Consider the following 69080-nt stretch of genomic DNA (forward strand, 5'->3'; position numbering starts at 1 on the left):
TACATAATATTTTTTTTTGTTGAAATGTGAGAATATATTATATATAAAAAAAACCAACAATTTACAACCAGAATTACAGGTAAGAGTACTAACAGGAAATGCTAATATTCAATCAAAGAAACAAGAAAGGTCTCACAGAGAAGCTAACTATTTAACCATGGCCCTAAAGAGAAGCTAAGACAGACCCATCTCCTAAGTCATTCCTTATCTCCTCGACTCAAGGTCTTGCTAGCCATGAGTCGAATTCTGCTCTTAGCTTCCTTCATAATACACTCAGCCACCTTAGTTGGTTTCAGCAGAACAACATTCAAACGAGCGTTGTTCCTTTGGAACCATATATGATAGTAGCAAGCTGACCAGATCATAGCATGTATATAAAACTTCAGACCAATTCTACCTGATCCTGTCATATTCACATCAATTCAGAATCCACACCACGTTTACAAACACTGTAGCACTTGTCTACTGTAATCGCATTTGAAGAACAAGTGCTCAGAGGTTTCAGCTGCACACTCACAGATGCAGCAATATCTGTCCTGACAGCACCCAATTATGAAGAGCTTATCCCTAACATTTAGTCCCTCATTCAGTTTGAGCCAAGTAATTACATAATATTTGAACAAATGTCGGATAAGACAGGTGACGTCCAAACATCAGAGAAAATGAGGTCTAAAGGGGCAAGAGATGTGAGAGTTAAGTCGGAAAACGGAAGCTTGTGGCTTTTATTCATAAGACAATCATTAGTTCATTACAGTGCAAGAAGTCAGAAATGCGGAAATTGAAATTGCGATTCAGTAATTTGAGAGTTACGGTAGATGGGTCGGTGTCCTAATAGGTGGTGCCACAAGCTAGAGGAGTTAAAGACGGTGTAGGCATGAGGAGGTGAGGAAGGTAGTCATTCATAGGCGCCTTCATAGAATTGGTCTTGAAGAAGAACCGCCCCCGTCGAGATTGCCTTAAAACGGAAAGAAGTGGGTGAGAATAAGGCAATGGCACAATTATCTTTGCAAAATTGGGATACGAAAAGCAATTTACGAGAAACAGTAGGTACAACTAAAACATTATTAAAGTGAAGAGAGTTATAAGAAAATGAACCAAGATGGGTTATGGGAAGGGTCATGCCATCACCAATGACAAGAGCATTGGGGCCATCGTACGGAGTGTGAAGTGATAGAGTGCTGAGATCATTTGTGATATGGTAGGAGGCACCACTATAAATAAGGTAGAAGGCGGACGGAATGGTGGAAAGGGTGACAGTGTGTGCATGAGGACGATATTTTTTGGTTCAGGGAGGATGGAACACGACATTTGGGTAGTCATGTTTGAAGTGAGGACAATTTCTGGTTACATGCCCAACTTCACGACAATAATGGCATTTTCCTTTAAATAGTTTAGGCTGCGAATTTTGGGGAAAGGCACGAGCTTGGTTGGGGTGGGGGGGGGGGGGGGTTGATAGGTAGATCGAGGCTGGACATTAGGTTGGTAATGTCGGGCCTAATTGTTGGCATGGTGTTGCCGAGTTGCAGCTTGGGCAGAAGGTTGAAAGATGGTGGTGAAGGGTTGATTTTTGATGGTAATTTCATGTTGGATAAGTTTTTCGTGAAAAGCTTCGAACGAGATAGGTGTATCTCGATCACGAACCGCGTCAATGATGGGTTTTAATGGTTTTGATCGAGGCCAAGGATGATTTGAGAGGTGATATCTTCGGCATCTATTGGTTTGCGGAGTTGCGCCAATTGATCAGTGCACGATTTGATTGAGACCAGATAGTCAGTCACGGTTTTGTCGCCAAGAGAGATATTTTCCAGCTTATCTTTGATTTAAAGAATATGGCCTCTCGATGGGTTGGCGTAAGTTGTGACAAGGATCTCCAAGCATCACTAATGGTTTGAGCATCGAGGATGATAGGGCCTACGGATTCGTGGAGTGTAGCCGAAAGAGCACCAAGGATGAGTTGGTCTTGACGGAAGCACGTGTTGTAGGTGGTATTAGGAGTGTGTTCAAGATGGGTTTTGTGTCAGTAGGGGTAGGCGTGACAGCTTGGGGGGGGCATCAACGTATGTTAATAAACCGTAATCTTGAAGGAGACGGGTGATCTTAAATCGCCATGTGCGATAGGTGTTTGGGGTTAGTTCAATGCACAATGGGAAGTGAAAGGAGAGAAGAGGTTTCGATGGTTTATCGAGGTTGATAATGAGGTTATTGTTGGATGCCATGGGAGTACCGACAAGAGCGAAAGCAGTGAGGAAGATGAGTAGTATTAGGATGAAATATGAAACTTGATACCATATCAAGAATATGTTTGATTGTATATATTAAAGTGAATGTTTACATGGGTATTTATACAAAACTACTAGCAATGATTGCTCTAACTAATTAAATAAATGGTCCATGATTTTAGGAGTAAATAGAGTAACAATATAATTACAATTTAGCAATTGCTAGTAGCTAGGATATTGCCTCATTTGTGGAAGATGTCGATATGATATTGTTGACTATTGAAGATGTAGACCACCACTTACCACCCTCACCAACCATTGCTTCCTCTGATGAACACCACTGCCGCGTCGTCGTTCACCCACAACCATCATTGGTTGACCAACATCAATTACCACCCTCCATTCCTTATCCCGCCACCTCAACTCCCTCCTACTCTCACCATCCCCTACGTCTCCATTACCCTTACAACCTAGTTACAATTATAATATGTATAAAAGTTACAAGGTTATAAAACTAAAATTTATATTTGATTGTATATATTAAAGTGAATGTTTACATGGGTATTTATACAAAGCTACTAACAATGATTGCTCTAACTAATTAAATAAATGGCTCCATGATTTTGGGAGTAAATATAGTAACAATATAATTACAATTGAGTAATTGCTAGTAGCTAGGATATTGCCTCATTTGTGGAAGATGTCGATATGATATTGGTGCCTATTGAAGATGTAGACCACCCCTTACCACCTTCACCAGTCATTGCTTCCTCTGATGAACACCACCACCACTGCTGCGTCGTCGTTCACCCACAACCATCACCGGTTGACCAACATCAATTACCACCCTCCATTCCCTATCCCGCCACCTCAACTCCCTCCTACTCTCACCATCCCCTACGTCTCCATTGCCCCTACAGCTTGGTTACAATTATAATATTGTATAAAAGTTACAAGGTTATAAAACTAAAATTTATATTTGCTTAATTAGATTATAAAATTAATTTTGGTGAAATTTTCATGAAAAATCATACGATGGGATTTACTTTTGACTCGAGTTATAAAAACTAAAATTTAATAGTAACTTTTATGTGAGACGGTTCCATTATATAAAAAGAAAACTCATTTATTGGAACTAAATGCACAAACTTTTTATAAAACTGGACTGTAATACCCCGCATTTTAGACGGTACAATTATATTAAATTGTATTTTAAATTATATTTAATAATTTATTAACTAGGTTTGTGACCCATGAAATTCACGGGTTTATCTGTTTTAATTTTGTTATTTTTATCTTTTTAGTTATACTTGTTTGAGGAATTAGTTGATCCATTTAAAAAATATAGTCTTGGAATATATAGAAGTTAGTCGGTTAGTGTCTTATTTCTTTGACAACTTTGGTTTATTTTCAAAACTATATATTATACTTTAGTTGTTTATTTTGATTAACACAAAAACTCCGGAGAGACGGTCTCTCAATAGCGTTATTGAGAGACCTCTCATCTGATGGGGTGAGGGATCCACTGAATTTCTTTTTTCCCTATTATGTCTCTCACTAAGTTAGTGGGAGAAGGTCTCTCATAAGACCTACTGATTGATTAACATACTAATAACATGTGGTTTTAAAAAAAATAATTACCTTTAATAAGTCCAGTAATTCATGATAAATGCTTAAGATTTCCTTTTAATTAGATTGTATAGATTATGTACTAAATTTTCTATGTGAAAGCTTGAATGTCCCTTTGTCATTTAGGCCAATAAAGTTAGTACGTGAAGACGAAAGAGTAAATTAATCCATAAAATTAAATTATTAATCTTTTTTTTTTCTTCTTTTTTTTTTTTAGAATAATAAATCTCAAAATGTAAGGAGTTAAGAAGATATAGAATTATAGGACTTCTTATCTTCTCAATATTTTAATTCTCATAAACCATATTTTCTAATAATAGCATAATTATGAAGTTTAATAAATGAAAATCTTAATATATCGTTTATTTCAATTTATCAAAAATCCTAAATTTTAAAATTTTGCATAAAAGATAAAATGAGTTAAATGGTAGCCTACTACAAATCTCATTGCAATCTCATTTGTGTTATAAGACATACACACAAGATAATATGACATGTACGCATAAGTATTAGACAATAATTTATATTTCGCTATTATCAATACTAAAATAATTTTTTTTGTCCAACTTGTTAATAAGATTGAGATCCTCGTAACTCCAATTTCATTATATGAGAGCTATTTTTCAAATAAAAAATGATGAATAAAAAAATAACACATATCCAAATAAAACATATAGTTGAAAGTTTCTGAAATAAAAAAAAAAATTATGAACCTAAAAACAATTACTCATTCACATTCATGTTGTCAATCTTGTAGTTAGTTTATAACATAGTATTGAGTGTATTGGGGGAGTCTTTGTTTAAGCAATTATAGTATTTCTCTTCTTCATATAATCTTCTTTCTCCAATTAACTATCCATACAAAAAAAAAATCCACTGAGTGATTAATAACAAATAAAATGGTGAAATTTGATTTATGTAATATTAACCTTATCGTTATTAATTTAAGTTTTCTATTACCACTCTTCTTCATATAGTCTTCTTTCTCCAATTAACTATCCATACAAAAAAAATCCACTTAGTGATTAATAACAAATAAAATGGTGGAATTTGATTTATGTAATATTAACCTTGTCGTTATTAATTTAAGTTTTCTCTTAAATAAGGTAAGAAATATGCATTAAATTATAAAGATATAAGTATATTTACCTTTGAATAGTTCAACTCCACAAATCTTGATAGTCTCTAAATGAAAACAAAATTACATATATATTAAGGTTAAAAATGTGAATATTACTTCAAACCAATCGAACTTAAAAATAAATAAATAAATAAATAAATTATTAATCTAAAACCTTAATACACTTACCTTGATGTTGATACAATGATAAGAAAGATTATTGACACATACATACAATTCTTTTGGCAATAGGGGTAAAAAACTTTTGGCTTGAATTTTGGCTCACAAATGTTGTCTTCCATAAAACATTTATATAGCCAAATGAGGATGCATTTTATGACTTTTAGACTTTTTATTATTATTATTATTATCAAAGTTAATATATACATAAATATGTAGAAAGGTCTCATGACTTTTGAGTATTCGTTTTCATTATTACCATATTTATTATAGACATAAATATAGAGTAAATAGAAAAAAATGTAAAAGAATTATCTTTTTTTTTCTTTTCTTTTTTTTTTACAAAATTCACATGACATGAGAATTATTTAGGGAGTTATCTTACGAAACTAAAAGAGGTGGATATTTTGTCTTGCCTTTTATTTATAAATTATATTTATAGAATTAATTATTTATCAAATTTAACAAAATTGAGCAAGTTTGTTTCAATAAGATTTAAGAGAGAGTTGTTGATAACGGGGTAGAGGTCGTCGTACCCGATCAAACAATTAACTCAACTAGTAAGGGTAGTCGAGGTCGAACCACAAGGAGATCAAGTTTGAATACTAGTTTTGAATTAGATTATAAGTTAGCTACGTGAATCATGAGTAAGATTGATATTAAGCTAAATTACTAAACTAAATTAACTAACTAAGACTACTAAACTAAGTAAACAAGTAATGAAAAGTGATTTAAACAATAAAGGAAAGCCTAGGGTCCGATCTCACCTCCGACATGTTCATTTACTACCATAATCCCATTAATTGGTCATTAGGATGATGTGTAAAGTGGAAAACGCCTCTAATTCGCCTACTAACTCCCTCCCCGGCTCATAATAGGACACTAGCTATCCCAGCTAACCCCCCTCTCGGGTTCGAAAGTCGGTATCCCAAGTTTAATACCCAACTACCCGAAAACACATGTAATTCTCAAGGTAGCCTAGTATTGACTAAGGTCATTAAGCTCACGTCGGTTTCCGGGTCATCCCTCCCCTTCTCTCGAAGGTTGATTTCAAACACAAGATTAGGGGTGCCCTCCCTTGGTTCTCCCTCTCGGTCTCAACCTTGGTCGGAAATTAAACTTAAATATGGTAACCCGATTCCCAACCTAATCGGCTCTCGCCAATGGACAAGGGTCAAGAGTCAATACTTACCACAAATAAGCCCAAGACAAATCAAGTCCCCTAATCAACCTTTACTACACCCAACAACTAACTAAAATGGGATTTAATCAAATAACCTACACATGTCGGGGCTAAATCGAACCCTAGTTAAAATATTACTCACTAATCATTACTAATCTAACACTAAATATATTTATAATTACTCTAAACATGGTATTAAACAAAATACAATGATAAAGATTGAAACTTTAACTAATCTAAAACTAATTAAACTAAGATCTAACAATAACTAAGTATAAAGGAAGAACATGTATCAATAAACTAACTTAAATATTTAAACTTTGAACCAACTAAAATGTAAACAAATGACAAAAAGAAAAGAAAGAGAAAGAAATTAATACCAACTTTTATTAAAGAGGAATGTAATGGAAGATCTTCATACCACACTAAATCTAAACTAAGAACAAGAAAATATAAAGCTTTGTTTTTTATTTTGGATGAATAAAAGATACCCTAATCTAAACAACTTTGCTGACTTCCGTCTTCTGCCTAGCCAACCCATAAATCCCCCCAAAATGACGGCTCTCCAATAAGATGCTCCTGCTTTCTTTTTGTTTGAAATCGTGAAACTCCACTCAAAACCCACATGTGGAAATGTCAAAAGGCCCTTCATTAATTTGTAAGTCTTTTCTATCAAAATGACAGCCCAATAAACGTAAACAACAAAGGAGGTGTGAGAAATAGGTGGCCCAAATGCTATCTTCTCATTAATTGACAAAAGGTTGATTTTAGTTTCACTCGTCTCATTTCCTTGGCTATTTGACCCGTCTTGATCCACTTTATCACTTGTTATTAAGTATCTCGGTACCTATACGATAAAATAATAGAAGCAGTCCAAGATTCCAAGAAATAACATAAAATAACTTTATTTAAAAATAATCGACTAATGTATGATTTAACGCACAAATGAGTCGATAAAGCTAACTCGAGTTATTAATTAGATAAAATAAGAGATAAAATATGGGTCAAAAACACGTAAAATATTGAGTTATCAAATCTAATCTCCCCACACTTATCTCTTACTCGTCCTCGAGTAAGCTAATTAAATAAACTTAAGACCCATAATATAAAAGTACTACAAACTACTAATATCCGATGAAAGGCAATTAACGGGCCTTCTCCGTCCCTTCAACTCACAACGAAACACAATGAGGTATGTGCTTCTTTGCAAGGCAAGTGGGGGCTTGCGGAAAATTTCGATACATCCAACATTTAAGCACGAATCAACATATAAGATGCATCACAAAAAGTCAAACTGCTTTCCTCATCTAAGCGGCCGTTTTGCTTTCAAAACCGAACAAAGAGAGTCATTAATGGAGGATGTCGTCTCAAGGTCTCTCCAAGGTGTCTATCCCCTAATTCTAGCTCAAGCAACCTAAATTGACAACACGGGGTGCCTAAGAAACAAATTCTAGGCGGGAAAGGGGAAGTACGTAGCTATACTCCCAAGATTGACACGACACACGCAAGATTCGACTCCATATCAAACCCTTGACCAAAAGGAGACCAAAGTCCGACTCTCACGGGTTTCACTAGTCACTCAAATGAAAGAACGGGGTGATTTTTGTGACAAAAAGTAACCAAGATCACTCTCCTAACTCGACTTGTGAAGCATGTCTGCATTCTAATATGGTACTCCATCCAATATCCGCAAAAAAAATGTCAAAATGATGCACATACAAGAGAGACAACCGGGTTGTAACGGGGCTTGGGTTAGGTGAAAAAGGGTTGGTGCAAGCACCATTTTAGGATATGTGGGGCTAAGGATCGAGTAGTCGCCACATTTAACCAATCCACTAAACCTAACCAAATGCAAAATGATTCTTCCACAAAATTTGGCGAAAATAGCCATTTCCAAAAAATTATTCATTTCATTTCTAAACAAGAACAATTACAAATTCATCAACCCTTTATTGAACACAAATACAACATTCTTTTCTTTTTGTTTTTCATTTCATTTTTCTCTTTTCTATTTGATTTTCTTTGTTTCATTTTTCCAACACTTGTAACCTTCTTATTCTTGCAAAATGAGCTAAAATTGAAGAACCGTCACATTTGTGATATCCAATATTATACACCCAAGAAGAGTCAATTCCAACCCAAATATTCTTCCACAAACGGACTACAACGACGAACTACTCAACAAAGGTGAGTTGTTTATGGGATGTAGTTGTTTTGTTGGCAATAGAAATGACAAGGCTTAGGCACAAATTGGGTAAACAAAAGGGAAAGATGATCAAATGGGTGAAAAATAAGCTTATTTGGTTATGAGAGGCTACTTTATTTGAACAAGATTGTCTCAACATGCACATCAATATTTCTACGGAATCAAGGAATGAGCTCCATACTTATACGTTTTAACATGACATACCACGCAAGGAGAACTACTCACAAATACCTAACGGGACCAGTTTGATGGACCGGCCATATAAAGGCTCTATCCTCACATTTGAGAAGTTATGTGTAACACCCCCATATTCAGAGGAGCCTTAACTAGGCCTTCCTTAGGATATAAGGGCGTTACCATCCCGGTTGCCCGAGGATAGTAATAATCAAATGTCGATAAAAGAACTATTAAGTTATATTACAAGCGATTTAACCCAATAAACGATATAAAGATACAACTCAAAGACTACTCGCTATGACCATCATATCTCGTGAGGACTCATCCCTGCCCGGACTCCAGCTATCAACAACATCAACACCTACTAAGACCGACTGCTCACCATAAGGGATCACGGCAGACACATAACAAACAAACAACCACACAAGGTCAGTACTGAGATAAGACACAACATTAACAGCTACAACTATCAACACAATACGATGCTATCAGTCTCACACTCGCCATAACGATAATCCAACCAACCTCTGTCACTGACCGTCCACTGGACCAATCCTGCCAGTGGGGGACCGCAGCCGTACCCACCAAATCCCCGCTCATCATACCGAGCGATAACCCTGTCCATTAATGTGCACATCCCCTTCCGTGGCGGGTTCCACGAAGGGCGAAACTAGGGCGTGAAGCCACTCCCGCAAGTGACCCCACTCAGCCGAGACATATCTCGAGAACCAGAGACAACAACCACCATCACAACCACAGCCGTCACAATACAATTACGATATTAACGATAACAATACAACTACAACGACCGACACACTAGACCATCTACAGAAACTGAGTAGGCGAACCTACCTTTAAGCAACCGCAACCAATCCATGCCGACAAACAACATGTCCAGCGACCAAGCAACGCCTATAACCACAATATAATTATCTATTACTAACAAGCAAACCCTAACTAAAAGAACAAGGACACGGATGATGATTATGACATACCTATTAGAGAGAAAACTCAGCAAGAGACCGCTACCCGACACAAGTGACGCTCTCCTAAGGCACAGGGATCTTCCAAAGGCTTGCATGGAGGTTTTGAGGTGAAGGGAAGGGAAAGAGGCGACTGAAGGATAGGAGGAAAGTGGCGGAAGTGATTTGCGGATTTAACAAAACGCGATATAAAACCCTCGCTGAAAACTCGGTACTCGATCGAGTACCCAACATACTCGATCGAGTAGCCCCCTACTCGATCGAGTAACCTAGCTACTCGATCGAGTAGCCTCTACTCTATCGAGTACCACTCTTAACACGCACCCCAAGATGGTTTTGGCACACTTTTCTAAGACTACTCCCGCTCCCAAGGTCAGTCAACGCTGGTCAAAGGGTCCCTAAAAGGGCGGGTATTACAGTCTTCCCCCCTTAAAAAGAACTTCGTCCCCGAAGTTCAACTCACCTATCTCCCGCTCAAGACACGGAAACAACACGACCTCACCAATCTTCCCGCTCAAACCATAACTCCTTGGAATTATCATTCCCCCCCCCCCCATGTCATCATCATCACCGTCTACACTTTATACCTATCGACTCTTACCACTATCATGCAAGCATTATCGCCGTTAATTGTCACTCTACATGTATGCATCAATTCTTACTAATGACTATGAATCAAACATCGACTTTGACATATGAGCCAACACAAACAACCATCGCTCATTACGTGACAACAATTTATCAACCCGAAACGTATCTCATGTCAACTTCATACTGTACAAATAACACTACCGTGTTACTCAATTCATTCTATTACGACGCATCGCGCCGAGATAAGACTCTTTATGACAGTCCTTTACAATTCATTCTATCATTTTCACTTCAACGCATGAATTACTCTACAAACCGCGGTAACCAAATACACTTCATACAAGTAACGTAACCAAGGTACTAGAAAATTTGCAATTAAACAACAAGATTTTGCACTTAAACAACAAAACATTATAGGCAAACAAAACCTAATTTCGATATCAGCCTTTTTTTGCGATAATTTTCGCGACATTACTCTTCCCCTCTAAAAAGGAACTTCGTCCCCGAAGTTCACCACCAAAATTACAACACATATTACCTATTATTTGCATCATAACATTAAAGAAAACCATATTATTTGTTATGGACATTACTCGCTAATTATGTACTCGTTAAATTAGAAATCATACACAAGCCACCGGAATAACTAGCCGCCGTCTAGAAGGCACGTTAAAATGGTATGCACAAACGTGTGAGAAGATGTAATTCCGATAATGAGATAGGAAGAAGGAGGATGCAACATTTAAGCAAAAGAAGCTATCACCGGTTCATTAACTGGGACAAATATGCATAGAAAACTCAAGCACGACTTCCCACATAGAGAATTAACGGCTCAAAGATGTTACTAAGCACTAACAACCACGTTAAATATGAAACTTGCAATTATAAAACAATTGAACATTTTTAATTTTCGAAAACCTCCTGTAACAGTGCTACTCGATCGAGTATGTAGTGGTACTCGATCGAGTGCCATGATACTCGATCGAGTGTCTTGGCTACTCGATCGAGTAGCCCAAAGATCAGAAACTTTTCCTCCTTCCTCCCTGCAGCTACTCGATAGAGTACGGGGTACTCTGTCGAGTACCTGCAGGCCAAATTCCTCTAACACCTGTCATAAACCAACATATATATACATGGCCGTCACATAACTTGAGCCGGGAGGAACTCCCGACCCCAAAATCGTTCCTGCAACAACGTTAAGTAACCAATCCGGCCTTATGGCCAACAATACATATCCATAAATAAAGTTTCAACTGAAAACAACTAAAAATCTAACCATGCTACCAACATCTACCACTAACGATCATAAACAAGGATAGAAACAAGGAGTATCACTTCTCCTACTGCTGCTGCTGCTCGACCATCACCTCATCATCACCCCCACCACCTCCAGACATACCCGCACCCGATGAACCCACACCCGCATCAACTCCTGCTCCTGGGCTCACGTACCACGGGGTCAAGCCACCGTAGGCAAAGGACTGAGGTGTCCCCCACGTCGACTATTCCACCCCGTAGGAATGGAAAACCCCTGAGTAGTCCCCAACTCCACTCCACCAAACCGGGTGAGGTCCCTCGGTCCCTATCCCTTGAGTTTACGCCATCTCGTGCATGTTCCTGAGTGTCAAAGTAGATGACACTCTCTCCGCCAAGTAGCTGGATCGCGTCTCCGGGGTGTCGAGGTAAGGGTAGCACGGAAAAGGCTTCTGCTGCTGCGGTGCCACCGGCCGTGGTCTAGTCTCTGAGGTCCTCTCCCTCACTCGATGGGGTCCTCTCCCCAACCTAGGTCTCTCCACTGCCACGACCGATGCATTCTCGCCCTTTGTCGGCTCCGGCATCACCTCGAGAATGGTGTCGTCGATGAGGTAGGTCTGCATATGGCGGGGTCTATCATCATCCTCCTCCTCCTCCTCATCATCATCGGAGTCCACCGTCACTACCGTCGGCTCCAAGGGCTCCGTGGCTGGGAGGTGCTCAGGAGCTGGAATCTTCATCCAACTCATGCCCCACACCCTCCAAGCTAGGCTACCGTCAGCCAAAGTCCTCAACCATTTCAGGTCGAGATAGTATTCACGGTCCATGGTGGGCACTGGGGTAACTAGAGGCACGTACTCCGAAGAAGCCTCGAAAGAGGTTAGCTTTTCAGCTAACCGAGTGGCGATAGCGCCACAACTCAAGTACCGGGTAGAGGCAGTGGCCATCAAGGCAAGGGCGGCACAAACCATGGAAGGAGCATTAAAGACCACTTTCCTGGTCCGCTCCGGGGTTCAAGTAAGACATCAGAAGTAACACCTCATGGTTGTTCAGCTTACTGATATCCTTTCTGTCATAAAGGAGGTTTGAAAGAGAACGAAGAAAGACCCTCAAAGTAACATGCTGAACGTCATTAATCAGCATGTTGCTTGAGGTAGGAGCTGGTTTCCCGGTCAGACAAGGCATTAGGCGGCATACACCGCACTCAGCTGGGATATCGGTGATGGAGTCCTTGGGAGGCTTGGCCAACCCAAGGTGAGAAGCAAATTGGTCCATAGAAAGCAAGAAACTAGTGTTCATCAACCGAAATTCAACGGTCTGGCCAGCGGGGTCATAGATAAAGGAGCTCATGAACTCCAAGGTAAGAAAAGGATAAGAGTGTTTCCTCAGCCTATACAAACCCATAAGGCCCAAGGTCTCAAAAATGTGACGGACATCCGTCTCTATCTCCAATTCCTCCAACAAAGTAGTGTCTATACACCTCGTAGGTCTCATTTTGCGTTTTTGTAAGGCTACAAAATGCTCTCTCTGCTTGAAATCAACAAAAACCACTGAAGGGTACTCTGGAACTCCGGGTACCACAGGTCCACTCCCTTCCCCCATCTCAGGTGGATTACCCCTCCCCCGTTTACTTTGGCGGATTCCTAGGTTCAGTCTCGGCATCTGTTTCGGCATATGTTCAAACAAACTTGTATAAACATGTAAACATATACTTCACGTAATTCGGTCTTCACATGCTCAGCTAGGTACACAAATTTCACCAACAAATTCGACATGTGAAGCACATAATTCATGCCATTAACATTGAACACTTAGCTAGGTACACACATTCACCAGCAGTTTCCAAAATTTGACATACAAGCTCAGATTACTACTACTCATATGCCATAGTTGTGAAAGAAATTATCATGGTGATTACATATGCTCAACAAATTCGAATATCCTAGCATGATTCTAAGGTTATTCCAAACACACTTCTAATCACATGTGAGGCATTCTTACTAGTTCATGGGAAAGAATAATTTGGAACATATCATTATCACCCTTCAATATTATGAACAACAATTCACTTAAAATTTTCAGACGGTCTTTACTGCTGTGATAATTTTGGCATATTTTCATCAATTATCGTTTCTATTATCATATTGAAGTTCAACTTATACTTATAATGTCATTCACAACACCAATTTCCAAATTATAAATCACGAATCTTCATTTGAGGCACTTTTAAGACGGAGTTTTAAGGCAATTTCTAAGGTAAAATTATCAAAATCTATCCTCCAACATGATATAAACAATACTTAAGGCTCAATTCTACCATCTAACCATTGTAAAACAATCAAAAATCGATTTCAATTTTGGAAACCCTAGAAATTTCGGGTTCAATCTTTGCAATTTCTAGTCTAATTTACAGCAATTAATCACAAGCAAACATGGAAAGAAGGCATGTGAATCATAATTCAACCATTAAAAGCAACAATTTACCCATATGAATCGAAATTTCAGATTTTTGTATCCTTACTCCAACACATTCAAGTCAGTAAAGCATGTAAATTAGGAAGAAAAGCATACCTTGATTGAGTAGCAAAGTAAGGAAACGAAATTAAACAAAGAAATCAACCCCAAGAATCACCACCAACCCAAGAGAAAGAGAGATTTTGGGAGGAAATGGGTTTAGATGCTTCGAAATATAGAGGAAGAATGAGGAGAATGGGAAAGAAATAGAAAGAATAGGGGTTTTATGAAACCCGCATGTCTCACTGCACAGTAACCTACTCGATCGAGTGCCTGGGGCACTCGATCGAGTACCATCCTACTCGATCGAGTGCCTAGGATACTCGATCGAGTACCACCCTACTCGATCGAGTAGGAGCTATTTCGTCGAGTATCTGTAGGAAATTTCCTCACATCCCGACGCCATAGCTTCCTAACTAGATCGAGTGAGGTCTACTCGGTCAAGTAAGCACTCGCACTCGGTCAAGTATAGTTAAGTACTCGGTCAGAAGTACGAAGTAACTTGAAGATTCGTGCAAAACAACATTGTGTGTCGATTCCAAACTTAGTTCGGAATTTGGCACGAATTGTCATACTCCATCACGTATTACAACCATTATCGCGCAAAATGCAATCCTTCAACAACTAAGAGGCACGTCACATTACGCTATACAAGTTACCCAACTCGGTTCACCGGCCACCGAATTATTTATAAACCTAATCATGCCATCATATTACACTTAAACTTACTTTACTTGTTACTACTAAACTCGTGTTCACTTCAATTTGAAACATATAATTAACATCAATTCTTTCTTTCACTTATCACATAATTACATACTTTTCAAACAACTTATTCAATCATGTCTCACCTTCTATCATAAGCAATTCATCTTGCACGAATCAAATATTACGCAATGAAAAATTCCAACCAACGAATAAGGCATAAATGCATTACTATATGCTATGACTCGAATTATAACTCAACCATACTATAACTATTATCATGGAAATTACTGTAGGATTTATAAACTCGTATATGACTCCCGTCATCATTAACTTATAGCAAACACCTACATGTTCACTCTTCATGTCACGGCATTCAATTCCACCTTTTCACGCATCTCTATTACGTAAACTTCCGTCACATATCTCATAACCATCGTATAAACTCACTAATCATTCTAAAAACTCCACTAATTTCACCAATGATTACTAAACGCGGCCCAAATACCATTATCACACCCCTATTAACTCTAACAAAGACTTAACCGGAGGTAGCTCCGGCACAATTAACATACATATCACACATAGACACACGGACTCCACATTCCCATACCATGTGACTGGCTTAAGTGTCATGGGGCCAAGATTTTGAAATGAGGGCGCCTACTCACCCAAAATCTAGCATCAGCTGGGGCTCCCATTACACATACACCAGGTTCATTTTATTAGACTCCCTACGTTCATTATGTTCATTTGTTACAGGTTCCAAAATCGTCGCTCTGATACCACTTTGTAACACCCCCATATTCAGAGGAGCCTTAACTAGGCCTTCCTTAGGATATAAGGGCGTTACCATCCCGGTTGCCCGAGGATAGTAATAATCAAATGTCGATAAAAGAACTATTAAGTTATATTACAATCGATTTAACCCAATAAACGATATAAAGATACAACTCAAAGACTACTCGCTATGACCATCATATCTCGTGAGGACTCATCCCTGCCCGGACTCCAGCTATCAACAACATCAACACCTGCTAAGACCGACTGCTCACCATAAGGGATCACGGCAGACACATAACAAACAAACAACCACACAAGGTCAGTACTGAGATAAGACACAACATTAACAGCTACAACTATCAACACAATACGATGCTATCAGTCTCACACTCGTCATCACGATAATCCAACCAACCTCTGTCACTGACCGTCCACTGGACCAGTCCTGCCAGTGGGGGACCGCAGCCGTACCCACCAAATCCCCGCTCATCATACCGAGCGATAACCCTGTCCATTAATGTGCACATCCCCTTCCGTGGCGGGTTCCACGAAGGGCGAAACTAGGGCGTGAAGCCACTCCCGCAAGTGACCCCACTCAGCCGAGACATATCTCGAGAACCAGAGACAACAACCACCATCACAACCACAGCCGTCACAATACAATTACGATATTAACGATCACAATACAACTACAACGACCGACACACTAGACCATCTACAGAAACTGAGTAGGCGAACCTACCTTTAAGCAACCGCAACCAATCCATGCCGACAAACAACATGTGCAGCGACCAAGCAACGCCTATAACCACAATATAATTATCTATTACTAACAAGCAAACCCTAACTAAAAGAACAAGGACACGGATGATGATTATGACATACCTATTAGGGAGAAAACTCAGCAAGAGACCGCTACCACACAAGTGACGCTCTCCTAAGGCACAAGGATCTTCCAAAGGCTTCCATAGAGGTTTTGAGGTGAAGGGAAGGGAAAGAGGCGACTGAAGGATAGGAGGAAAGTGGCGGAAGTGATTTGCGGATTTAACAAAACGCGATATAAAACCCTCGCTGAAAACTCGATACTCGATCGAGTACCCAACATACTCGATCGAGTAGCCCCCTACTCGATCGAGTAACCTAGCTACTCGATCGAGTAGCCTCTACTCTATCGAGTACCACTCTTAACACGCACCCCAAGATGGTTTTGGCACACTTTTCTAAGACTACTCCCGCTCCCAAGGTCAGTCAACGCTGGTCAAAGGGTCCCTAAAAGGGCGGGTATTACATTATGTCGGTCCTAAGTCAAGTCTAGGGCCTAATACGGTCTCACAAGGTGGTCGCAACTTGGTTGTTAAGCTAGACTTCCGGGTTTTGCAAACAAAAACCCTAACATGTGTCATCAAGAGGTACGAGCTATCAAAAGGGAAATGACACGGTAAAACAATTATCATCATTGACGACATATACCCTCCACATTTAGATCCTCTATGCAACTATTTACAAACATGATGCAAAGTGTATGAAATGCAACTAAACATATGAACAAGCTACATGAATGCAAGAGTGAACACATATATACATGTCTAGTCTAAATGCATACAATATCTAGTCCTAACAGCACACCAACAACACAAGCATATCCAAAATGGTTCCTAAAGGAAACACCCACATCACATATCTCATCCTCCTCCATGCTCATATATACAAAAAGAAAAGGAAGGATAAAGGAGAAAGTTTTGGAAGAATTTTACCAAGCGTCTTCTCCAATGCTCGCATGTGTTGCCTATCAAAATTGTTAGGACAAATGCAATATATATAATATAAACAATGCAAAATTTTTGAAATTTTTAGGTATTTTTTTTTTTTGTAATTTTTCCAAATTAACAAGTAAGTATATACAAATATAAACAAATATACACAAGGTGGATATTTCCTCCTCACACTTAAAATTTACATCGTCCTCGATGGAACGAAATGTAGGGAAGAAATGTGAAAAATAAAAGACATGTTTTTGTATTTTTAAATAATAAAATTTCCTCCCCACACCTATTTATTTACTATGTTTCAAAAAGAAACAAAAGTGTCGAGGAAATTGAAATTAAATGCAAATTTTTGGTTTTTCAATTTTATTTTTTTTCAAAGAAAAGAACATGTTTTTGGGTTTTTAGAAAAAATTATCAAAAAGAAAAAGAATGCAAAAAAAAGCTTGGGTTGCCTCCCAAGAAGCGCGGTTTTAAGGAAACCGCCAAACCTAAGCATGGTCCCAAAACTAACCGGGATCCCACAACCTATGGGCAAGGCCACTCATTGCATTTATCTTGTCAAAGAAGCTCCTTTTCCAAATTTCTTGGTTTTGATCATTCTTCTCATCATTTTAAAACTCAACTTCATAAAACATTTCCTCCTTCATTGGAGGAGGATGATCAAAACTAACAAGTGAGGGACAATCAACAACATATGAGACTTGATTAGTCTCCTTATCCTTCACTTCATCTTTCCCCCCCTTCCATTTCAAACACGAATTTCTCAAAAATGGAAGGGAAGACATCACAATTCTCAAGTTTATAAAGGAGGGGGGTTTCAAACAACTCACCCATGCAAGCTTTATCAAGTAAAGGAGCATCATACTCCTCATCAACATACATGATCTCAAGTGAAGGGGCATAAGAAATGAGGTCAAGGTCATAGGTGGGCATAATGTACTCATCCTTACCGTAAAAAGATGCCTCAAATTTCTCATAGATAGACTCATTAAGAAGATGTACCTCACAATCCCTCTCACCATCAAAGCTCACAATCTCCTCCTCAAGAAACTCATCATCCCATTTAACCTCCAAGTCTTCAAACATGATGCTCTCTTCATCACTCCTACTCTCATAATCCTCAAAGAGAGCATCCTCATTATCGGTGGGTGTGGCTAAGGGGGTGGAGGTAGTATGTATATCCTCGAAAAGGGTATAAGGCTCATCCTCAAAAAAGAGGGTCTCAACCTCAACTTGCTCAAAAGGTCTCTCCACCTCAATCTCAAGCCTCTCCTCCAAGATATCCTCACATTCCTCTATCTCCACAAACTCCTCACCAACATCCTTAACACTCTTACCAACATCCACAATAGTATTCTCCTCAATACTCGACAAAGAAAAATTAGGCTTTCGGCTTTCACGGTTCAACCAATCAAAAAGATTATATGCTTCATCATCCGATTTGGAAGATAAATCACCATCACATAAGAAATCAAGAAAAGATTTAACTTGACTATTCATGCCCTTCTCAATTGTAAGACGCAATTCTTCCTCACTAAAATCATGCTCGTCTAGTGAGTCAAGAAATTGCACAAGTCTATCAATATAAGCCCAAAATTCTTCATTTTCATATTGAGGAAAACCAAGAAAAAACAACATTTTGAAAATGACAACAAAAAACGTAGTCTAACAAATCTAAGACTCAACAAATATCAATCCGTTGATCTCCCCGGCAACGGCGCCATTTTGATAACGGGGTAGAGGTCGCCGTACCCGATCAAACAATTAACTCAACTAGTAAGGGTAGTCGAGGTCGAACCACAAGGAGATCAAGTTTGAATACTAGTTTTGACTTAGATTATAAGTTAGCTACGTGAATCATGAGTAAGATTGATATTAAGCTAAATTACTAAACTAAATTAACTAACTAAGACTACTAAACTAAGTAAACAAGTAATGAAAAGTGATTTAAACAATAAAGGAAAGCCTAGGGTCCGATCTCACCTCCGACATGTTCATTTACTACCATAATCCCGTTAATTGGTCATTAGGGTGATGTGTAAAGTGGAAAACGCCTCTAATTCGCCTACTAACTCCCTCCCGGGCTCATAATAGGACACTAGCTATCCCAGCTAACCCCCCTCTCGGGTTCGAAAGTCGGTATCCCAAGTTTAATATCCAACTACCCGAAAACACATGTAATTCTCAAGGTAGCCTAGTATTGACTAAGGTCATTAAGCTCACGTCGGTTTCCGGGTCATCCCTCCCCTTCTCTCGAAGGTTGATTTCAAACACAAGATTAGGGGTGCCCTCCCTTGGTTCTCCCTCTCGGTCTCAACCTTGGTCGGAAATTAAACTTAAATATAGTAACCCGATTCCCAACCTAATCGGCTCTCGCCAATGGACAAGGGTCAAGAGTCAATACTTATCACAAATAAGCCCAAGACAAATCAAGTCCCCTAATCAACCTTTACTACACCCAACAACTAACTAAAATGGAATTTAATCAAATAACCTACACATGTCGGGGCTAAATCGAACCCTAGTTAAAATATTACTCACTAATCATTACTAATCTAACACTAAATACATTTATAATTACTCTAAACATGGTATTAAACAAAATACAATGATAAAGATTGAAACTTTAACTAATCTAAAACTAATTAAACTAAGATCTAACAATAACTAAGCATAAAGGAAGAACATGTATCAATAAACTAACTTAAATATTTAAACTTTGAACCAACTAAAATGTAAACAAATGACAAAAAGAAAAGAAAGAGAAAGAAATTAATACCAACTTTTATTAAAGAGGAATGTAATGGAAGATCTTCATACCACACTAAATCTAAACTAAGAACAAGAAAATATAAAGCTTTGTTTTTGATTTTGGATGAATAAAAGATACCCTAATCTAAACTACTTTGCTGACTTCCGTCTTCTGCCTAGCCAACCCAGAAATCCCCCCAGCTGCGGAGCCAGTGTGAGAGAGTAGTGAGAGAAAACTCTCTCAAATAATGAAAAAACCCAAAAAAAGAAAATCAATAAAAAGAAAACTGCTTAAAGAAAAATCAATTAGAGCTCTTCATGCTCCACTTCAATGGTCATGTGCTCCAAGTACTCTAATCATCTCTCTGCCATCATCACAAACAAATCTCGATTTTTTTGTGCATCATTCTTTTAAATCCTCCAATTTTCTCTATTTTGAGGATTTTGGTTTTCAGATCTTCATTTTCTCTAGTTCTATTCCCTCTTTTGATTTCTCATCATGTTCTTGGAGGGTTCTACTAGTGGCAAATCTCAGAAATGTACACTCTTTTCAATTAAATTGGAAGTCGAAATTGCTATACCATGGTTTCGAGTGGTTATGTCGTTTCTGGTGTAGCGAGGTTACTTGCTTTGCTCTCGGTCTGCGGCTATTCGAAGAAAAGGAGGAGTTTCAATCCGAGAAGGGAAACTTTTTTTTGGTTTCCTCGATTTGGGAGGAAACTGCAAACGTCAACATTCCGATTCCGTTGACGGTTGAAGACCCGATGAAACCAAGCCTCCTCCATTTATTGTTGCTTATAACAGTAAATTTGAGACACCCTTTCGAGAAAAGAACCTTGTTTTTGTGCTTCTTGGAGGTTTCTTTTGAGGAGGACAGTTTGGGTTTTAGCTCTTGTTGTAGGTCTCCATTGTCGGATGTAAGTTGTCTTTTTTTCGTTATTTTGTCCGATTTTGGGTTTGTATTCTTACTGAATCCTCCCTTTGTGCCTAGTCCATTGTTTTCTTTATTTGTGGACATTGATTTGCTCTCCAATCTAGAACAGGAGAGCAGTATCCAGCATATTGTCTACATTAAAGAGACTTTGGACATAGGTCCTCCCAAAGCCAACTTTTATCTAGCAAATTTTTGTTGCAATAAGCTTATGTTTTCTGCTTGCTTAACCATCTTGTCAAGATGGTTTTTTGTTGATCAAGGAGTACCTTTGTCCAATTCTTCTACTGAACTCATCCTTTGTTGCTTTGATGTTATATGTTTTGACAACATCTTTTTGAGTGTTGTTGGTGACATGTTTGACACTCAAATGTGCTATTTTTTGCCCTTTGGAGGATTTAGGGTCATCTTTGATGATTTCTATCCTTCTCTTTTCGATTATGTTTCAAGATGGTTGGGTAATAGATCTCTAAGTGATATTTATCGCCTTGATTGTCTTTTTTGTTGGCCTTTATTAGCATTCTTTACCTGTTTTGATGAGTCCTCTGACCATCAAATTGGGTCTCGGTTTTGGTTTAGATACTGGCCTCATAATTTGAGGAGGGTAGACTTTCAATTCCTTGTTTCTCGTAAGCTTGATTGGGTCATTTTGAGATGGGATTTTTTAGCCATGGGATCCATGTTCTCACATACTTTTGACAGATTTTTAGCCTGTCGCTTTGCTATAGGTTCCAACGGAAAGATCTTTTTAATTTTTGGAATTGACGAGATTTCTCTCTTGGATAATCTTATGGTTAACTGTTGGCAAATTTTAGCATTTGTCATCAATTATAATGAATTCTGTGACCATCTAGTTTGTGCTGCTTATTTGTTTAGATTTTGTCTTGATAATTTAAGCAGTGTAGAAATTTGTTTCTGTGGTTTTCTTAAGCTTGTTTGGGGCCTTGTCATCCCAGTTAAAACCAAACAAAGTTTCAGAGCTCTTATGTATGTGTTTAAAATCCATCATTTTTATAACATTGCACATAATCGTTGTTGGTTACGGTTACTCTTTTCTTTAATGAATTTAGCATTATGTCACATTATCAAGTCACTTATGCACCAGTTCATCTTTCACTTGCACTTGTGCTGTGGGGAAGTTTCTAAGGCTTCGTCTGAATACAATTTGGTTATCCCGAATTTTTCAGTAACCAATGGTGTCGGGCTTTATCAGCGGCATGGAGGTTTTACTGAACTTTGTCTAAGCAATTTGGTTACATTTTTTAATTATCCCTTATGAATATTGCGTTTTGGAATGTTAGGGGTACCAAAAGAAAGAATTTTGCGGAAGAACTTAATTTCTTTAGCGCGTCAAATGGAATTAAAATCTTAGCTATATGTGACACTAAATCGTCTTCTAAACCCGAACCTTATCTAATGGCGAGTTTTGGGTTTAATAATTGTGATTTTATTCCTAGTACTGGTTTATCAGGTGGTATTTGGTTATTTTGGAAAGAGTCTATCTCAATGTCCTTTTCGATAAATGTCACTTTTAAGTCGAATAGATTCATTGCTTGTGAAGTGTGTGACTTAACGAAAAATGTGGTATTTTGCCTTATTTTTGTTTATGCTCCTGCTCAAGCGGCTGAAAAAACGGACTTTTGGAATGAATTTCAAAACTTTATACTTGGTCTTGATTTGCCTTTCTTATTATTAGGCGATCTTAACGAGATTAAGAGTCCTAGTGAAAAAGAAGGGGGTGCAACGGTAACGAATGCGCGTTGTATGAGATTAACTAATTTTTTAAGTAATACAAATTGCATAGATCTCCCTTTCTCCGGTAATTTTTTTACTTGGAGAAAAAAGAAAAGTGGCCCTGAAAATGTTTTTGAAATACTTGATAGAGCCTTAGCGTCTCCTAATTGGATTAGTAGATATCCAAACATGCAGTTTGTGCATCATGCTTTCACTAGCTCCGACCATTGTCCTATCTCTGTGAAGTTCCATGACCAAGTTCATAAGAAAGCCCCTCCTTTTCGATTTGAACTCATGTGGACCCTTCGGAATGATTTCAGTAAAATGGTCAAAAGTTGTTGGCAATATCAGTTTCAGGGATCTTATATGTTCTGTCTCTCCCAAAAATGCAAATTGCTAAAACAAAAGGCTAAGAAATGGAACCAGTCTACTTTTGGAAATGTTTTTAGACAACTTTCAATTGCTGAAAAAAAATTAGAAAATATTCAAAATCAACTAGGCACATCTCATGTTACCAATTTAGAAGTCGCGCAATTAAGATGGTTGAAAAAGCGGGATGCACTCCTTGACTATAAACGTGTTTACTGGCAACAAAAAGCTCGTATAAACAAAGCTAATTTTGGAGATAATAATACCAAGTTTTTTCAAACTCATGCCACGATTAGACGTAGTAGAAATGGCATTAAACAGTTTATTAATAAGGATGGTGCTTGTATTATTGATCAAAACCTCATTAAGCAAGAAATATCCGAGGAGTTTAAACTTAGGTTTGCGAAAAATCATCTTTGTAATTTCGACAAGAATGAGGATTTTAAGTCTATTTGTGGATTAATTACAGACGAAGATAACAGATTTCTTACAGGTAATATTAGTAGGGAAGAGGTTAAACAAACGTGTTTAGTTTAGCCGCAGAGATAAATGCCTGTCCCGATGGATTTCCTGCAGAATTTTTTCAAAAATACTGGGATATTGTAGGAAATTCTGTCACTAATGCAGTATTAGCATTTTTCCATTCTGAGAAATTACTAAAAGAAATAAATCATACTTTCATAGCATTGATTCCTAAAATTGAAAATCCTCAAACGGCAAACCATTTTCGACCGATTAGTCTTTGTTCAACAATTTATAAAATTATTGCAAAAATCTTGACTAATCGTCTACGAAGTGTCTTGAATAAGATTATACACCCGTTTCAAGGTGCCTTTACACCTAATCGATTCATTCAAGATAATATTCTTTTAGCACACGAGATTTTTAACTCGTTTAAACGTAAAAAGGGCAAAGGAGGTTGGATTGCAATCAAACTTGATATGGAGAAAGCATACGACAGACTAGAATGGAATTTTATCGAGGAAACTTTTAAGCAAATGGGTTTTAATTCTAAATGGATTTCATGGATTATGGCATGTATAAACACTGTTTCTTACTCAGTGTTAGTAAATGGAACACCGGGAGACGTTTTTAAACCCACTCGAGGTATTCGACAAGGAGACCCGCTTTCGCCATATATTTTTATTATGTGCGCCGAGATTTTAGCAAGATCTCTACAAAAAAATAGTGATGTTAGCTCTAGTGATATTGGTATTAGAATTGGATCCGGAGTGGAGAAAATTCCCTTTCTCACTTTTGCGGATGACACTATCATTTTCGCTAAAGCCTCTAACCAGAGTTGTAGAACTATTAAGTCTATTTTAGATAAATTTTGCACGATTTCGGGACAATTTGTTAATTTTGACAAATCTACTTTTCAATGCACCAGAAATATTGAGCGTTCTCTTCGTGAATCCTTTAGAGGCATTCTTCATATGAACGAGGAAGCCCATTTGGGTAAGTATTTAGGATGTCCTATAATTGATAGCAGAGTGACTAAAAATACTTTCGAGAACATAATTCAATCCTCTTGCACTCAATTATCGAAATGGAAAGCGAATTCTCTATCTCAAGCAGGTAGACTAGTTCTTGTTAATGCTAATTTAGCCGCGAAGGAACTTTTCGGATGCAAAGCTTCCTCCTCCCTTCATCGATCCATAATAGATTAGATAAAATTAATAGAGACTTTCTTTGGAATAAGAATCCTTCCCAGCGTTCTCCTAATTTGGTTGGTTGGCATAAAGTTTGTTTACCAAAGTCGGTTGGTGGTTTAGGAATTAAATCTTCTGAAGCAGCTAATAAAGCTCTTCAAATGAAACTTTTATGGAAAATTCTTATGGATAAAGAAAGTATATGGGTCAAAGTGGTATCTAAAAAATACTTGAAAAATTGTTCACTCTTTGATCATAAGCCTAATTCAACCTCTTCTTGGCAATGGCGTAAACTAATGAGTCTTCGGACTCTATTTAGAAAAGGACTGAGATGGCAGGTAGGTAATGGTAACAACATTAAGTTTTGGTCTGATAATTGGGTTTTTTCACACCCACTTACAAGCAGTATGGTTGATGATGATAGTAACCGTGATCTTAATCTTTTGGTTAAAGATTTCATAACCTCAGACAAACAATGGGATGTTTGTAAATTATCCATTTTAGTGAATAACGATATTGTTAATCAGATTACTAATATTCCAGTGCCACATAATGATATTCCAGATACCCTCATTTGGGGGTTGTCCGTAGATGGAAAGTTCTCTACCAAAACAGCAACTTTCTTAGCGCAAGGTTTGTTCGATCAAACTCTTGACAAATGTGAATTTCAGTGGATTTGGAAATTGAATATTCCTCCTAAATTGAAATTTTTTCTTTGGAAAGCCTGTGTTGACGGCCTTCCAACGAAAAGTAGACTTCTCAAGAGTCATATTGATGTCCCACCTCATTGTGTTTTGTGCAACAACCCTATTGAAAACAAAGATCATTTCTTTTACGAATGTCCCTTGATTGGGTCTGTCATCCAAGACCTGAATATTATTAGTTTCAACGAGTTTTTGTCAAATTATGGTATTATTACAAGTCAAAGTTTTCTGACGAAACTTAATTATCTCAAGGATTTAATTCCAAAAGATGACTTTATAAAGATTATTTTTATTTGGTGGAATGCATGGTTCCATAGAAATGATATTATCTTTAATAATGTTAATTTAAGTATCAGCAAACTTATTACTTTATGTAATAATAGCACAAAGACATGGAATGTGACTAGATTTAAGGATCTCAACAATCCTGAGGTAGAAGAGTCAGCTAGAAACAATTCTAGTAAGGAAGAGATTTGGTGGGAAAAACCTACAAACGGTTTCCTAAAGCTAAATTTTGACGGATCGAGAATAGAAGGTAATAAAGCTGCTTTAGGATATTCTATAAGAGATCACAATGGTAAAGTTGTTTTGTTGGGAGCAAAAAAGTGCGGATCCAATAGTATCCTTGTTGCGGAAGCACTTGCTTTAAAAGAAGGTATTTTAGCAGCTAAATACTTAGGAATCTCGAAGTTAATTGTGGAGGGTGACAACTTATGTGTTATTAACTCGATTCGAGGTACTTGGCAAATTCCGTGGGAAATTTCTAGTATTATCAAGGATGTGAAATTAGACCTTCATTTTTTCGATGAAGTGATAATTAAACATTGCTTTCGTGAAGCCAACAAGGTTGCTGACTTCATGGCTTCGGTTGGACATTCATGTCCAACTCTTTCGAGGTGGTTTGATAGCCGGTGGCTTCAACTTACCTCCCTCATTCGAAAGGATGAGATAGGTTGGTCCTACTCTAGAGGATCAACCTAGTTTTCTTACCTAATCAAAAAAAAAAAAAAAAAAAAAAAAAACCCAGAAATCCCCCCAAAATGACGGCTCTCCAATAAGATGCTCCTGCTTTCTTTTTGTTTGAAATCGTGAAATGCCACTCAAAACCCACATGTGGAAATGTCAAAAGGCCCTTCATTAATTTGTAAGTCTTTTCTATCAAAATGGCAGCCCAATAAACGTAAACAACAAAGGAGGTGTGAGAAATAGGTGGCCCAAATGCTATCTTCTCATTAATTGACAAAAGGTTGACTTTAGTTTCACTCGTCTCATTTCCTTGGCTATTTGACCCGTCTTGATCCACTTTATCACTTGTTATCAAGTATCTCGGTATCTATACGATAAAATAATAGAAGCAGTCCAAGATTCCAAGAAATAACATAAAATAACTTTATTTAAAAATAATAGACTAATGTATGATTTAACGCACAAATGAGTTGATAAAGCTAACTCGAGTTATTAATTAGATAAAATAAGAGATAAAATATGGGTCAAAAACACGTAAAATATTGAGTTATCAGTTGCACATATTAATAGTTTAAAATTAGAGTGATGTAAATTTTTAATTTTTTGTTTAACCTATTCGAGTTTTAAAAATTAAAATATTAATGTTTAATATTAAGTATGTTATTATTTGCTCTTAATATTTACAAATTATTTATTATTTTATAAATGGTGTAAAATTATAATTATGTGATATTTATTTGTTGCTTAAAATATTTTAACAATAAACGTATAAATTTTAAATTTAGTATGAATTTATTTTTAATGGTTGTTTAATTTATCTAAAAATTAAAAAAGCCAAAGTTAATGTTTGTTATGTTATTTGCATTTAATGGATCAATTTTTATTTTCTTTTTAAATAAGAAATAATGACGTGGCTTTCTTTAATTGGTGACGTGGAATTTTGGTTATGCAAGGTGGCATTGTCTACGTGGCTTTTAAGGTTTATCCTTTTAATAATATTTATAAATTGAGTAATTAATTTGTAAGACGGAAATAAAATAACTAAATAATACTTGAGACGTAAATTATGTGGGCCATGTGACACGGGTAGGCCGTGTTTGTTTAGCTTATAGTCGGGATTGTAATTGTATGTTATTACTAATACTAATATGAGAGTAATTAAAAATAAAAGGAAAAATAAAGATAATTGTTTTAAGCAAACTTCCTCCTTCTTTCCTTCCCACATCTATATAAATAATATTAAGCTATTATACCTATCCATAAGCATACAGAAACATAAAAAAACAATAATTGATCTAAGGCAAAGGAAACAAAGATCTAAGGGAGAAAAATAAGAGAATTCATCCAATTATTGTTGTCTCAAGGTAAGACCGTCTTAATTTATATTTATATCGTCGTATTTAGTTAAATTATAATTTAAACACCGTATGAACCACCGTGGATCGTGCCGTTACCCTCAATAGTTGGCCTTAACCGTGGGGATGCTAGTGGGACCTGTCGTGGCCGTTGTTAACCACCGTGGATGGCGAATTTCGCGTCTAAAGTAGCGGATGTCGCGGACTTAAGACGGGATTTGTGACTTATATGTTGGACGAATAAACACGGAACTTGGCTGGCTGAATAGGTCAGCTATGGGCGGTACTTGTGGTGGTGTTGGGGTGGCTGCAGGTGGTGGTTGGTACGGTGAGGTGTCGGGTTGTGGTGGTTGAGCGGGTTTGTGCTGTTTTTTTATTTGTGTGTCGTTTATTGTCGTCATGGGCTGTCGTGCATGGCCATGCCAGGTGGTGGGACAACCGTGGGTCAAGGGAGACCATGGTGGTGGCCACGGGTGGTCACGGTGGTGGTAGGGTGGTGTATGTTGAGTTGGGTTATTTTCGTGTCGGGTTTTCGGGTGACTGTTTATGGCGCGGTTGTGTGGCTTGGTTAGGGTGGTTAGGCTAGTGCTTAGTGGTCGACGGGTTGGTTGTGGTGCGAGCTAGGCTGTGGTAGGTTTGGGCGGTGGTGTCGGTGGTTAGGAGGGTCGTAATAGGCGGGTTTTGGTGAAGGGCTTGAACTCGGTTTTTTTGCCGAGATGCAGGGGTGGTGTTTGTTGGTTTGTGTTCGCGTGGGTTACATAGGGTGTGCATGGTTTTTTTTTTAATTCCATTTAATTATTAAGTCGGATGTACGTAATCGTTTACACAGGAAAATAATTAATATAATTAAATTGTAATTACTTAAATTAATATAATGAATTGAATAATTAATAATTAAATTATAATATTTCGTTTAGGTGACGGTTTTGAAGTGGAGTATTTCTGATTATTTTATTAGACTGCTTAATTGGATTTGCTGCCGAGGTAGGTTATCTACTCAACTTGAATGTGTATTGGTGTAATTTATCCGTTAAATATTAATTGGAATTGGATGTTGGTTGTTGGATGGTTAATATTATTGTTTATCCGTTGAGATATTATTATCCATATTGCATATTGGTATTGTTGTTGTTTGTGTACCCGGACCAGAGGTGGCAGGTTATATTTGAAGAACCGGACCAGGGGTGGCGGTATATAAAAGGGTATCTCGGAGTTTGTTATGGCTGTATAAACCAGACCAAGAGTGGCGGTTTATACAAGGGTGTCTCGAAGTTGCCATTATTTTTATGGGTGTCTGGGAGGATGAGTATTGTTGGCTTTGTGAACAGGAACTGAGTAATTGATTTAATTAATTTGTCTTATCGTTGTATTATTCTTGTCGTTTAGATATTCATACTCAACCGTTGGGTTGACCATATATTCGTTCAACACCTGTGATGAACCAATAATTGGGGAGCAGATTGATTTCAGGTATATATTTAAGATGGCTTTGAAGGGGAGCTGAAGGGCGAGAGGATATGGCAATTACTTAGCTGTCTAGATCACCTTAGAAGAACAAGCAATATTTATTATTCGTATTAATTAGTTTCCGCTGCAGTTGTATTTATTAATTTAGTTATTTATTGGGATTATGTAATAAGGCCATTTAAACATTATATTTAGTTAAAGTATTGTGGTTTCGTTTACCCTTGTATTCACTACCTCAGGAAACTGAGATGGTAACACGTTCATTTATCTAGGAATGTCTAGTAAAGGCTCTTAAATAAATGGGGGTGTTACAAAGTGGTATCAGAGCGTACGTTTCTCAGGCCTAAAACAAATGAACCCAATGAATTTAGGACGAGTCTAATAAAATGAACCCAGGTAGAAATTGTTACGAGCCCCCTTAAGGCTTGGGATGAGAAATAGGGGCCCCCTCATACCAAACTTCTGGCCCTTTCAGTTTTGAACCGGTCACCTTTGAGAGAATTGAACGAGTGGGATAATTAGAGAGTGTGTTATGTCTTAAGGATCAATGGTTTGTCCTAAGATAGAAATTTCTAACCTTGTTGCATGACGTGGATTGAGGTAAGTAATATGTGACGGTATTATGTTGGCCTAGGGCCGTGTGAATTGGAATAGTTGTTGGAAGTTAGTTTGTGAAATTGGATGATAATATGCATCAAATAGTGAATTGAATTATTTGGTTGAAATTATATAAATTGATTTGAATTAATTTATAGCGTTAATTATTAAATTACATGAATGGATGTTATGTGAATTAGAAATATTATGTCTAGTGATATGCGGTTATGTGATCCCCGAGCCATGATTAGTGTAGTAATTTAACGATTAAGCAATAAATTTTGTGGGTGATGGTTATTAGAACGGATAACAATTGTGGGGGTGTGGCGGTTTTTGGGCGGTTATGGGTCACGTGGTTGGCTGGCTTTAGGCCAGTCCAGTTAACCACATGTTGTTTTGTATGCAGGTGTATTACTTAAAAGCCTTATGCCTAAATTCCTAAGCAAAAACTTATGTGTGCATTTTTCTTTAATATTATAACCATGCCTCCAAAGAAAGCTACATCTACACCTACACCCACTTCTATTTCTCAAGAGCAGATTGATCATCTGATTGCTATGAATAAGGCCTTGACAGCTGCGTTGAAAGCCAAGGGATCAGTGCAAGACTCGGCTAAAGTGAGTGCTTCTATTGCGAGGCACAATCCGGCGAAGTATGATGGTTTGGGAGCACCTTATTTATTGAGAGATTGGCACAGAGAATTTGATAATCTTTTTGAGCTATTGAAGTGTCCTGCGGAAATGCAAGTGGATCAGGCTGCTTATTATCTGAGAAGGAAAGCTGGTATGTGGTGGACTAGAAGCAAAGAGGTTGTGCGACAGGCTGCTGCAAATAATGGGAGTAATTATGTGAAGTGGTCTGGATTCAAGAAAGTGATGATAGTTGTATTCGTTCCAGAGCACATCAAAAGCAGAATGAAAGCAGAATTCGATTCCTTCAAAATGACAAATGAGATGATAGTGGAGACCTACTACAATCGGTTTATGGAGCTATCTGAGTACGTGGCAGACTTAAATTTCAGTGATGAGAAGTTAGCACTTAGATTCGAGAAGGGGTTGACCACAACTATCAAGAAGAGGTTGGCAGCTGGTCAGCCAAATTACATGGATGATGTGTATCAAAGAGCGGGGCACGCTGAGAGAATTGTCGATATGCTCAAGGAAGAAAAGAAATAAAAGGGTGAGAAGAGAAAGACTGAGGCTGCAAGTGAGAGTGCTGGGAATAAGACGTAGAATGTTAATTCATACCGATCTTTTTTTCTCCAACAAGTGGCAGAGCGGGAGTGTGGGCCGTGGAGGCTTCGGTCGTGTTGGACCAATGGGTAGTGGTGGTATCACGTGTTTCAGATGTGGGAGAGTGGGTCATAAGATTGCTGAGGTTTTGTAAATGTGAACCAGAGTGGAGGCTATCGTACTCCTATGCAAAACTATGGGAATTATTATCAAAGATCTGGAGGTGGCAATTATCAGGGGAGCAACAACAACAATTATTCCAATCAAAATCGCTTCAACAACAATCAAAGCAATAATTTTCAGAAGATAATGAGCAGTGGAAATCAACAGAATGGGTCAGCATCAGCTAGTCAGAGTGGAGCTAAGAGAAGTGGGAAATTATTTATGATGGGAAAGAAGCTGATGAGGAGGATGCTCATGTTGTCACGGGTACATTTCTTGTTAATTCTGAGCCTACCTTTGTTTTATTCGATTCGGGAGCTACCCACTCTTTTATTTCAAGTGAGCATGATAGGACTTTAAATTTGAAGGAATATGATATAATAAAAGACCTAGTTAATATACCATCGGGGGATTCCATACCTTGTAGCCGTGTATATAGAGATGTGTCGGTTAAAATTGGGGAAGCTATCTTTTTAACTAATTTAATTGAATTTCCTTTGGGTGGTTTTGAGGTAATTTTAGGGATGGATTGGTTGAGTAAATATAGAGCCTTTATAGATTGTCATCAAAAGAAAGTAACCTTTAGTGGACCTAAGGGAATAAAAGTGTCTTACAAGGGATTTATAGTTAAACCAAAAATAAAACTGATCTCAACATGTTACCTTAAGATCTTGTTTGAGGAAGAGAGGTGAGTTGTTTTTGTGTCACGTGAGGGCCATGCGAGAGGAGGTGCCTGGGGCGGCATCTATACCTGTTGTGCTAGACTTTCAGGATGTGTTTCCAGATGAGATTCCAGGGTTACCACCTCAGAGGGATATTGATTTTGGAATTGACTTAAAACCTGGGACAGGATTAATTTCTAAAGCACCTTATAGGATGGGATCTAAAGAGCTGGAGGAGCTTAAAAATCAGTTGGAGGAGTTGTTGGATAAGGGCTATGTGAGGCCGAGTGTGTCACCTTGGGGAGCACCTGTGTTATTTGTTAAGAAGAAAGACGTGAGCATGAGGTTGTGTGTTGACTATAGAGAGCTGAATAATGTGACTATCAAGAATCGTTACCCTTTGCCGTGGATTGATGATTTATTTGACCAACTGAGTGGGGATTCAATATTTTCTAAGATTGATTTGAGGTCGGGGTGCCATCAGTTGAGAATTAAGGATGAAGATATTCCTAAGACTGTATTCGGGACAAGGTACGGACACTACGAATTTGTTGTTATGCCATTTGGATTGACTAATGCACCGGCAGTCTTCATGGACTTGATGAACCGTGTGTTTAGTCCCTATTTGGATCAGTTCATGGTTGTCTTTATCGATGATATCCTGGTGTATTCTACGAATAAAGAAGAGCATGAGAAGCATTTGAGGATTGTGTTGCAGGCCCTGAAGGAAAATAATCTTTATGCTAAGTTGAGCAAGTGTGAGATTTGGTTATAGAAAGTTGCCTTTCTGGGGCATGTGGTGTCTAAGGAGGGAGTATCAGTGGATCTAAGCAAGATTGAGGCAGTGTCCAAGTGGGAGAGACCAAAGAATGTGGGGGATATTAGAAGTTTTCTGGGGTTGGCTGGCTATTATAGGAGGTTCGTAAAACACTTCTCAAAAATAGCTAAGCCTTTGACTACCTTGATGAGGAAGGAGAATAAGTTTCAGTGGGATGAGAGTTGTGAGATGGCATTCCTAACCTTGAAAGAGCGCCTGACTACAGCTCATATTTTAGCCTTACCTGAAGGGAGTGAGAATTTTGAAGTTTATACAGATGCTTCGAAGAATGGTTTGGGATGTGTGCTTATGCAGAATGGGAAAGTAATAGTTTATGCCTCAAGACAGCTGAAGCAGTATGAAGCAAATTATCCAACTCATGATTTGGAATTTGTAGCAGTGGTTTTTGCCTTGAAATTGTGGCGTCATTATCTTTATAGAGCTACTTTTAAGGTATTTTCTGATCACAAGAGCTTAAAATACATGTATACTCAGAAGGAGCTAAATATGAGACAGAGGAGATGGATAGAGTTAATTGGAGATTATGACATGGAGATAATTTATCATGAAGGAAAGGCTAATGTGGTGGCAGATGCACTTAGTAGAAAGTCTGTCCATGCTTTGTGTACTGTCATGTCTAGGATGAAATTGCATGAAGAAGTGGAAAATATGGGCATTTCTATGATCAAGAAAGGAGATACACTTGGAGATTTGACAATTGAGCCAGAGTTGTATGACGAGATCAGGAAGAAGAAAGAAGGAGATGCGAGAGTGGCACGGTGGAGAGAGGTCGTGAGTGAGGCCGTGGTGGAAGACGAGAAGAAGCGGTTTTACGTGGGCAGTGATGGTGGTTTGAGGTTTGATGGGAGATGGTTTGTGCCTGATGATGAAGAATTAAAAAGAAAGATTTTATCTGAAACTCATTCTACTCCATATTCTGTTCATCCTGGAGGAGATACGCTATATAAAGATTTGAAGAAGCCTTTTTGGTGGCCTAATATGAAGAAAGAGGTTGATGAGTTCATTACTAGATGTTTCGTTTGTCAAAGAGTAAAGGGATAGCACAAGAGACCACAAGGTAAAGTTCAATCCTTGGATGTACCTGCGTGGAAGTGGGAAAGCATTTCGATGGATTTCATTGTGGGGTTGCCTAAGACTCAGAGAGGGAATAATATGATGGGTTATTGTGGATCGATTAACTAAGTTAGCTCACTTCATTCCTATGAAAGATACATGGAGTAAAGCTGAGTTGGCTAGAGCTTATGTTAAAAATGTGGTGAAGCTTCATGGTGTGCCAAAGGATATTGTTTCTGATCGTGATTCAAGGTTTATATCTAAGTTTTGGCAAGAATTGCAATCTTTGATGGGGACTCGGTTGAAGATGAGTGCAGTATTTCATCCAGCTACTGATGGTCAGACTAAGAGGAATATTCAGACCTTGGAGGATATGCTGAGAGCTTGTGTGATGGAGTTTGGTGGATCATGGGAGGAGAGGTTGGATTTGATTGAGTTTTCATATAATAACAGTTACCATGTTAGTATTGGCATGGCACCTTTTGAGGCATTGTATGGCAGAAAATGCAGGAGTCCAGTGTGCTGGGATGACAGGGCAGATGCAGTGGTGTTGGGACCTGAGATGATACAGGAAATGGTGAAGCAAGTGCACATTATTCATCAGAAGATGGGTGCAGCGCAGGATAGATAGAAAAGCTATGCAGATTTGAAAATGAGTGATATAGAGTTTGTTGTGGGAGATAAAGTGTTGCTTAAAGTGTCTCCTATGAGAGGTGTGATTAAGTTTGGGAAGAAAGGGAAGCTGAGTCAGAAGTATATGGGGCCATATGAGATCTTAGACAAAGTTGGAGAGGTAGCTTACCGTTTAGCATTACCTCCAGCTTTGAATAGAATGCATAATGTTTTTCATTTTTCACAATTGATGAAGTATGTGAGCAATCCTACTCATGTGCTAGAGCCTGAGCATATTGAGATTGATGAGCAGTTGTCCTATGTTGAGGAGCCTAGGGAAATTTTGGATAGAAGAGTGAGGAAGACTCGTAATGGTGAGACAGTTTTAGTGAAGGTTTTATGGTCTAATCATAAGGTGGAAGAAGTTACATGGGAAGCTGAAGCTGCTATGCGAGAAAAGTATCCGAGTCTTTTTGTTTGAGTTAGTTGGTTACGGGGACGTAACCCTTTATTTAGGGGGATAGGATGTAACATCTCGTATTTTATAACATTTTTATGATAATTTAATAATAAAAGTATCTTGTGAGGGATTTAGTAAGGAATTTAGTTGGAAATAATTTAAGATATTATTTCTGTTGTTTGGGTATTTTGGTGAACTTTGGGAAGAAGTTCTGTTTAAGGAGGGAAGATTGTAATGCCCCGCATTTTAGACAGTAGATTTATATTAAAATGTGTGTTAAATGATATTTAATAATTTATTAATTGAGTAATTAATTTGTAAGACGGAAATAAAATAACTAAATAATACTTGAGACGGAAATAATGTGGGTCGTGTGACACGGGTAGGCCGTGTATGTTGAGCTTATAGTCGGGATTGTAATTGTATGTTATCACTAATACTAATATGGGAGTAATTAAAAAGAAAAGGAAAAATAAAGATAATTATTTTAAGGAAACTTCCTCCCTCTTTCCTTCCCACATCTATATAAATAAGCTATTATACCTACCCATAAGCATACAAAAACATAAAAACACAAGGCAAGGGAGTAAAAGATCTAAGGGAGAAAAATAAGAGAATTCATCCAATTATTGTTGTCTCAAGGTAAGAACGTATTAATTTATATTTATATCGTCGTATTTAGTTAAATTATCGTTTAAACACCGTATGAACCACTGTGGACCATGCCATTACTCTCAATAGTTGGCCTTGACCGTGGGGATACTAGTGGGACCTGTCGTGGCCGTTGTCAACCGTCGTGGGTGGCGAATTTCGCGTCTAAAGTAGCGGCTATCGAGGACTTAAGACGGGATTTGTGACTTCTAGGTTGGACGAATAAACACGGGACTTGGGTGGCTGAATAGGTCGGCTATGGGCGGTATAACTGGTGGTGTTGGGGTGGCTACAGGTGGTGGTTGGTACGGTGAGATGTCGGGTTGTGGTGGTTGAACGGGTTTGTGCTATTTTTCGATTTGTGTGTCATTTATTGTCGTCATGGGCTGTCGTGTTTGGCCATGCCAGGTGGTGGGACCACCGTGGGTTAAGGGAGACCACGGTGGTGGCCACGGGTGGTCACGGTGGTGGTAGGGTGGTGTGTGTTGAGTTGGGTTGTTTTCGTGTCGGGTTTTTTGGGGAATGTTTAGGGCGCAGTTGTATGGCTTGGTTAGGGTGGTTAGGATAGTGCTTAGTGGTCGACGGGATTGGCTATAGTGCGAGCTAGGTTGTGGTAGGTTTGGGCGGTGGTGTCGGTGGTTAGGAGGGTCGTAATAGGCGGGTTTTAGTGAAGGGTTTGAACTCATTTTTTTTGCCGAGATGCAGGGGTGGTGTTTGTTGGTTTGTGTTCGCGTGGGTTACACAGGGTGTGCATGGGTTTGTTTTTTTTTATTCCATTTAATTATTAAGTCGGGTTTACGTAATCGTTTACACGGGAAAATAATCTATCTATCTATAAATATTATTAAAAGGCTAGACATTAAAAGCCACGTAGACATGGGTTAAATGCCACATTGACAAAATAAATGTGACACGGCAACAATTAATTGTGACGTGGCGAAATATAGTCCACGTGGAAATACTAGCATAGTAGTATACATGAAAAAAAATTATCAATTCCACATTTAAAAGTTACTCTCATAATTAATGGTAAAAAAATAAATGTAGATAATTATGAAAAACCATTAAAATTTCACAATATACTTTTTCAACCATCATGACAATAATCCTTATTTTTTTTATCATTTACATTATATTTTTCCAGGTGTTGAATGGTTTTTAACCATTATTAGGTGATTGTTGATCTCAAAATAGAGATCTTATAATATTTCTTTAATCTATCAATATTTAATATTTAAAGGCATTTTGATGACCTAATTGACAAGGATTCTACATTTTCATTCATTTATTTAAAAGTGATACAAATAAGTACAAAAAATTTCAAAAATATTAGTTACAAATACAAATTAAAAAAAAATCTAAATCTCTAATACTAAATTAATACAAACTTTTTGGTTTCCTATCATAAATCTATACAATTTAATTAAAAGGCTACTTAACACATTTAATTTTAATTCACATGTCATTTTTCTATTGGTTAATATTAATTAATCTACACAAATATAATTAAAGCCTACCTATAACGCATTACTTAACCACATCACATACTATAAATCCCTCTCCTAACTTATTAAACAAATTATTGTGAAAAAAATAATAATTCAAAGCTTAAGCAAATTAATAATTACCCTTTTTTAATGGCATAAATGCCAAAGAATTCCAAAGGGGAAAGATGGAAATAAATTGCTATAAAATTTTGAATTGATTACATGTCTTTTGACATGGCTTCTTGAATGTAAGAGTAACCACTATTATTTCTCAATTCCTATAAATTTCTGATTTTTCCTCCATGATTTGTACTTCACATATGCATATTACAATATTTGGAGTTGTCATTTCATGAAACCACTTTAGACACTTTTATTTTTGGTAAAATCTCACATCCTTCTCAACAAGTAAGTTTGTTTTATTGATCATTGCATTTACATATTATACTTTGTAGTTAATTTAATAGACTCTACATTGCATATATAATGGGTGATTGTTTTTTTTTCTTGCAGATTAATGTTAGGGATACTTTATCTCAAGATTAAGCTATTCAATCAATTTTATAAATTTTATAGATCATTTACGCTTTTATTATATCATATATATGTAAGTAATTGAGCGTTTTGCTTTATAAGAGTATACAAGTATATCATAGACCAGTGGCTTACGTCTTAGTTATATAGAATATATTTAGTTTTTTGAATTTCATATTAGTTTAGTACTTCGTATATACTTTTTCATACTTTTAAATATTAGTTTTGACACTTTTCAAATGTTGCACACTCCATTTGAAAACAAATGTAAGAATGTACAATTTATGTGTAAACATCCCTTCCCTTTCCTTCATTTTGTCTAACTAATCAAGGTCATTGTTTTATGTATATTTTTCCGTTCTAAAAAGAAGTCAATTCTCTCCATTTATTTCTGATAGACAGTTCGAATTTGTTTGTCGCGATCTAATGGTTGTAATCTTTATAAAAGTAATGTTTATGGAAATAAAAAATATATTAAAATATTAGTGTATTAGAGAGAAAACACTTAGGAAAAAAATGAAGAGAATCCAAATTGGCTTTCACGTTGTAGATTTATTTACCAAATAACATGTCACTGTATGATATAATAAGTCAAGGGGTTGTGAATCTCATATAAGGTAAAATATTTTTTGTTAATTATTACTTAAACTTTTTTTAACAAAAAAAAATTATAAAGTTGTAAAAAGGTTACACCAATGTATTTGAACGTCAATTTTTCTTCATCATTTACCTCAAAAATGTATGCAATGTATCTTGAAGATTCTTATTAGAAGTTAATGTGAATTGTGGTCACATAATTCATAGTCCCTCCATTTCAACTCCACTTTGCAAGTATTCCTTTTCGTTCATTCAACTCCACTTTACATGTTTCCTTATTTGGCTAAGAAAATGATAATTCTATCCTTATTGAAAATCTATATTTACAAAAAATGTCATTCATACCCCACACTAATCCACCATCACCTTTATATTTTTTAATATTTGTAACCTCTCCATTCTCTTTCCCCATGTACTTTTAATATTTTTTTAATCCGCTCCTTAATACCCGTGCAAAAAAAACAAGCTTGCAAAGTGGAGTTGAATGGAGGGAGTAGCATTTAGTTAGTAATTAATGAATTATGTTAAATTAGTGACTCTTAATATGTCTTGGGTAATACTGTTTTATAAATATATTTTAATTTTAATTAACAAATGAAAGATTAAGCATTTGCATAATAATTATATTCTATATAGAAGGTAAGAATTCTTCCTTTTTTTTCCTATTACTTTTACGCTAATTATTTTCTATGTATGCATTTAGTAATTGTTCGATTACAAAAGTAAATAGATAGGGAGAAGGCATTGAAGTTTTATTCTAATATTCAACAAGCGTTTACATTGAATGAAAAAGTCATTCCCTAGATAGATAAAAAATGTCATAAACTAGCGAAAAATTAGAATATTTCAAATATTTTATTGGTTCTTCAAATGTTTGATTATGGAGTAGGTGAAGTATTTACATGATTAATGTGTAAGTGAACTGTTTATATTAACAAGAAGTTGAGATGGTTGATTATCAAAATTTCTAGACAAGTAGATAATTGTCATTATTGTAAAACATATTTTTATGATGGTTAAATCTAAAAAAGATTTTGATACCGCAATTTCAATTTCATATGAGTTTTAATGGTGTAGTAAATAATCAAATTATTAAAATGTATAACTATCTGAATTTTCAGTGCGTCGTGAATTGATAGTGTTGTCAGATTGCACTTTAAATATACTTCACTCAAATCTATAAAATATAATTAAAAGGCTACCCTAAAATGGCAAATAAACGCCACCTAGACAAAGCCACGTAGGATCCAAAAAGCCACCTAGATTAAAATTTAATGTGACGTGACCTATTTAAATGTGATATTGCATATTTTTAATATGTCATGGCGAACTAATGTGACATGGATTATCAATTTATTATTACTTAACATTAATTTAAATCATTTATCTATAAACTAATTTAATTCAATTATATCTATAATATGAAAGGATATTATCTTTATTCTTAAATTAGTTTTGTATATTAAATATATTGTCTTCCAAAATTTATATAACCCTTACAAATTTACATCAAATTTCATAATTTATAATTAATATTGACATTTTAATTGAAATTTTTGTTATAACACATGTTAATAAATTTTATAATTTATAATTGAAATTGAAATTTTTGTAATAAAACATATTAAGGAATTAATTAAACCTCTTCATATTACTAAACACTTACCATTATTAACATTTTCCTATCCATGTGCAATGCACGGGTTGTTTCTTATCTAATTGTCTAAATTTCTTTAAAATAATCCCTTTAAATTGTTAATAGTAAGATAAAAAATGATTTGATCTCTTTAGGCCCCAATTTTACTAAACAGTTACGTTTTCTAGGTTCACAATTTCATTATTATACATGGTCTAAGAGTAACATAGAGGTCGTTGTACATTTCAAAGTTCTCTGGATTAGCATCCTAAAACTAAAACATTTCAAAGTTCTCTGGTTAGCATCCTAAAACTAAATTTACTAAATAAATGTGTCATTGTCATTCATTATTGCTATAAACCGTTATAACTCAACATGTGTAGTCATATAATTACTATATAAATAAAATATCAATATAATCAACATTTATCTATAAATGAGAACACCATTTATAAAAACACAAATCATGAAAATGAAATAGAAACTTACATAGACATAATATTATATTCACAATTTAAATCCCAGTATACAATAAACTTCATTTATTTTGATAACATTACCCACCACAAAATTAGACCTCTTGCAAACATTTCCCCTTAATCATATTATATGCTCCGCTCTTCTAATATCTCAGGCACTAAGAACACATATTTCAAGCAACAAAAACCCAATTAATTCATCAGTTATAAGAGGTATACAATATTATGTATGAAAATGCGTTGTAACTTTGTTTTCTTAAAATAGGTTAATCCTTATTTGTCATCCAACTCGAAGAATCGGTATTAAGGATTATCAACTTTGAACTTTTTGAATGTACTGCAGCATAAACAGAAAAGTGCACACAAAAGACTCGTTAGTACTCTATAATTATTATGACCCAGAAAAAAAAATATACATGTATGTGGAAGAAGATAAGCAAGGTCTTCTATTATGTCGCTCATGTAATACATTTTATATACGCAATACTATATATAGACGCTTTATATGAGCATGTGAAAAGTTGAATCGACATAAGAAAAATGTACAAATTCACTCTCCACCTTAGATTTTAGCTATTATCGGGTCGATCTTATTCCAAATATAAACTCATAACCTTTGTACATCTCAAAGGTCATCATTAATCCCAGAGATAGTCCTACATCATAACTCTCATCAATTCTTAATATCTTTTAAAGTTCAAGAAGTTTCTGAGTCATAAAATAAAGAAGTTTATCATAAAAATAATAGTCATTTCACTTGAGACTAATGTAAAAAGAGTGTCACACGAAAAGCTATGATTATTCATTAAAATTGAAGAATATTAACCATTCACATCTTAATTTAAATATGCTATCATTAATTATCCATAAATTCTTGCCTAGTCGAGATTTGTAGACTATAAAGATAGAAAATGGAGCAACCTAATATAAATGACACATGACTTAATAAGATGGTTTAGTTTGCCTTTTTATAATATTGTATAAATATACATAGATATAGATTGTTGTTATTGTGCTTTAATTTGTGTTTAATGCTACAAATTTTCCAACTTTTTTATACATAATCTAACAATAAAATGTTAAAATTTAGTATTTAATTTTAATTTTAATTATTGTTTAATTTTATTAACAAATAAAAAGAAAAATCTAAATAATTATTATGCTTATTTTGTGTTTAATGTTACGTGTTTTCCAATTTTTTTTTAAAATATTATAGATAAGGTGACATGTTCCAAGGATATTAAAAAGGTGAATGGTGAAAAATAATGCGTAGTCTTTTTTTTTTGGGAAAGGTTAAGTATATTAATCATCAACTCAAAGTATTACAAAAATGGGATATAAGTTCACTATGAATTCTAGGAGCCTATAAAATATACACAATCATGAGCAAGTAAGCAAAATTTTAGTGACGAATGTGCTGCAACCATTGTTCTTCTTCTCTTGTCAAATTGGAAGTATTCCTCGCCTGAAACCGCATACATACATCTGAGATCAAATTCTTAACAATCACAGCAGGGTGAAGTACTTTAGCATAAATCCTCGCATGGTTTCTTGCTTGCCAAATCAAGTAGACCAGTTGAATGTGACACGCACAAATGACTCTCCTAATCAGGATGCTTCTCCTTCGCCCTCTTCTGTTCCATTCAACAAGCTCCCTGGGGTTGAACTGGACCTTTAGTTTCAGCTGTAGTAAGGAGACACATCTGGAACTAAAGTCACAATCAAAGAACAGATGACCATGATTCTCATCTTCAGTAGCACAAAGAAAGCAATTCAAATCAGCAACTCCTCCCATATGAGCAAGACGATCCTTAGTGAGGAGCCTTCCAAGTTTATAAATCCAAAAAATGAACGAGGCTCTAGGTATGTTCAGAGAATTCCAACAGAGTTTAAACCAACTGACAGGGGTACCAGGACTTCTTAACCAATTGTATCCTTCATTCACAGAGTAACCAGCAGCTTTACCCAGCCAGAAATCAGCATTATAAGCAGGCTTGAAGATACACATAAGGTGGGCTATTTTTTTCCACGACCAACTACAGTCAACAGGAGGCGTGTAGTTGGACCAATGCACCCCTTTCAAATAGACATGAGATACCCATTTCACCCACAAATGGTCTTTCTTAGATGCAATCCACCAGATATATTTACCTAGCAGAGCTTTGTTCCAATTCTTTGAATGTTTAAGCCCTAAACCTCCCTCACTCTTAGGTGTACAGCACTGATCCCAACCAACTGCAGGTGCACGCCAGTAAGTATCCTTCCCCCCCCAAAGGAAATTCCTGCACATGCTATCAATCCTATTCATGATGCAATTAGGAATAAGAAAGATAGTAGACCAGTAAGAATGAAGGGATTGAAGCACTGCTGTCACCAAAATGAGCCTGCCAGCATAGGAAAGATGGGAAGCCCCCCATGATCTAATTCTGGCAGTGATCTTATCTGTGAGTTTTCTCCCTTCATTTTTGGTGAGTTTCTTAGAAGAGATAGGAATCCCCAAATATTTGAAAGGAAGGGACCCTTTCCTAAAGCCTGAAACCTGTAAAATATCACCCATGACATGCTCAGAAACACCATTAAAATAGATTTCAGTCTTCTCCTTATTCAAACACAACCCAGAAGCTGCAGAGAAGGTGGCAAAAGCTCTCAACATCCACATAATAGAGGCTGCAGTCCCTTTAGAAAAGAGGAGAAGGTCGTCAGCAAACAATAAATGATTCAATCTCAGAGGGCCACACATGGGGTGAAACCTAAAATCATCCTGCTGGCCCACCACATTAAGAATCCTTGACAGATAGTCCATGCACAGAGTGAATAGAAGAGGAGACAGGGGGTCTCCCTGCCTGAGGCCCCTTTTCCCTTTAAAGAACCCAAAGGAATTGCCATTAAGTGTTAAAGAATAAGTGGGAGTGGTAACACAACACATAATCCAACCAATAAACTGTTTAGGAAACTTCAGATAGGTGAGCATCTGAAACAGGAAATCCCATTCAACACTATCATAAGCTTTCCTTAAGTCTATCTTAACAAGACACCTAGGGGAAGCAGCTTTCCTATTATAGAGCCTCACAATGTCCTGGCAAATGAGCACATTTTCAACAATCTTCCTCCCCTTGATGAAACCTCCTTGATTTTCATTTACTATCTCAGGTAGCACATCCCCCAGTCTAGCACATAAGAGCTTGGCAATACATTTGTAAATTGTATTACAACAAGCAATAGGCCTAAACTCGAGGACACTGGTAGGGCAATTAGTCTTAGGGATGAGAGTAATGTTGGTGGTGTTTAGCTGTTTCAACAGCTGGCCAGAAGTGAAAAAATCAGTGATAGCAGCACATATTTCAGGCCCCAAATAATAATGCGTAGTCTTGCCCTTTTATATTATATAGATTATAGGATAAAGCTTTAGTTGACTTACGAATTGACCCTCACGACTCACTTTTAGTTTTATTGATGAACATTTCTATACAAAAAACATAATTTATATTGAAAGTTCTAAATGATATAATTAAACTATTAGCAAAGAGTTATTTTTTTGGTACAATTAGCAAAGATATAATGACAATTGACATGTGACTTAAACAAATAAAATTCTATAAGCAATATGCATTTGATGAATTTAAAAATAAATTTTATATGAGCAATTTTTGAGTGAAGGATACACGAGAAAATGTATCAGTTGAACAATAACACCATCATAGTTTCATTTTTATGTCTCTTTTAATTAGTGACATTTGTATATCTCTTATTATTGGTGAACTTTTACATGAGTATCTTTAACATTTATTCCAATGAATTCCAAAGAAATAAGGATACATAATTTCATTATTTCAAATTTTATTTTTTAATAATATACTTTGTAGTATAGATACGATTAGATTTGGGAGAAAGAGTAGGAGAGGAACGTAAGGAGTAGAAATCCAGAGATAGACTTGACAATTATTCGTAGTATAAAATTAACAAAACTAACAACACGTTTTTCAAAATGACAATGAATAGAGATTTGAGCATATACAATTAAACATATTTCGTAAGATTTAAGCATAGATGTTTCCTCTTCATTCATCCAACATTATAATCAAAACAATGTTGTTATACTTCGTAAGAATTATTAGCTTTCCTAATTCATGAGAAAAATAAATATATACAAAATTCATTAAAAAAACATTTCTCAAATAAATATTGTGAGTATTAGATTAAAATATATGATGGAAAACATAAAATGATTTAAGGCTTAAAAGAATTTAAAGTTGGAACAACGAATTGAAGAATGATTATCGGGTTTCAACCAGTAATCATGCAAAATATTTACTCGCATATGACACTATTAAATGGTCCAATTGACATCCTTGCACAATACTACAACACTTCGTCTAAGACATTTGATTTATAACCTGCTTAACAAAATATAAATAGAAGAAACGTGTTACACGGGAATTTGAAGTGCATGAAAGAGTGAAGGACAATGTAGCACAATTTACAACATTTGCCAATTAATATATCAAGGGTTAGTATATATAAAATATACCATCTCTTCATTTTATAGAGATTCATACAACCATTTGATATTCCAAATACACCATAATAAAAAAACAGAGACAATAAAAGATTATTCAAACCAAAAGAAAATTGTAAAGAATATTCATAACCTTTATTTTCCAATTTCATGGAATGTTATTGATGATGTGAGCATGTCATTCTCCTGCAATTTCAACACAACCACAAAAATCTTAAGTAAATAAGATTGTAACTATTAATACTAAACATAATAAAGATAAAAAGTAAAATAATTCATATACCCAAGTTTTATTCACTCCAAGTGGATGAATAATAAGAGTATAACCTTCTTGCAAAAAAAAAAAAAGCGAAATAATTCATTTAGTTCTCCATCTATACTTTACCTATCGAGTTTTTAAACAAAAAAAAAATTATGATTTATTGTTATAATATTTATATAAGAAAATTTTTATAATTAATTTTCGCATTAATTTCAATTATTTGTAGACATGGGTTAAATGCCACATTGACAAAATAAATGTGACACGGCAACAATTAATTGTGACGTGGCGAAATATAGTCCACGTGGAAATACTAGCATAGTAGTATACATGAAAAAAAATTATCAATTCCACATTTAAAAGTTACTCTCATAATTAATGGTAAAAAAATAAATGTAGATAATTATGAAAAACCATTAAAATTTCACAATATACTTTTTCAACCATCATGACAATAATCCTTATTTTTTTTATCATTTACATTATATTTTTCCAGGTGTTGAATGGTTTTTAACCATTATTAGGTGATTGTTGATCTCAAAATAGAGATCTTATAATATTTCTTTAATCTATCAATATTTAATATTTAAAGGCATTTTGATGCCTTAATTGACAAGGATTCTACATTTTTATTCATTTATTTAAAAGTGATACAAAATAAGTACAAAAAATTTCAAAAATATTAGTTGCAAATACAAATTAAAAAAAAAAAACTAGATCTCTAATACTAAGTCTCCTGAGAGACGGTCTCTTAATAAGCTTTATTGAGAGATCATTATACAATTTTAAGAAAAAGTGGTACTAAAGGTAATAAAGTAGGTACAAATCATGATTAATGCTAAAATGAGTACATTTATTATGTAAATAGGTACGAAATTACTATGTCACGATCAACAATAAAAGGGGTACGAAATCCAACTAAAAGGGTACAAAAGATTGGTCTCTCAATAATTTAATGAGAGACCGTCTCTCCCAAGTTTTAGTGTACTAAATTAATACAAACTTTTTGGTTTCCTCTCATAAATCTATAAAATTTAATTAAAAGGCTACTTAACACATTTAATTTTAATTAACATGTCATTTTTCTATTGGTTAATATTAATTAATCTACACAAATATAATTAAAGCCTACCTATAACACATTACTTAATCACATCACATACTCTAAATCCCTCTCCTAACTTATTAAACAAATTATTGTGAAAAAAATAATAATTCAAAGCTTAAGCAAATTAATAAGTACCCTTTTTTAATGGCATAAATGCCAAATAATTCCAAAGGAGAAAGATGGAAATAAATTGCTATAAAATTTTGAATTGATTACATGTCTTTTGACATGGCTTCTTGAATGTAAGAGTAACCACTATTATTTCTCAAATCCTATAAATTTCTGATTTTTCCTCCATGATTTGTACTTCACATATGCATATTACAATATTTGGAGTTGTCATTTCATGAAACCACTTTAGACACTTTTATTTTTGGTAAAATCTCACATCCTTCACAACAAGTAAATTTGTTTTATTGATCATTGCATTTACATATTATACTTTGTAGTTAATTTAATAGACTCTACATTGCATATATAAGGGTGATTGTTTTTTTTTCTTGCAGATTAATGTTAGGGGTACTTTATCTCAAGATTAAGCTATTCAATCAATTTTATAAATTTGATAGATCATTTACGCTTTTATTATATCATATATATGTAAGTAATTGAGGGTTTTGCTTTATAAGAGTATACAAGTATATCATGGACCAGTGGCTTACGTCTTAGTTTATATAGAATATATTTAGTTTTTTGAATTTATTTTTAGTTTAGTACTCCGTATATACTTTTTCATACTTTTAAATATTAGTTTTGACACTTTTCAATTGTTGCACACTCCATTTGAAAACAAATGTAAGAATGTACAATTTATGTATAAACATCCCTTCCCTTTCCTTCATTTTGTCTAACTAATCAAGGTCATTGTTTTATGTATATTTTTCCGTTCTAAAAAGAAGTCAATTCTCTCCATTTATTTCTGATAGACAGTTCGAATTTGTTTGTCGCGATCTAATGGTTGTAATCTTTATAAAAGTAATGTTTATGGAAACAAAAAATATATTAAAATATTAGTGTATTAGAGAGAAAACACGAAGGAAAAAAATGAAGAGAATCCAAATTGGCTTTCACGTTGTAGATTTATTTACCAAATAACATGTCACTGTATGATATAATAAGTCAAGGGGTTGTGAATCTCATATAAGGTAAAATATTTTTTGTTAATTATTGCTTAAACTTTTTTTAACAAAAAAAATTATAAAGTTGTAAAAAGGTTACACCAATGTATTTGAACGTCAATTTTTCTTCATCATTTACCTCAAAAAATGTATGCAATGTATCTTGAAGATTCTTATTAGAAGTTAATGTGAATTGTGGTCACATAATTCATACTCCCTCCATTTCAACTCCACTTTGCAAGTATTCCTTTTTCGTCCATTCAACTCCACTTTACATGTTTCCTTATTTGGCTAAGAAAATGACAATTCTATCCTTATTAAAAATCTATATTTATAAAAAATGTCATCCATATCCCACACTAATCCACCATAAAACCCACCTTTATATTTTTTAATATTTGTAACCTTTCCATTCTCTTTCCCCATGTACTTTTAATAGTCTTTTTAATCCGCTCCTTAATACCCGTGCAAAAAAACAAACTTGCAAAGTGGAGTTGAATGGAGGGAGTAGCATTTAGTTAGTAATTAATGAATTATGTTAAATTAGTGACTCTTAATATGTCTTGGGTAATACTGTTTTATAAATATATTTTAATTTTAATTAACAAATGAAAGATTAAGCATTTGCATAATAATTATATTCCATATAGAAGGTAAGAAATCTTCCTTTTTTTTCCTATTACTTTTACCGCTAATTATTTTCTATGTATGCATTTAGTAATTGATCGATTACAAAAGTAAATAGATAGGGAGAAGGCATTGGAGTTTTATTCTAATATTCAACAAGCGTTTACATTGAATGAAAAAGTCATTCCCTAGATAGATCAAAAATGTCATAAACTAGCGAAAAATTAGAATATTTCAAATATTTTATTGGTTATTCAAATGTTTGATTATGGAGTAGGTGAAGTATTTACATGATTAATGTGTAAGTGAACTGTTTATATTAATAAGAAGTTGAGATGGTTGATTATCAAAATTTCTAGACAATTAGATAACTGTCATTATTATAAAACATATTTTCATGATGGTTAAATCTAAAAAAGATTTTGATACCGCAATTTCAATTTCATATGAGTTTTAATGTTGTAGTAAATAGTCAAATTAATAAAATGTATAACTATCTGAATTTTCAGTGCGCCGTGAATTGATAGTGTTGTCAGATTGCACTTTAAATATACTTCACTCAAATCTATAAAATATAATTAAAAGGTTACCCTAAAATGACAAATAAACGCCACCTAGACAAAGCCACGTAGGATCCAAAAAGCCACCTAGATTAAAATTTAATGTGACGTGGCATATTTAAATGTAATGTTGCATATTTTTAATATGTCATGGCGAATTAATGTGACATGGATTATCAATTTATTATTACTTGACATTAATTTAAATCATTTATCTATAAACTAATTTAATTCAATTATATCTATAATATGAAAGGATATTATCTTTATTCTTAAATTGATTTTGTATATTAAATATATTGTCTTTCAAAATTTATATAACCCTTACAAATTTACATCAAATTTCATAATTTATAATTAATATTGACATTTTAATTGAAATTTTTGTAATAAAACATGTTAATAAATTTTATAATTTATAATTGAAATTGAAATTTTAATTAAAATTTTTGTAATAAAACATGTTAAGGAATTAATTAAACCTCTTCATATTACTAAACACTCACCATTATTAACATTTTCCTATTTAATTCATTGTTTTTAAAATTTTTGTAATAAAACTTGTTATTAAATTAATTAAACCTCTTCATATTAGTGACCACCCACCATTATTAACATTTTTCTATTTTTTTTTAATTAAACAAGGTAATAAATTGATTAAAATTCTTCATAATACTTAACACACACACCAAATTAATTAAAAAATTTTCCTATTTAATTAATTTTTGTAATATAATATGTTAATAGTTTTATTAAAACTCCTTATATTACTCAACACCAATAATTTTCATTAAAATTATGTACTATTTAAATCATCTCTTGAGACTCTCGACAATCAATTATCTAATTTAATAATACCACAAAATAAATTAAAAATTAAATTAAAATATGGGAATTTATGGTTATGTAATGACTATAAAACCTACAATACCTATAATAGTTTCTATTCACTTTATTCATTTAAAATATGTCCATTTGTCATGAGTTTCTAAGTTGTGGATTGTATTTTATGGTTTAATTTATTTATTTGATTATATTGAGTATTGTTGTTGTTGTTGTTGTTGTTGTTGTTGTTGTTGTTGTTGTTGTTGTTGTTGTTGTGTCCAATAAAGTATATTTTAATTTGTTATATTGTTGGTTTTATGAATCGTTTGCTTTATATTTGAATTCATGTTTTCCAGTTGGTTTAATTTAAGTGACGTACATGTGACAATATTTTGATTCGTTTGTCAAGTTTTTGTCAGGTTGATGTTTTATCTTTTGGTCAACGTATTTTTTATATAACTTTAAAGGACCATGAAACGTTTGTGAATGCAGATAAGGCAAACCATCACGTGGGTAATCTAGAGAGGGAAGAAATACAAAAGGCACGAAACTGAGGTAAAATTAAAGGTAAAAAAATGTAAGGTAGAAACTGATAAGTAATGGATGATTGTTGATCTCAAAATAGAAGTCTTATAATATTTCTTTTCATTTGTTATTAAACGTATATTGTGTTGTAATTTTACTATTATATTTTCCTGATCAATCTATTTGAATTTGTATTTTTGTATTGACGAGTATAATCATCTCTAACATATATTTTTCTTTTTCATTTTATATGAACTATTCTCAAGGCATGTAATAAAAGGAACTGAAAGTGAACCTTCGGGTAAATATTAAATAGTATGATTTCTAAATTCTACTTCGTATGTTTTTACGTTTATGTGTTTTTTTGTCAAAACAGGAATAATACATAAAACTTATTCTCATAATTTCCTAAAAAAAACCTACTCTCATAAATAATGGTAAATAAATAAGTACAAATAATTGAATGAAAAATCTTTAAAATTTCACAATTTACTTTTTGAACCATCATGATAATAATTAATTATTTTAATTATGTCATTTCCTCTTCCAATTTAAGTTTTCTCCAACTCCCACCTTTTGATTGTTTTTCTATAAAATTTACTTTACTTTTTTAAGTGGTTTATGCTTTTTTAACTATTATAAGATGATCGTTGATCTCAATAGGGAGATCTTATAATATTTCTTTAAATTTGTCATTAAGCGTATATTGTTGTGTAATTTTACTATTATGCTTTTCCAATTAACCTATTTGAATTTGTATTTTTGTATTCATGGTATAATCATCTCTAACATATATTTTTCTTTTTCATTTCTTATGAACTATTATCAAGACATGTACTAAAAGAAAGCGTACTAAAAGGAAACGAAAGTGAACCTTCAAATAAATATTAAATAGTATGCTTTCTAAATTCTTTTAAGTTTATGTGTTTTTTTTTCAAAACCGGAATAGATTATTTTATAGTCTTTAATACTACTTTTATTTTTATATAGGATCGTGAACATAAGTATAACAAGAGATATCACATAATTGAAATAGTAATAAGGAACTTAAAGAATTTTATGAACATTTTGGAATTCGAATTTAGGGAATATATTTTTTTAGATTATTGAGAAATTGAAATGAAAATTTAATTCGTAATACATGGATTAGATACAGACCATGCCGTTGAATCATATCTAATATTTTTCTATCGATATAATAAATTTTTTTTAATATTTGATGCATGCACGTGGTAATAAGACTTCAAAGATATTTCTATGTGAGGGTTGATGGAGAAGTCTAGAAATAATTTGGAGATGACTATACTGAGGTATTGAGTTTACAACCTTATAAGGCGTTATTGAAGATTTTTCCATACATAATTTATTATATACGGATGGTTTCAACTTTTAATATTTAAAAAACTCACTTTATTATATTGCGGAGTAAAACACACGTATATATAATGAGTCGTCTTTGTCATTGCTCCGTTGTCAAGTTTCTCAAAATTAGTAGCTACTACATTGTCACTTGCAGGATTCAATTTATAAAAAATAAACCAAAGTTGTCAAAGAAATAAGGTATTAACTAAGTAATTTATATGTATTTCAAGACTATATATTTTTAAATGGATCAATAACTAAGTGCTCGAACAAATATTAACAATACGATAAAAATATCAAAACTAAAACAGATAAACCCGTGAATTTCACGGGTCACAAATCTAGTTATGATAGTAATAAGGCTACTCAATTTTTCTCATCCTACCCAAACAAATAAGCACGGTTTAGTTTTTAGTAATCAAGTTGTATTTGATTTTTCTCAAAAAAATGTATCAATTTGAGAAAAGTGTGTATTTATTGATTAACGAAAAATAAAGCTATTTTATGTTGCACTCCGGTGAGCTTCTAAAGATGTTTCTGGTAAAAAGGAGCGGCTAAAATGACGTTTAGTAAAATATGAAGCATGGAGTTTAATAATTTACCAACCATTAATTAAAATACCGAATTTCACCTTAATATTTAAAGCGACCCGTGCTTTTTGCACGGGTACAAAAACTAGTTAATATAATTAAATTGTAATTAATTAAATTAATATAATAAATTGAATAATTAATAATTAAATTATAATATTTCGTTTAGGTGACGGTTTTGAAGTGGAGTATTTCTGATTATTTTATTGGACTGCTTAATTGGATTTGCCGCTGAGGTAGGTTATCTACTCAATTTGAATGTGTATTGGTGTAATTTATCCTTTAAATATTAATTGGAATTGGATGTTGGTTGTTGGATGGTTAATGTTATTGTTTATCCGTTGAGATATTATTATCCGTATTGCTTATTGGTATTGTTGTTGTTTGTGTACCCGGACCAGGGGTGGCGGGTTATATTTGAAGAACCGGACTAGGGGTGGCGGTATATAAAAGGGTGTCTCGGAGTTTGTTATGGCTGTATAAACCGGACCAGGGGTGGCGGTTTATACAAAGGTGTCTCGGAGTTGCCATATTGTTGGCTTTATGAACAGGAACTGAGTAATTGATTTAATTAATTTGTCTTATCGTTGTATTATTCTTGTTGTTTAGATATTCCTACTCAACCGTTGGGTTGACCGTGTATTCGTTAAATACCTATGATGAACCAATAATTGGGGAGCAGATTGATTTCAAGTATTTAAGTTGGCTTAGAAGGGGAGCTGAAGGGCGAGAGGATATGGCATTTACTTAGCTGTCTAGATCACCTTAGAAGAACAAACAATATTTATTATTCGTATTAATTAGTTTCCGCTGCAGTTGTATTTATTAATTTAGTTATTAATTTGGATTTTGTAATAAGGCCATTTAAACATTATATTTATTTAAAGTATTGTGGTTTCGTTTACCCTTGTATTCACTACCTCAGGAAACTGAGATGGTAACACGTTCATTTATCTATGAATGCCTAGCAAAGGCTCTTAAATAAATGGGGGTGTTACATGGACCGTTTCAGTATCTCACGGTGTGAGACCGTCTTATTCTAAAATTTGTGAAAATTTAAATGATAAGCCCGAACAAGGCCTAGGACCAAAATGAGTATATATTAAACGAAAACACAAATTGTTGTATATGGCGGTCTTATATTATAAGACCATCCAATTTAAAGCCCAATCCATAATACCTTATTGTCCAAAGCTTATACTTATATTGTTGACACCAAAAAAAAAATATAACCTCCCACTTGTTTCTCACCTTCTATCTCTCTCGCACGATCTGATGACTAATCTACCTTCTGCATGTCTCATATCTTTGGTTTCTTCATTTTCATATCATTTTGCACTCTTTCTTCGATTTCTTCTCACCTAGTTATATCATTGGTACCAATTTTATTAACGGCCGGTATCGATCCCAGCGATCTCAAGGTTTTGCTAGCGTTTATTTCTCTCTTTTAACTTTTATACTTGTAACACCCCTTCTTACCGGGCAAAGGTAATGCGAGGATGCTACCGTCACGGTTTCCCGAGGCAGTAAAATCGGAATTACAATTAAGAAACATTATATATAAATGACAAGTTTAGTGAATTACTTGTGAATAAACAAATAACAAATCAATACTATATATTAAATCCAGAAACCAAGGGACTTCAATGTAATTAAAGAAAGTTCTACAAATTAATTATACTATATAGTTTTAAATCACTAGCACCATGTGATGGACCCGATTAAGGGATTTCAATGCAAATATTATATAGTTTGGGTTAAAATTAAATTATATAGAAGCTTGGTAATTTTCCTAAATATTTGTAAGAGACTAAAACATGGTCAATTTCCTTAAAATAAAATAATTAATTAAGATGGTCAATTTCCTTAAAATAAAATAATTAATTAAGATGTCAATTCCAAGGAGACTAAAAGAAAGAAGATGCTTGCTAATTTTTCTAAATATTTATAGAAGACTAGAAGATGGTCGATTTCCTTAAAATAAATAATTAATTAGTATAAACATGCACACTTATCGTATTAATTATTATCATCATAAAATTATATATTAAATTTAAAATCTATGTAATTTTATTAAACTTTATAGTTTATTAGATGTATAGAGATGTTAATTATTTAACATACAAAAATATAATATAAGTAGGTTATAAATAATTCAAGTTCGATTCCATAATATATAATATTGCATAATTCTTTCGATTTGATTTAATACATATATGTAATCAATACTATATATTAATTCCAGAAACCAAGGGACTTCAATGTAATTAAAGAAATTTATACAAACTAAATATACTATATAGTTTTAAATCGATAGCACCGTGTGATGGACCTGATAAAGGGATCTCAATGTAAATATTATATAGTTTTGGTTAAAAGTATAATATAAACATGCCTTGATGAAGAATATTTATGGAAACTGCATTAAATTAAAGTAATTAAATTTAGAAAATACAATAATATAGTAATTTTCCTTAAAATTAACATGCCCTACTTATGGAATTAATTAGTATCATCATAGAATTATAAATTAAGTTAAATGTAGTAAAAGTAATAGTAGCAGCAACGAGATTAATAAAATTAACGGTATTAATGTGGAAGTAGTGAAAGTTATAATAATGACAGTGGGAGTAGTGAATGTAACAACGAATGTAGTGAAAATAACATTGGTAACAATGAGAAAAAGTATGAACAATTAAATAACCAATCGACTCAAGGAAATATTTTTATTTATTTAAATACAGGCTGGATAAAATTAACGAGAATAATGAATTTAACAAAAAAAAAGAGTAATTAGTAAAAGAAACAATAGTAACCACGGGAGTAGTGAACGCAATGATATTAACAAAAAATGTCGTGACAGAAATAATATTAATAACGGGATAGTGAACGTGTCTCATAATTTGAAAATAAATTTTACATTTCATTATAATTGTAAGATATGTCATAGAAAAAAATATATTACTAATAGTAAACGTGTGAGTTAGACAACTCCAACATAGTTTATTTCATTGAAAATAAAATTTAAGGGTAAATAAAGGTAGCCCGGGCGAAGCAAATATTATATAATTTGGGTCAAAATTATATAATTTAAGGGTAAAATCTCTCTAGAATCTACCGTTAAACATAGCATCGTGTGATGGACCCGATTAAGGGATCTCAATGCAAATATTATATAATTTGGGTCAAAATTAAATTATATAGAAGCTTGATAATTTTCCTAAACATGGTCAATTTCCTTAAACTAAAATAATTAATTAAGGTGGTCAATTTCCTTAAAATAAAATAATTACTTAAGATGGTCAATTTCAAGGAGAGAAAGAAAGAAAATGCCTGGTAATTTTCCTAAATATTTATAGACGACTAGAAGATGGTCAATTTCCTTAAAATAAAGTAATTAATTAGTATAAACATGCACACTTATGGTATTAATTATTATCATCATAAAATTATATATTAAATTTAAAATATATGCAATTTTATTAAACTTTATAGTTTATTAGATGTATAGAAATGTTAATTATTTAACATACAAAAATATAATAAGTAGGTTATAAACAATTCAAGTTAGATTCCATAATATATAATATTGCACAATTCTTTCGATTTGATTTAATGCATATATTTAATATATTTATATAAATATATAATCCTCTTAAAATTGCATGCATAAGTAGTAAAAGTAATTTCGTCAGTGAAGAAAAGAATTGTAGTAACATTGGATATAGTTATATGATAGTAATCACTCATTTGAATAGTAAAAGTAACAATACTATCAACGTGATTAGTGAGAGTGGTAGAAACAACGGAAGTAGTGAAATAATCAATATTAATGCGGCAATAGTGAAAGTAACAATAATTACGGCGGGAGTAGTGAAATTATCAATATTAATGCGACAGTAGTGACAGTAACAATAATTATGGCGGGAGTAGTGAAAGTAAAAATAATGAATACGGCAAGTGGTGAAATGTTATTACTATTGTGTCATTAATAAGAGTAAAATATTAATAGCGGGAGTAGTGAATGTGTCTCAAAATTTATTTCATCGTAATTTTAGGATATGTTATAAAAAATATATTAATGATAAATTTATGAGTTATGCAACTTTAAGTAATTTTATTTAATGAAAAAAAAATAATGGTAAGTAGATGTAGCCCGGGCGAAGCCGGGCACCAATACTAGTGTAAACTATGTCATATACAACTCGACTACTATGTATGTCATCCAACTATGCAACTCGACTCCCTGTCCAAAGCGCGGCCCGAAACCCCAACCATGTCAACAAGCAAAACCTGTACTCAAACTAGTCCCCATATGTTTGGAAATATCATATGGATCAACACATGTCACCCCGGAAATAGGTGACAATTACACACAACCCAAAACACGTCAGTTTCGATAATAAAGACATAAGACACTAGACAATATGTAAATATGCAACATGCCAATTATAGAATACTTATTGTTGTTATGGTATGATAATTATAGCATACTTAATGGAAATATCTTTGGTGTCGCACTATAATGCTTACTGACGTTATCATTGTTATGGTATGATAATTATAGCATACGTATTGTTGGATTTGAAGCATTTGATTTAAATTGATTGGATATGCAAATTAGGGTTATCAAATTATGGGATTTTGATTCAATTCAAATTATTTATTATTCAAATTACGGAATTTTGATTCAAATTACGAGGTTTTGATGCAAATTACGTGATTTTGATTCAATTCAAATTGATTGGATATCGACATACCGTATATTTCTTTGAAATCATGTGTTTATATTCATTGTCTATTTTTAGTGCTCAAATCCTTAAATTGAGTGCGCCACATTAACATCTATTTGTTTTTCATGCTCGTATCATCCCATGTCATATTTTTAGTTGCAGACTTTGACAAATTTCCTCCCTTTTTGAAGCCATTTTATTTTGTCCTTGAGCTTCTGACATTAGTATTACGAGCATGAAAATTTGTACTCCGTATTGCTTTCGTATAGTTCTATGGGTTTGGAAAATGAGTGGTTTATGTGCGTACTTTTGAACCAATGCTGCAGGTTGGTTACTTTGATCATTTGATGCATAAGTGATTAAATCAGTATGGTTGTCATGACACTTGTAGTAGGACTCATGACTTTGTTTTGATGCCCCGTCTCATAGAAGACACTTGCTCTTTTGTTTCTCTTTGGATGCAGAAATCGGAAGAGTTTTAAGTGTATGCAACCCGTAATGCACTAAATGAAATATTGCATGCCTTATCTTTCTTAGCTGTTGATTGGTTCACAGCCTTCATAGGTATTTTTCAATACTCAGTATATGACCCTATGCATTTTTCTTTATTATCGCTTTGTCTTGATAATGAGCCTTGAGACAACAATTCAAAGTCTGATCTATACCATCTTCTGCTAAGTTTCATTCTAATCTTGTGAACAGAGTAAGTTATTGTGAAGCGATTCTGAAAGAGCTTATAACTAAATGAGATTTGAGAAACAATCAAACTTGAATGTGAATCTACCCACATCAATGTCAAATTATTTTGGATATTTGGATAGCTATCGAAATATAATTTTCTTTCAAACTATATGGTTCTCTATCAATGATATGATAAAGATCATATTTCTGCAAAGGAATTATAATTTAGTTCGTGCAGCAAACTATATGGTTCTCTATCAATGATATCATTCTGATCATGTAGTAGCCATCTGATTTTGATACGCAGTACAATATGGTTGTTCAATGATATGGTAAAGAACATTTTTCTCTCAACTGCGACCATGCCTCATACTTTGCTGCAATTATTTACTTAGTACAGGTAATGATCACTTCTCATTCCTATAAGATAGCAATTACATGGTCTTTGTAACATTTAGTATGATCTTATATATTAATAGTTTGTATACTCTTGTTTTTGGAGCTATTTACACCTTCATCTGATGTATACTAGATATGTAAATAATAAGTTTATCAATCAGTACAAGCAAGGCTACTATTGAGGCTGGTTATTTTACCAAGGAAATGTAGTTTGCTGACCGACTCTATACTTTACAGTTGACGACTTGAATTTGTGTTGTGATTCCTTGCTTCACATTTGGCATCGAATATTTACCTTTCTATTGTATCTACTAATAGCCACTAAGATTGTTTGTGAACTTCGTTATAACCTCACCGCTGACTAGTGCTCTCTTGGAGTAATTCTCTTAGTACCTTAAAAATAGAGTACGTACTACGTATTTACCTACTGTCAACCCATTTTAAAATCACCTTTATAGGTTGAATTTCAGTTTGCAACAGGTATCAATTTTTTGTTTGTGAAACTTCATTCTACATTAATTTAGTTTTTACTGGTCTTCTTCCCTACGTGCAGGAGTGAGCCCAGATGAATTCGAGTTTGGGTACAGATTAGATGGCTTCGGCGCCCTGATGAATTCGAGTTTGGGTACAAATTAGATGACTTGACTAGATTTACTGCTTTTATAATACGGGATTAGTTTATATGAAATCCGAATATAACTTTGGTTTTTGGAGTTGATGGATGATGTAATTTGATAAATGTAATGTAATTTTTCATTAAAATAATGCAGGTCGTTACTTTTTTCAATTGTAATTTTTTTTTTAAATAAAACATAAGAGACCGGTTTTGACCAATAACTGGTCTCTATCAAAGAAACCGGTTTTTGGTGACATGCGGTTTCTTTGATATTACCAAAGAAACCGGTTTAAAAACTGGTCTCTTAGGCTAACACACCTATGAGCTAGAGACCGGTTATAAACCGGTTTCTTAAGGCTTTTTTAACCGGTTTCCTAAGCCTTTTATGTAGTAGTGATATGATATGTTTATAAAGGATTTCACCCACCACTTAGTAACAAGGCCTTGTGCTTTTGGGCTTAAGTGAGGAAAAATAATGGGCCCAAAGGTACACATCTCATCTTATTGAGGTTGTGTTACGACGGTGTCGGGTCGGGTTGTTATAGTGAGGGTTTTAGAGAGAATGGGAGAAGATTTGGAGAGATACGAAGAAAGGATATAATGATTTAGGATAAGATCTCGAAATAAGCTTTATCGGGTACTGTTCAGCTGCACTTATTCCAGTACTCATCGTACTCGGCCAAGTGCAACGTACTCGGGCCACTGAACGCTCTACTCGGTCTACTGCAGGTTCACTAGGTTTAATCTAGGTCTTACTTGGTCTAGTGTACAACTATACTTTACTCCCGAGTAATCTCTCATCAAGTCTGATGGTCCTCTCATGCATCTCGAGGTTCTTGTACGAATCCCACAATATCCGGGTATTACAATATATACATGTGGTTAGGTTTTAAACTTTTGTTATTCCCTCGTAATTATTTGTATTTTCTGTTGTACTCCTACGTATTTTTTCCGGGGTTAATTTAGGAGCTGTTTTAATTTTAGGTTTGTTCAAATTTTGGGGTTTCTCTCAATTTGAGTTATAATATAGAGTATAGTTTATTTTATAGTTTTGTTTTTGTTCTTCTTGATCTCATATATGTAGCTTGATCAAATTTTTGTCGATTCATGTTTTTTTATGTGAAAACCGACTCTTTAAAGTCTTGTATAAATACTTTTAAGCTTTGAAATTGATTCATAGTTTGATGCATTAGGTTTAAGTACGGGAGTTCTATTGTATGAGTTAGTGATTTTCTTTGAACTTACAGTTTTAAGTTAAGAACCTCAAGTTTTAAGTTCAAGATTTTGGATTATTGTTCCCTATGCTTTATGCCTTCATCGATGAGATTATAAGAAAGAAGATAATTGGAACTAATGCGTATACGTGTCAAACATATGAAAAGCTAATTAGCTTAAATGGAAGAGTAAGTGCAGCGATGCATATGGTGTTGGTTCGAGTCCCACATTGGCTGTGGAAATACTAATGTATTGAACTTTAGAACCAGTATGGCTCAACATTGCAAAATGCTTGAGCCGGCTTGACAATGGCGATGATCCAAATATCTAATCTTTATCAACGTTACGTACAATCTATGAAAAAAAACCGTGTTGTTGGTTAGAACTTGATTTCACAATGGAAAATTAGATGTTTTAGTTTTACCTCATAATTTTGTTCACGCAATTCAAATTTCATTTTCAAACTCAAAGTTTTTTTATATATATAACTCAATATTTTATCTTTAAAACTCTATGTCTCTTGGAAAAAAATATTGGGTTTGAACTTGAATATTTTTAACAATGAATTAAAAACCTTGCAATTTAAGTTAACGTCTAAAATTTTTAAATACAAGTTAAAGATCTAATATTTTTATTTTAACTTCTTAAATTGTCATTCTAGTTGAACATTGGAAAAATGGATGATACCGAGCCTGACATTGAAAAGTTTTAACTATAAATAAAAATCTCACAATTTAAGTAAAAGACTAAGGCCCTGTTCTTTTCGACTGAAATTGTCTGAACTGAATTGAACTTAATAGAGCTGAACTGAACTTAATAGAGCTGAACCGAACTGAGCTGAACTGAAATAATAATAATAATAATAAAAGGATTATAATAATAATAACAATAATACCAATAATAATAATAATAAATATTATAATAAGAGTTTTTGTCAAACACAACCTTTTAAAAAAATTATTTTCGAAACACCACCTTTAAAAAAAAGTTTGTAAAACACAACCTTTAATAAATTTTTTGTTGTCAAACACGACTTTTGGGCCGAAAGACTTAACATTTTGCAATGGGGTAACTTTCAATCGATGTTTGAGATAGTAAACGATGTCGGTTTGAGGTGTTCTTGGACTCGTTAGAAAGGTGAAAATACAAGCTTTCCAGGAGTTATCAATACGATGGTTAAAGGTGGCCTTATGTGGGATCTATTGATGTGTAAAGTAAGTTATAATAATAATAATAATAATAATAATAATAATAATAATAATAATAATAATAATAATAATAATAATAATAATAATAATAATAATAATAATAATAATAATAATAATAATAATAATAACAATAATAATAATAGTAATAATAATAATTTAATAAGATATATAAAAAATAAAATAGTAATATAATAATAATAATAATAATAACAATAATAATAACAATAATAATAATAATAATAATAATAATAATAATAATAATAATAATAATAATAATAATAATAATAATAATAATAATAATAATAATAATAATAATAATAATAATAATAATAATAATAATAATAATAATAATAATAATAATAATAATAATAATAATAATAATAATAATAATAATAATAATAATAATAATAATAATAATAATAATAATAATAATAATAATAATAATAATAATAATAATAATAATAATAATAATAATAATAATAATAATAATAATAATAATAATAATAATAATAATAATAATAATAATAATAATAATAATAATAATAATAATAATAATAATAATAATAATAATAATAATAATAATAATAATAATAATAATAATAATAATAATAGAGAGAGAGAGAGAGAGAGGAGGGAGAGGCGATTCCTGGCGATCAAACGATTCCTAGCTGTTGTTGCCGCCGACATCCAATATCACCCTAATCTTCACCACCGTGACTGCTGCCTCACACCGGCCTTTCTGGACGTCGGCCTTGGGGTCATCGGCGGGTGCTGTTTAGGGTTTGTGGGTGTTTCGTGTCAGGGAGTTTGGGATTAGGGCATCGCGTTTTTGTTTCCTGCCGTTATAGGCTGCCAACCACCACACCAAGCCGACCTTTAGACCTCACGTCGCCGGTTAGGGTGGTGATTGTTGGTCGTTCATACGGCTGCCGTCGTTGCCAGGGATATCGTGAGGGAGGGTTTGTCATTATCGGGGGTTTCTGTCGTTTTTTGCGCCGGTTATTCCCTCTGCCACCACCATTGGGCCACCAGACCTCACGTCGCCGGTCTAAGGTGGTGGTTTGACGGCTCTGCCCTACGATCCTTTGCCGGTAATTGCCTGCCTTTTCTTTTTTTTCGGTTAGGGTTTTCTTTTCTTCTTCCCGTGTTGCTGGAATCTATTGCTCTCTGTTCTCCGGTGTCCGACCACCTCTGCCACCTATGCCGCTACTGTTGGGTTGGTTGTGTGGGTGTTACAGGTAGCGGGTGCTGTGGGGTTTGGGTTCATTTGCCGCCTGCCTTTGTGGTTGTGTTGGTGTTCTCGGTTGGTTATTGATCATCACCGGAGTGGGTGATGCGTTGGTGGTCAGCTGGGCTGCCCTTTTGGATGCTGGTAGCGGGTTCACTTTGAGCTCTTTGCTGCTTGTGCGTGAGCCTGTTTAGTGGTTTCCGTTCGGGTGGTGGTTGTTGGTGGCTCTATAGTTTTCTCTACAGGTTGGCGGTGTGTTCCTTCATGCCTGAACTTGTACGGTTTCATTTTCCTTTTTCGAGTCTTCATGCGTGTCCGGATGGGTTTGGTAAAGGCCTTACTAAGGCTGCATGGCAGAAACATTTTCAGGTTCGGCATTGTCATGATGGTGCTTTAGAGCTTACGCGTCAAACTCTTGTTGATAGTCTGACTGTTTTCTCTAATGCCGAGAGTACTTTGAAACGGATGGGGCTTTGGTTGTGTGGGGTATGCTTTAAAACCCGTACCACTCGCGCTAGATGTCGGCATAGTCGGGGTGATATTGTGATGCCTCCGGAGTGTGTTGATGGCCTCTACAGCTTTCATATTTATGGTATTCCAAGACCTTTGGCTCCTTCTATTTCGGTTTCTTCTGATGATAGTGTTGGGCTTGTTTAGTGGTCTATATCTTCGCTTGATCATTTATTGTCTTAGGGCCTTCGCACCGTGAAATCTATTCCTCCTAAGTGTCGTCTTGGGTTTGCTCGAGCTTTGAAATAAGGAGCCCTGGATGATCTGGCTGGTTCCCCTAGTGATCTCTCCCGCTGGATTCGTTTTCTTGTTTTACCACTTTATCTGCTTAAGACTTTTGCTCCTCGGAGTAATCTTGAGTGTAGGACTGTTATTCGGCGCCAGCGTCAGGAGGAGAGTATTTCCAGGGCTATCCTTGCTTGGGGGGTACCTGGGGGCGGGGGGGGGTTGCGGGAGTGTTTGGATGAGGGTCCTTCTTTATTCAATGTAGAGGAGGATTTGGATTTGAGTGAGCTTAACCTCCGTCAGTGTCGGTGGAAGATTTGTGATGGTCACTATACTGCTTCTGTTCGGGTGCTTTCTTCCTCTGGGGTCTCCCCCTACTCCGATGCCACTCTTGTGGCCTTGCGTGAGAAGCATCCTGTCGCCCGCCTCCTACATTGCCTCCTTTATCTGGGGATCATCATCCTCTGGTTGCCTCTTCGACAATGGTTTTGGATATGATTCGGAGCTTCCCACGCGGTACTTCTTGTGGGAGGGATGGGTTTCGCGCCCAGCACCTGATGGACTGTTTGAGTGGCGCAGTTGTGGCTATCTCTGATGATTTGATCACTTCTATTACTAGGGTGGTTAATCTTTTTCTTGAGGGCCGGTGTCCTCTTGCTCTGGGTGAGTACATTGCTAGCGCCCCTCTCACGCTACTTGTTAAACCAGGTGGTGGTGTTTCTCCTTTTGCTGTTGGCACTGTTTGGAGACGGCTTGTCTCTAAGGTTGGTGCTTTTCTGGTTGGTCCTTCTTTGTCTTCTTACTTTGCCGGTCTTCAGTTTGGGGTGGGTGTGTCCGGCGGAGGAGAGGCTATCTTGCATGCCTTGAATCGACTCATTGAGGCTCGGGGTGCTGAGGCGGGACTTTCTATGTTGCTGGTTGATTTCCAGAAGGCTTTCAACCTTGTTGATCGTGCGACCATGCTTCAGGAAGTCCGCCGTCGTTGCCCGGTTCTTTCCCGTTGGGTGGAGTTTTGTTATTCTAGCCTTGCCCGTCTTTTTTATGGGGAGCATTGCTTGTGGCCTTGTCAGGGTGTCCAGCAGGGTGATCCTTTGGGCCCTTTGCTTTTCGCTTTGGTTTTGCATCCCTTAGTGTGCAAAATCCGGGACACTTTTGACCTCACTATGCAGGCGTGATACTTGGATGATGGCACCATCGTGGGGGATACATTGAAGGTGGGGAAGGTTTTAGATTTGATTATGGCGGATGTCCCTCGTTTTGGACTGCATCTTAATATCTCCAAGGCGGAGGTCTTTTGGCCTGTAGAGGATCCTCAGAGTCGGCTTCCTGGGGTTTTCCCCCCTTCTATTGCTCGGCCCTTGCGTGGTGTTACAGTTTTGGAGGAACCTGTCAGTACTTGTCCTAGTTTTGGCAGTGAGATTGTGGCGAAGAGAGTGACTAAGACCATTGAGCTAATGGACTTGGTTGCGAGGATTGAGGACCCGCAATGTGAGTTGCTTCTACTTCGAGCTTGTACTCGTATTTCTAAGCTCTATTTCTCTCTTCGTACTTGCTCCCTCAGTGTTTTTGGGTCGGTCCATCTTCCTTTCGATGCTGCTCTTCGTTCCAGCTTGGAACGTATTGTCACCGCGTCTGGCCCGGGTTTTGGGGATTGGCGGTGGCGCCTTGATACATTCCCTTTTCATCTTGGTGGTCTTGGTATCTATGCGGAAGGAGATGTTTTACACTATGCTTTTATTGCGTCCCGTTTGCAGTCTGCTGATTTGCAGGCTAAGCTACTCTGACCTTCTGGTATTGTAGCTACTGGCCCTGCTTTTGACGATGTCGCACAGGTGTTTACTGTGACTACAGGTTCTGCTATCTTAGGTAACCCTAGTGAAATTGCTGCCCCCAAACTTATGAAGAAATTGGCAGACATATATTTCGCGACGGTTGTTGCTGCTTCAGAGTCTGTTTTCTCTTTGACACCTCGCCAGCTTGCTTTGTGGAAGTCTCAGCAGGGTTCCCACTCCTCTGATTGGTTGCGAGCGGTTCCTATCTCGGAGTTGGGTCAGACTATAAACGGGAGGACTTAACGTAGTGTGCTTGGGTATCGTCTGGGTGTTCCGTTATTCACGTTATCTAGGCCCTGTCCTGCTTGCTCTCGGGTTTTTGCTGATGATGTTTTCGGGGACCACGCTGTTTCTTGTATTGGTACTGTGGCCGTTAAACATCGGCAAAACCTCGTCCGTGACACTCTATTCGACATCTGCTATAGATCTGGTATTTCTGCGGGAAAGGAGGTTGATATCGGTTTGGTTGACGGGCATGGTGACTCTCTTCGTCCTGCGGATTTGTTGCTTTATTCTTGGGACAGAGGGCGTGATGTGTGCATTGACTTGACAGGATCTTCTCCTTTAACTCAGACTGGGATGATGGATTTTGTGCCCGGCCGGGTTGTCGTTGATGCTGCTCAGCGTAAGTGTGCTAAGTACGGGGATTTGTGCGTAGCAGCTGGGTATGGTTTCCTTCCCTTCTCTTTCTCTTCACTTGGGGAGCTGGGTTCGGATGTTGTTGCCTTGCTCAAGCGGATCCAGAAATTCTCGGTATCTCACGATGTGAGGGCTCGGGTGGCCGCTTACATTTTTACTAGACTTAGCTTTGCTGTTGCTAAGGGTGTGGGAGCCCAGATTGTTTCTCGGCTCCCCACCAATTTCATGTAAACTTTTATTTTTCTTTTGATGAAAGTTGCGCGCATCCTTTTTTTTTTTTAAATAATAATAATAATAATAATAATAATAATAATAATAATAATAATAATAATAATAATAATAATAATAATAATAATAATAATAATAATAATAAAACATCAGGGAAAGGTATGATCTTTTTTTTGTTAAACATTCCCCTGATGAAGTGGTTATAGATGAGCAAGATATTGCTGATGAGGTTGATTATTGGAATACTACTTTGGTCGGAACGGTTATTGGGCGTAAAACCTTCATTGTTGAACCGAATACTTTGGTTGTTAAGCATTGGAATCATATTATCACACCTGAAATTCTGTATTTTTCTCGTGGTTGGTACTATTTTCGATTTCTGTCAAAAGAGGACATGATTAGTGTTCAGTCCGAATCATGGAATCTTAGCGGTTTCCCTCTCATCTTCAAAACTTGGTCTCCTACTGTTGCTTCTGAACTGGATGTCGTGACTATTGTCCCTGTGTGGGTCTTGTTTCCAAACCTTGATCCGTGTTTTTGGTCACAGACTGCGCTTAGTAAGGTTGCGAGTTTTGTAGGGAATCCTATTTGTGCTGATGAGACTACCACCAATAAAAGTAAACTTGCTTTTGCTCGCATTCTTGTGGAAGTGGATATTTCCAAGGAACTCCCAAAGGCTATGGCCTTCAAACACCATACCGTGGAAAAATGATTCAGAAGATTACTTATGAGTGGGTTCCTTATTTTTGTCAAACTTGTAAAAAAATCAGTCATACTAAGGATAAGTGTAACAGGAATGTACCAAAGAAGGTTTTTCAGCCAGTTTAGAAGGAAGCCACAGTGATACCTACTGTGCAACAAACTCAAAACTCACTGAATACAGATGGCTGTACTTCAGTTATCTATAAGTCTCGGCAATTACCTGTACACACTGGTGATCCTGTCATTACTTCTCTTGAAATCAGTACTCTGTGCTGGACTCAAAAGAAGGGTATGTCATGGTTCACTTGGCTGTTGATCAAAGGGTTATACATGTGGAGATTGAACCAGGGAGGTCCCCCCCTCACTCTCCCCGATGATCATTTCCTCCTGGAATGTGAGGGGGATGAACGATCCCCTAAAAAAACAGGAGGTTTTAGACTTCCTGGTTAGAAACAAAGTGGATTGTGGTGCCATTTTAGAAACTCATATTAAGGCAAGGGTTTTTGATATTATTGGTAAGAAGAAATTTAAACAAATTTCTATTGTTACTAACAATGCTTTTCATGCTGGTGGGAGGATATGGCTTGTGTGGAATCCCTCCTTTGTAAAGGTAGAGATTCCGGAGATGGGTTCTCAATATATACATTGTATTATTACTCATATTTTAACTCAAAAGAGTTTTTTGGTTGGACCTTTATATATGCTTTCAAGAGGGCTGTAAATAGATTGGCTTTGTGGGGTCGTCTTATTTACTTCTCCTTGGGGCATCAAATCCCTTGGTTTTGCTTGGAGGACTTTAACATTTCTTTAACTTCTGATGAAAGGGTAGGGTGCATTACTCATGCTAGGGAAATGCTGGAATTTAGAAACTGTCTCCTTGCTTGTGGCTTGGTGGATCACTCTTACACTGGGGGTGTCTTCACATGGCATAATAAGCAAGCTGCCTCTCCTAGGTGGGCTAAGTTGGACAGAGCCTTGGTCAACCATGCCTGGTTCAGCTACTTAGCTTCATCTACTGTTGCCTTTCTCCCTACGGGAGTTTCTGATCACTCTCCTATTTTGATGAATGTGGACTATTCAGCCAGAACTCACAACAAATCTTTCCGCTACTTAAACTGTTGGGCCCTTTCCCCTGGGTTTTTGGACAGTCTTTCTAGTGGTTGGACTGCTTCTACTTGTGGAAGCTCCATATTTTCTCTTTTCTAAACTAAGGTGTCTTAAATGGGATCTTAAGAAACTTCACAGAACTGAATTTTCTGGTCCTGAGAAGCGTGTGGAGGCTGCCAAATCTCGGTTGGCTGAATGTCAACTGGAGCTCCAAGCTTCTCCTCTTAACACTCTTCTGATGGCTAAAGAAAAGGATTATTTGCAGCATTATAACACGCTTAAATTGGCTGAAATGAGAGTTCTTGCTCAACGGGCCAAGGTGCAGCATTTAAAACTTAGTGATATGAATACTAAGTATTTTTATGCTCATATTACAGCAAGAAAAAGGAGAAATACTATAGGCACTATTGAGGATGATGAAGGTAATATCTTTCATGGCCAGCAGCAGATTGCTAAGGCTTTTCTGGGATACTATCAACAACTCTTAGGGGCCTCTGAACCTGTTTGTCCTCTCCCTGTCAGCTTATTTCAGTCCAACACACTCTCTCATGTCTCGCACCTAGAGACTAGGATTACTCCTCAGGAAATTGAATGTGCTCTTTTTGCTATTGATAAGAACAAGAGTCCTGGAGTAGCGGCTACACTTCTGGCTTCTTTAAAGATACTTGGGGGATAACTGGCCCTGCATTTAGAGAAGCTGTCTGGGAATTTTTTAGGAAGGGGCATATGCCTTGTGCTGCCAATTCAACTGTTATTGCTTTGATTCCTAAAGGCGACTCTCCTAAGTCTGTTCCTGGATTTCGTCCCATCTCGTGTTGTACAGGTTTCTATAAAACTGCCAGCAAGATTCTCGCTAATAGGATGAAAACTGTGCTCGGGGATATTGTGGGCTTGGAGCAAGCAACTTTTATAGAGGGGAGAGATCTCTTCGACAATTCCATGTTGGATCATGAAATGGCTACTAAATAAAATCGAAGTTTGGTTACTCCAAGGTGTATTTTGAAAATTAATATCCGGAAGGCTTTTGACTCAGTTAATTGGTCCTTCCTTGCTGATTGTCTTAAGCTGTTTGGTTTTCCGCCTTTATTTTCCAAATGGGTTTTGGCTTGCGTCACTTCTTCCCACTTCACTATTAGTGTCAATGGCTCAAATGAGGGTTTTTTCCTATGTAAGAGGGGGTTAAGACAGAGGGACCCTCTTTCCCCTTATCTTTTCACTCTGTGTATGGAAGTCTTGTCACGTCTACTGAGAAAACTTCCTACTATTTCTAGATTCTCTTATCATCCGAAATGTGTCAGATTAAATTTCACACACCTTATTTTCGCTGATGATTTATTGGTTTTCACTAGAGGAGATCTCCCCTCTATCCAGGCTGTTGATATGTGTTTATCTCAAGTTGCCGCTTTCTCTGGTCTCAAAGCTAATCCAATGAAGTCTAGCCTCTACTTTGGAGGGGTTTCTTCACAGCTCAAATCGCTTATCCTACGTTCTACTGGCTATGTTGAAGGTAATTTCCCTGTCAAATACTTGGGCATTCCTTTGTTCTCTTCTTGACTTTCACAACAAATGTTTCTCCCCTTGCTGGATAAGATCCGTGACAAGATTTCTTACTGGGCTAACACTCTATTAAGTTATTCTGGTAAGATACAGCTCATTAATTCTGTTATTTTCGGGCTTCAAAATTTTTAGGGTTCTAGTTTAATCCTCCCTAAGGGTATTGGAAGAGTATTAATAAGATGTATAAAGACTTTTTATGGGGTATTAAAGCAGGGGCTAGGAGAATGACATTTAAAAGTTGGGGGAGTTTTTGTCTACCTCGAAAAGAAGGTGGTGTAGACATAAAGGAGATTTTGAGCTGGAACAAATCCTTAATGCTAATAACTTGGATTAAGAAACTGGTTTGTCACTCAGGTTCTATATGGGTAAAGTGGGTAGAAGCGTATATCCTCAAAGGGGCATATCTATGAAGTTTCCCTCTTACTTCAACATGTTCCTGGTTTTGGAGTAACGTCATTCATACTCGTG

General features: G+C 35.3%; 2 protein-coding genes and 1 long non-coding RNA gene across 3 annotated transcripts; all 3 read left to right on the plus strand.

The window, feature by feature from the left end:
- Positions 1–31947: 31947 nt before the first annotated feature.
- On the plus strand, positions 31948–34414 carry LOC141651409 (uncharacterized). The gene is made up of 5 exons (XM_074459124.1): positions 31948–32409; positions 32668–32810; positions 33351–33648; positions 33914–34035; positions 34237–34414. The coding sequence occupies exons 1-5, from the start codon at positions 31948–31950 to the stop codon at positions 34412–34414; spliced, it is 1203 nt and encodes a 400-aa protein (XP_074315225.1).
- A 126-nt stretch (positions 34415–34540) lies between these two features.
- LOC141651415 (uncharacterized) lies at positions 34541–34876 on the plus strand. Its single transcript, XM_074459132.1, has one exon. The coding sequence runs from the start codon at positions 34541–34543 to the stop codon at positions 34874–34876; it is 336 nt and encodes a 111-aa protein (XP_074315233.1).
- Positions 34877–56913: 22037 nt separating this feature from the next.
- LOC141598436 (uncharacterized) lies at positions 56914–58338 on the plus strand. The gene is made up of 2 exons (XR_012523540.1): positions 56914–57546; positions 58099–58338. It is a non-coding gene; the product is annotated as an uncharacterized LOC141598436 (long non-coding RNA).
- Positions 58339–69080: the final 10742 nt, after the last annotated feature.

The sequence above is a fragment of the Silene latifolia genome, chromosome 1 (assembly GCF_048544455.1).
Source record: "Silene latifolia isolate original U9 population chromosome 1, ASM4854445v1, whole genome shotgun sequence".
In the NCBI taxonomy this organism is placed as follows: Eukaryota; Viridiplantae; Streptophyta; class Magnoliopsida; order Caryophyllales; family Caryophyllaceae; genus Silene; species Silene latifolia.

Coding starts and splice junctions, on each gene's coding strand:
- LOC141651415 (XM_074459132.1), top strand. CDS start 34,541: ATGGGGCCATATGAGATCTTAGACAAAGTTGGAGAGGTAGCTTACCGT.
- LOC141651409 (XM_074459124.1), top strand. CDS start 31,948: ATGCGAGAGGAGGTGCCTGGGGCGGCATCTATACCTGTTGTGCTAGAC. Junction 33,649..33,913: donor CTCATTCTACTCCATATTCT/GTTCATCCTGGA, acceptor CGATTAACTAAG/TTAGCTCACTTCATTCCTAT. Junction 34,036..34,236: donor GTTTCTGATCGTGATTCAAG/GTTTATATCTAA, acceptor ATATAATAACAG/TTACCATGTTAGTATTGGCA.